The following is a 72,089-nucleotide window of genomic DNA, read 5'->3' as shown; positions in this document are numbered from 1 at the left end:
ATGGAAACTGTGCAGGCATTTTTTACAAAAATACTGGTAGGTGATCCACAAATGGATTTCTTTTTAAAATGCATATGAAAATATTGGTGAACAAATGCAGGAAAAATTCTTCTTAAACATCTAATTTTTGATTCCTTAATGAATTTGACAAAAGAAATTATGGGAGATAAATAAAATTATATTGAGACTATAAATTCTTCTAATTAAAATCTCAGATTTAGCATTTAATGAGAGTGTAAGCTTGGAAAAGTACTTATCTTTCAAAGTGAAAAAATAACTAAGATTGGCTAAAATTCTCAGTGATGTATAAGTTACATGAAGAAGATATCATTGCCAAAAGTTCTTACTCATGAAATACATTAATATTCATTTTAATATTAATATTAAAATTAATATTTTAAATATTTTTGAAGGTTGAAAACACATGACACATAACTTCCAATTTTACTATGCTACAACCTAAGTAAATAAGAGTGTGTAATATCAACTTTTCATTTTACCTTCAACAATTAATACTCCACAAAAAGCTAAGCATTCATTTTTTAAGCTACAAATATAGTTTTATATGACAGTTAATAATACAGTGAAATTTAATGTGGTTATACTTATTGAAGCCTGCTATTCTCTAGTGTATTTGACCTTAAAAATGCACCCATGTCACTGCAATCTGTCCAATTGAAAACCAGTCAAATATTTACCATTCATAATTACCAACCCCCATTACCTTTTTGTGGATAAAAATGTTTCTTATATTTTGATTTCTCTAATTTGACTTTAAAGGAATAAAGTGGTTTATGAATTGAACTTTATTTTGTTCTCAATCAAGTCACATTAGAACAATTATATAACTTACCATAAGGAACAGGAGGCATTATGGGCAAAAAGTGTGAAGTTTAGATTCTTTATCCAAAGTGCCAAGAACACAGACCTCTCTGTGAGTTAATATTTTAAGAAATTAGAACTGATTGTAATCACATCTATCTGATTTCATTTTGAGAGAAGTTAGAAAAAATAAACTACAGAAATATTAGCAAAACCTGATCAATCTGGAAGACCAAAGTAAAATTAGGTCCTCAATTCTCAGTCATGAAACAAAAATCACCAGGCATCCAAGGAAACAGTATTGCTAATTCTGAGCTCAAGAGGAAGGACAGGTACAACAGCATCTGTCACATTTTTAACAATACTGCTTTGTGTACATTTCTTTGGAGTATACTGAACTCAGGGCCTTGAGTGCTAAGAAAGAGCTCTTACCACATGAACCACATCTTCAGCCTGTGTAGATATTCTTGTATAATCTTCATAGCAAGCTGTAAAATTACTGCTTCAGAATTCTTTTATTGAAGAGAAAACTGAAGGTCCAGCTAAAAAATAACCAAGTCACACAAGCAATACCCATTTAGTAGTAGAGGTTTCTCTCTTTCCATATTTATGCTTTTCCACTGAACCACATTGTGGACATTATGATATGCAACCATTCAGGAATTATTACCTGGTACAAATAATGCAAAATCACATGCTTATATATTTTAACTTTCATACTGCAATCAAGGGTAAATAGACCATGAAATAAGAAAAATAAAGCTAGTTTATTTGTAGATTAATTGCTTAACAAGAAAATTAAGTTAAACTTCATTTAATTCCCTTGATAAGAAAAAAAATCCCAAAATGTAGTGTAACCAAGCATAAATATTTTAGTTCACTTAATAATTTTCTGAATTATGAATGCAATTCCTTAGTTCAATGGGTCCTATTCTCTTATCTTATCTCTAGAAAACTAATATAATCACAAATGATCAAAATACTTAAGGAATCTTCACCGGTTGCTCTGCATAGCATAGAAGGGTTGATTCCTTTTGTAGGATAATTTTCAGTTAGGTTGAATTCCCTGTGTTAGATTAAATATTAAGTCATGCATTTCCATTTATAATGCAAAAAAAACTAATAACCATTTTGTAAGTGATAGAAAGTCTTTCTTCTTACATTCAGAAATGAACTGCTGGGCCAATTAAGGCACACCATGAATATTATACATTTTAATGCCTGTATCAGATCCTTGAGCTCTTCTAGAATTCCTCAGAGATATGCCAGGGAGAAAACACACATATTCTCTTCTGGGACATAAAATTTTCAGGGAAATTTTGCTCATAGTAAACAAGTGAAGAATTTAAAGCAATGAATTACTTAATAAATGACAAAAATGATGATAGGCATGTCATTTATTCCTGAGTATCAAGTTATTACTCAAGGCAAAAAGCATATATGCTAAGGACTGGAAAATAAACCTAAGAAGTTTAAACATAGTTCCTGCTGTTCTACTAATTCTGTGCTATTAACTTCATAAATTCTCTGAAATCCAATTTCCTCCTCTTGAAGAAATCATTCTTTCAGTATGGATTCTGCATGTATATATGTATCCACAAGCACACATACACACACACATATATACACACACAAATCTATACTTACACATGTATAAAGAAATAATACAAAACAAAATTTATAATCTCAAGTAAGCTGAAAAATTGAGATGAAATGGATAAATTCCTAGATGTACATAACCAACCAAAATTGAATCAAGAAGATATTAAACACCTAAATAGTCCTATTACTTAAAATGAAATTGAAGAAGTAATAAAGCATCTCCCTACAAAGAAAAGCCCAGGACCTGCCAAATTCATGGCCAAATTTTACCAAACCTTTAAAGAAAAACTAATAACAGTACTTCTCAAACTTTTCTAGGAAGTAGCACTACAAAACTCATTCTATGAAGCCATTACATTCATTCCAAAACCCAACAAATACACAAGCAGGAAAGAGAATTATAGATAAATACCTTTGATGAATACACATGCAAAGATTCTCAACAAAATATTGGCAAACAGAATTCAACAATTTGTCAAAAAGGTCATACCCCATTATCAAGTTGGTTTCATTCCAGGGATGCAAGGATGGATCAACATATGTAAATCCATAAACATAATACAATATATACAAAAACCGTATGATCCTCATAATTGACCCCAGAAAAGCCTTTGATAAAGTCAAACACCCTTTTATGATAAAAGTTCTGAAGAAACTAGGTATAGAAGGAGTGCTCATCAACATAATAAAGGTTATATATGACAAACTTAGAGCCAACACCATGGAGAAACTATGTGATCTCCATTATTTTCCAGTCCAGGCTTCATGCCTGGTCTTCAACATACAAACACTATGGAAAGCAATATGGAGATTCCTCAAAAACTGGAGCTATAACTGCCATATGATGCAGTAATACCACTCCTGGGCATCTACCCCAAAGAATATAAGACAGAATAGAGTAGAGACACTTGTATAGCGATGTTCATTATGGTTCTATTCATGATAACCAAGCTCTGGAAACAATACAATGCCCTACAACTGATGAATGGATCATGAAATTGTGGTACATACACACAACAGGGTATTACTCTGCCACAAGGAATAACGACATGGGTTTGACAGTAAACGGATGCAATTGGAAGAAATCATGTTAAGTGATGTTAGCCAAGATCAGAAACACAAAAGACACATGCTTTCCCTCATATGGGGAAGATAAATCCAAAGATAAACATATATACAAAAACAGGCATGATCATATACACACTCAAATGTAGAACATGCCTGCAACAGTGGAACCACTGCATGGAAGTCAGGGAAAGAGGGAGAGGAAAAGAGAATGATAGAGCATCAGTAATATCTCACACCATAAGATGTGAAGGTAAGGATATACAGATGCATATTGAAAACTGTTGAAAAATGGAGGAAGGGAAGTAAATGGGTAAGGGAGAGTATTTGAAGGTATTGAACAGATCAAAGTAAAGCACACCCATAGAAGGCATATATTGAAACACCCCTTTGAAAGTCTACTTAAATATTAATGAAAATCAGGACTGAAAAATAGTGTGTGAGGAGGGTGGTGGTACTAGTAGGAAGAGGGAGGGTGAAGGAAGGAGATTAAGGTGATAGTATATGGTTGATGGATTTCATAAACCTATACAAAACAGAACTAAGAAACCAGTTGCTGTTACTTTAAGTGGGGTAGGGAGGGGAGTTGAGGGGGAGAGATGATGGGGCAATGTAAATAATGTGCAATATAAGTTTAATCAGAATTGTCACTATGAATCCCCCCATAAAATGAATATATGTTAATAAAAATTTCTTTACAAAAAAGATGAATAGAAGATGTTAACCACCATCTCAATAGATGTGCAAAGGATAAAACAGCACATGAACTTGTATTTGTGGTACATTTATTAGTCTACTTATGCTAAACATATCTTATTGTGATCCAGTGAGCACATGTATGTGGTTTTATGTGTTGTGAGTGTGAACATATTTATTTCATATTTTTGCTTCTCAATGTGCTTATACAAATATATAGATCTGTATGTGTGTGTCAAATGAATAATCAATAGATAAGTACTTACATTCATAAAATTACATGCTTCATAAAATCTTAGAAAGTTTTACATTTTCTCCTCCATATATGTGGTATTTTTGTATTTGTCTTATTATTTTGTAGTAAGCTTATGTCTCATATTGTAAAATTTCTCATTTCATATTAAAATACTTTAAGTTTTTTGTAAGTCATCATTTATACCAGAGAACATGACTCATTCTATTCATGTCTTTCTGTAATGTGTTTCACCAGAGCCACATATATTTCCTTCATTTAGTAAATCATCATATTGCTTTCTGAGCAAGGTAATAGGAGTGCAGTCCCCTGGGACAGATCCTGAAGGCTTCATAAATGGGGAACAAGTGAATATAAACAATCTCAGTGAACAATGTTCATAATTGAACTAAAATTGCATGTGCTGTTCCATGTATATGAGAAATTTCACACTTTTGCAGAATATTTCAGGAGACCTAAAATTTTATTTTAAATGTTATTTTATATTAAAGTTTTCAACCATTAAATACATGTGATAAAAGATTTTAATTTCTGCTATTGGATGGATGACATAGAATGTATTTACCAAACTCTAATTTATACAAAGTTCTTTCTAAAAAATCAAAATTAGCACATGTTGGACAGCAACAGTGAAAATAGAAAATATTGAATTTATGTTTGTAGAGATAAATAAGAATATTGTTAATAAAGTGTATGCTTTTATATTCTCAGTGAAGGATGATAGACCACTTTGAAGTATGAACAATCCATAATCTACAGACAGAGGGACAAACTACATCTGCCCCACTTCACTTTCACAGTGCTTCCATTTTGATAAAATAAGAAAACCAATTAATAGTTCAGGTTAACTTGTTCTACTAGATATATATTTTAAAGCAACTCTACAGTTATATTGACTTCTAATGTTTCCCTCATCAGACTTTTTTAAAATCATGTTTTGTTCTATTTCACTCCAGTTGGAGGATGCTAAGGATGTCACATTTAGACAGTAGCTATGTTGTAAGAGGAGAAAATGCAAAACACTGAAATGTACAGGCAATTTTTGGGAGAAGTGGGATTGGATTTTGCAGTTTACCCTTAGCTTTGAGAGTAGCTACAAAAGTGAAACAAAATATTACAAAAGCCCTTGTCTGTCAGGAAAGCTCAAACATGGCTATGTTTCTCTCCTCTTTGCAAACTTAGTACACCAACATCAACCCAAGATATTTGTTTTTTTCTGCCTTCTACTCAAATTATATCTATGCATATATGGAGGAGGGGACAGGAGTATGAGTTGTTTGCTTGTAAAACTTCTTTGTTCTTTAAAGAACAATCCGTAGAAACAAAGAGTAGGCAGAGGAAATAGCCATAATCAAAATATTAAATCCAGAATTAATTGAATTAGATTCTGATACAATAATGTTTTCATGTGTGTTCCAAATCAAATGTATTTCTTGTAGCTAAAGAATAAAATAGCTGGTATAATTGTGCATACAAGGGTAGGGATTGGATTCCTAAACACAGCAAAAATACATTAAATTAGATAAAAATAAAAAATGAAATATATGCTCAGGATTCTTGTCACATACAGTTTGCAGGATTTGGTTATAATATATATTTTGTAACCAAATGAGTACTAATTAAATAAAAGTTTGATGAAACACATTAAACTATGTTCCACCCTAAATTTATAACCCAAATGAACATATTAAATTCTCTTGTATATATATATATATTTTTTTTTGGTGGTACTGGGACTTAAACTCAGGAACTTGAGTTTGCTAGGCAGGTGCTCTACCACATGAACAACTTCCCTAGGCTGTGTATTTCTTTCTTTATTTCAATTCATTTATTCACATGTGCATACATTGTTTGGGTATTTCTTTAAACATAATTTGCAGAGAATGAGAAATAAGACATAATTGAAATATATCTACTATTTAATGTGCTTAGCTTTCAGAAGAAAAAGGTCAAGTTCAATATAATTCTTGCCATTAGTTCAATGATATTTCTGAGTCAAGGCAAGAAACAAATGACTTGGAATGTGAAAGTACATGAAACATCATGCAGTTTCATGATTAAAAACCATCTGTGATATTAGGCTTGCTCTTCAAAGAGTTTTTCTCATTGAAATAACAATGTATTTGAATGAACCAGCACCCAAAGACCTATAACTGGCACTCCTGTTGAGTGTGGGTCTCACTTAACAGGAGTGCCAGCTTGTCCTGGGACAATCCTCTTCATGTATCTGAGACCAAGCACTAGCTATGCTTTGGAGCATGACATGATAGTGTCAACATTTAACACCATTGTGATTCCCATGCTGAATCCCATTGTCTACAGCTTGAGTAACAAAGATGTAAAAGGGTGAATGAGGAAACTATTTTGGAACAGTGGTATATGGATAGAGTGAAATTTTCACATTAAACATTAAGTTGAATAATTAAGAGTGATCTTTCATATTAAATTTATACTTCTGCTCTAAAAAGAAATAAATGTTGCCATGGAAAGAGCAAACTCCTTGCATATTTTAGCAGAGGAAATCAGTAACATATACAAGTTCTCTTTTCTCTGCTCTGGAACCACACCCAGCCCACTTCAGTGACACCCATCACAATCTGGTTCACAGGACTTGATTATGGCTAATTAGATTTCTGGTTAGAATTAGGACAGGTGTGGTAGCACCTAACACTTTGGTCCTTCTGAAAATGGTAACCAGGTAACATCAGTGTCTAAAGTTCACACACAGTCTTTAATTTCTGCCCTGAAGGAAGCTCAGAGTCTTTTCCCTTCTGAAGTACTTTTAACCATGTATTGCTTGGTAAGTCTCTAAAGTCAACTTTTCCTTGCGCATTTTGATTAACTCCCAGTACTACTTCACTACTTTCTGTTCAAATGAATCTTGATTCTGTGTGAGACAACAGAATACTGAAGACCATCTTACAAGAGAAACTGTTTTATTTTAAGATTTGTGAGAAATAGAAATTTATTAAGAACCATCTCCAGAAGTGTAGGAGAAAATACAGAAAAGAGCAGAGTAGTTTCCCAGGAAAAATAGTCTGTGACACTTCCCCAACAGGGGATTCAAAGGGCCTCTTGTCACCAAACAGCTGTGGATCTTTTCAGTTAAAATTCTCTCTATACAGAATTCTTTGGAAAGCCAGCCTGTTTCCATATCCCCTTACAACTAGAATACTGTGTGGAGTGGCCCAAGGGTATTCCTTCCTCCAGTGCTGGACATTCTTCCGTGTTGTGTTTGCTGGTCACACGCAGTGTGAACATCCTGCATGGCTCCCTCCTGAAGATGTTTGAGTTCATACCTGGCCTATCATGCACATCATGAAAGTCATAATAAAGTCAAGGGTTCTCTCACTGTCCACTTAAAATGCAGGGAGTCATGAAAAGGAATCATAGTGACTATGACCTATATAGAACACTAATCTTGATTATGGTTTCCCTGCTGCAAAGGGTGAATCTTGGAGAACTCTAGGTCTGAAATTTTGTTCCTTTTGACCAACCATTCCCTATAACTTCCCTCTCCATTTCTGCTACCCCTAGACTCTTGTAAACATCATTGTACTCTCTTCTTATAGTTAAATTTTTTCATAGTCTACATAAGTGGAATCCAGTGGGGTTTGTCTTTTGAGGTGATAAATATGTGAAATAAAATGACTTAATCACACTACTGTGTATAGGTACATCTAAACATCACAATAAACCGCATGAATGAATGCAATTATAATTCATCAACTGAAAATGACAACAATAAAAGTATAAAAAGGATGCAAAAGAGCACTTGGATTGCCCCACATACTTGGTTTTGTGATTATCTCTGTTGTTTTCTCCTTGCATTGGGGCATTATTTCCAAATCCTTGGTGTGTCTTTTGAGCCAGCAAGCAGCAAGTTAAGTCTGAAAATACAGGTGGCAATCCTCTTAGTCACTCTCTTCTTGCCATGGTTCTTACTAAAGGTAAATTCTATGGTTTCCCACTATGGAAGGTGTTTTCTTCTGATGATTACCCTGAGAGGATTTGCTGCTCTCTGTGTCATGTCATGCATACAGGATGTGATCTCACCAAGGTATTACCCCATGGGGACCCTTGTGGGTTGGAGCCCCTAAATGCCTTTAGGGAGATGTGGCATTGAGATTCAATCTTTAGTTACTTCCTGCTGAGAAGGGGCAAAGATTGGCCCTGGCAGGAGATAGGGATCCAAACCCAAGGGGGTATCTAAGGATCTGCAGTATTATTGGTGAGACTGCAAGACAATCTGTAGTTTGAGTGACTCCAGATAAGAGGAGGAAAAATGGTTTAGGTTGTTAAATTAGCACATCAGTAGCTTATGCTGAACAACCTGTCAGCGTACAGCTTTAGTCAAGCTATCCAAAAAATCAGCACAAGCCTCAGAATGTCCTTGAACGCATATTAGAAAAGATTTTTAGGCTCTCCAGGTTCTGGTAAAGTTTGCCATGCACACACGCACATAGGAAGATCTGCTCATAAGCCTGAGGGTTGTGTCGATTGTGCCTGTAAGGTTGAGAAAGCACAAGTCCCCATTAAAATTTCAAAGGTGATGGCCACATTGTTCTGAGCAATAAGCCTGGCAATTTCCTGCTCAAAATCTCCAAAAGGTGTTTTCCATTGCAAATAGAGACCTCCCGATAAAGCTGCTTTGGCTGTCTGACGCCAATCCGAAGGAGGTAACCACAAATTATTTAAAGCATACAAAATAGTTAATGTAAGCAGAGCCTGAACCCTGGTTCTCCCTCACAGTATCTCTGAGGGCACAAAGAGTTCTTAAATCAAATATCTGATGAATTCTTTGAATTCCTCCCTGTCTGTCAGCTTGTTCTGTAATTAGAAATAGCATTAAATCATCTGGATCTGTGAAATCAAATGTGTCATTATATTTATTTCAAGACTTTTGGACAGGAGTCAACTCTTCTGTTTTAGGTTTTTTTACTAAATATGTATCAGTACTTTTTTTTTTTAAAGGGGCTGGTGTCTTTCCATTCTTATGGAGGAGTAGGTGCTGCAGCTTTAGGCATAGGACACTCACACTGAGGCACAGTTTGCTTTTTACTTTCATTTTCCTGAAATGGCTCAAGCACTGTTTTTACCAGTGACCACATAGAATATATGTGCAGTGGAATAAGAGGGCCCTGTCTGTGCTTATTTTGTATTATTTTACTAACGTGATCTCAAACTTCAACATTCAATATTCCCTCCTTCAGAAACCAGGGACAATATTTGAGAACCCAACCAATAGCCTCTTTTACTTGATCAGAACTTACAGAGGCTCCAGATTGCTTTAAAAGACATTTTGGAAAGGAAAACATAATGATCAATACTAGACAAATTCTGCCCCATTGTTACCCAGCCTTTAATATTTACGCTACATTATCCTCACACCTATAGTCACAACTCCTATCAGGTGGAGTTTGCACACCTTATTGCTTATGATTACCACAAATCTCTTTAGGTCCATGTCTTCGTGGCCCATGCTGCTCAAGCCTCATGTTGGCAGACCTAGAGAGAAGAGGGATGGTGTGCACTGTAAAAAGAGGGACTCAAAGTCAAGGTGAAATTTGAAAGCAAGGGGGAAGCTGGGATTCTGAGATAGCACTCAGACCCAGAGTGCTCATCTCACTCAGTATTTATTGAGTTGCTGTGTATAGCTATTGATCATGAACCACATATGGTTTTATAGTTAATTTCTGGGCAAAATAAGGTATAATTTTAAATTTCTATACTCTGAAAAATAGCAGGTAACACTATTGAATGTAGGAACATAACGTGTGCAAGGAATTCATGGTTCTTGGAAGAATATTGGCAGGACACTGTCTTCAGTATCACATCCCATAACCAGAAACTCGGTCTTCCAAGTAACTGGGCCCTAAATTCATGAACTTCTGATGTTCATTACACTGCCTGGTCTCCAACAGTTTTTCTCCCCTTCAACTGCTCCTCGTGTAGGAGGAGCAGAGGCAGCCACAAGACCACATTGTGTCTGTTGGATGGTAAATTCCTCAAGGAATCAAGGTCAGCATCTATTTATACCTACTTACCCATGTTGTATCAATACTAGTCACAGTAGCTAAGTCATGGAATCAGCCTAGGTGCCCATCTAGACGAGAGTGGGTAAATGAAATATGGCATACGTACACAATGGAGAATTAAAAAGAATAGAATCATGTGGTTTACAGGAAATGGTGGTCCCTTAGATCATCAGGTTAACAAAATAGGATAGACTCAGAAAAACAAATATTGCACATTTTCTTTCATATGAAAAATCTAGAAGGACCTTGAGTTGAAAAGGATTATTTAGAAAAATGAAGACAACCAGTGAGAGATGAGTTGACTATGATCAATGTACATTATCTACTTGCTTGAAAAAGTACTAATGAAACACATTCTTAATATGATGAATACATGCTATTCAACATGAATGAAATAAATTTTCAAAAATTAAACTTTTCATTATCTAATGAGACAAAGGTAGAAGAAAATGTAAGATAATAGTAAAAATAACTCAACAAATAGGAACATAGGGAACAGCAAATGGAAGTAGACAGAAAGTGAGAAAAGAAAGATAATTATGGTTTACAATGTAGGAATTAAACTACAATATAATTTAAATTGAAGAACATTTAAAAATCCGTTATCACTCTTTGACAAAAGATACAGCACAGAATTTTTCAACTGCTTAAGTGGATTTCATATTCTATGAGGGAGAAAAATTGGGAATTGATGAATTCTTTTGGGATGTGATATGGAACAATACTTTTGTTTTCACTCTCTTTGACTCATAGTAAGTATTCTTGTTAAAATTTTAAAATGAAAAGGCTTTAGATAAGGTAAAATAAAACAGCAGTTTTATAGAATATTGCTATGAGTATCATTTGGTGCTTACCCAAAATGATTAACAATTGTGGAAACAGAAACATAGAGCTGATGAATCAGAGTCTACAAGCAATTTTCATTCTATGAATACTGTAGAAAATATTTGATTTTAACTGGTCAAGATATGAAAATATCATGCATTCCAAATTAAGACTCATGTGGTCTATATTCATAATGAACCCTATTAAAGTAAGTGAAATTTGTAATTATAATTAACTTATATTGCAAATAATAAAATAATACATGTGTACATTAAAGTTGTTTTCTACCATTGTTCTTTATGTCTCTAGCATTTTGCTCAGGTTTAAAGAACTAATCATCAGCAGGATAACATTATTGTGACCATGTTGTTCAGAATCAAAGTATAAAACCCTACAAACAACATGTATTTACACTATCCTCAAATTATAGGAAATTTCTGCATACTTTACAACATATAGAAAACATGAATAACAGTAGTAACTATGGTATTATACTTCATGTACATTAAATGTGTTAATGGAAGAATGCATTTGGAACACCATCAGGTCTATTCTAATTATGAAGCATATAACCTTTTGCTATGTCATATTTATTTATTTACTGACTGATGGATTTATTGTTGTGCTAGGTGGGGATCCACTGCACCTTTAACAAAAGTTCCTATAATGTATCAAATATGTAATAATTAAAGTCAGTTTGTGCTTACAACTTGATTTTTGAGTAAAATAAAATTATATTATCAACTTTTATAAAAATAGAATTAATTATAAAAATTGCCATAAGACCATTTATATAAACAAAAAAGCCTTTAAAATCATCAAGCTAAGTTTTGACTTTGATTCCTCGACAGTTTAGAAGAGCACACTATGAATATGTGGAACAAAACGTGTGCATGGCTTCATCCTGAAGGGACTGACAGACTCTGAAGAGATCCAGCTGGTGCTCTCTGTGCTCTTTCTCTTGATATACCTGGTCACTGTGCTGAGGAACGTAGGGATGAAACTGATCATTTGCCTGGATCTCCAGCTTCACAAACCTATGTACTTTTTTTCTCAGTCACCTGTCATTTCTTGACCTCTGTTACTCAAATGTCATCACGCCTAAACCTTAGGGAACTTAGTGACTTCCAACAAGAATATTTCTCTTATAGGATGCATCACACAGACGTAGTTTTTTGTCCTGTGTAGTGCTACTGAATGTTTTCTTCTCTCCTCAATGGCTTATGATTACTACATAGCCATCTGCAATCCTCTATAGTATACAGTCATTATGTCTGTCATTAAGACTCTGCTGTGTCTTCATCACTGGGTCCTATATGATTGGCTTAATGGATTCTTCTGTCACTGTGATTTACATGAGTAGATTGCATTTCTGCAACTCCAATATAATCCACCACTATTTCTGTGACACATCCCCAATTTTAGTCCTGTCCTGTGAGGACACATTTGATATTGAAATGATGATAATCATCTTTGCTGGCTCCACTTTAATCATATCCCTTATCATAACATGTGTATCCTATGTGTCAGTTCTCTATGCTATTCTGAAAATTATTTCTACTTCAAGAAAGCAAAAAGCCTTCTCTACCTGTTCTTCTCATTTCCTGGGAGTCACCATCTTTTATGGCACTGTGATGTTTACTTATTTAAAACCAAAGAAGTCCTACTCCTTGGGAAAGGATCAAGTGACTTCTGTTTTTTACAAAATTGTGATCCCCAGGATGAATCCTCTCATTTATGGTCTTAGGAACAAAGAAGTGAAAAATGCTTTCAATAGAGTCATACAGAAGAGAGGGGCTCCAGCCAATTAAAACAACAGTGATGTTAAATATTTAAATTCATCTTTCTTTCATACTGGTCATGTCCTTGATCTCTCTCTAAATCTAATTGAATCCTTTGGTTGTATTTGTCTGGAGCTGTCAATTCTTATGAAAACATAAGTTTAGATATATCCAGAATTATGATTTTAGAACTCCAGATAGTAAATGGAAGTTTTGAAATATCTTTTAAATGTTTGGTGAGAACATATGTGTTTTAATGTTAACTAATGTGCAACATGTGATATGGCATGCATACTGGAATTTTAGAGAAAGTTGTTATGACAAAGAGAGGAATTGTAGCACAATTTGTACAATGTTCAAATCACTCTGTGAATTGAATTCACACTTAAAAATACATAAAAAGGAAAACTATTAGCTGTTCCCCCAATTTTTTTTAGAGTAAATTATTGAAGTTATGTTAAGTTGAAGGAAAATTATGGTATTCTAAGTTTGAGGCAATTGGAAAAAAAATGACATTTATTCAAGAAGAGAAACTGTAACAATTGGAGACAATTTTGTGCATATTCTTATTCATTCTTGTACCTCTGTATCTATATATGACATATGCAAACAGTATTTCTGTCATTTCCTGTTACTGTTCTGCAACTTTCTGCATTCACATAAGAGTTTGACATTTGGCAATTTCTTTGTTAATAATGGTTGTGAAGTGTATGGTTTCTCAATATATGAGCAAAATGAAGACTCTTATCTTCTAGTTCTTTGAATGTGGAATACCGTAAATTTTCCAAATTAATAATTCATAGGCTGGGATACCTGCTATGTGTGTTCTGGTAGACACTTAAAAAATGTGTTTGTGATGTATCAAGAAATTTGGCAAAAGTTTCAACAATTTTCAACTCAATCCTTTTGGTTTGGAATAATCTTTAAAAGTGCATTTTTGCATTAACTGCTTTACTCACCTTATTTTACAATTTTAATAAATAAAAGATGTATAGAAAGAGTTGAAATGAGTTCGGTTTTGTAACTTCTCATAAACTTTTGTTATTTAGAGTATTGAAGTCTTTACTTTTAATTTTTTTCTTCACTTTTGATAATATTTAGATGGTATAATTCCATTTTCTTTTCTTTTTTTTCTTCTTTTCATGGTCGTGGGATTAGAACTCAGGGACCCTGAGTTTGTTTGAATAGAAGTGCTTACAACCTGAATCAAACCTCCAGCCCATTCTGCTTTAGGTTATTTTTTCAAATAGGGGGATCTTTTTTTTTTCTCTGATGGCCCTAGAACAGGATCCTCCTATGTATGCCTCCTGTGTGGCACACACCATCACTCCTTGCTTATTTTTGGAGGTGGGTACTCACTAGTTTTTTGCCCAGGCTGGGGAATCCTCACACTATCAGGACACCTGTGTATTGGTGATTATAGGCATGGGCTAACATGCCTATAATCCATATAGTTCCATTTCTAAGCATTTAAATTTTTGTTGTTTAAATATGTGTAACAATTACTACATAGCCAATGAATGTGATTTTATAAATTGTTTATTTTAGCTAAATCCTTATATGTAAAATTATATTTGTATAGTTTCACCAAATGCTTTCTGTACTGCTTAAAATAGAGTACAACTTCCACATTTTAGAAGTCAGAAATTTAACAATATTTCTCAAATTCAAAATTGTCAACTCATTTGTTAAAATGTTGCAAATATATATTACATTCCTCTACAGTCTTAATATATAACAAAATTTTCTTATTCACTACTAATACCATATAAATTATTAGTTGTTTTTGCCTGTGTGGTAGAGAATCTATATTTGTTGGTATTCTTATTTTGAAATTAGAAATAAGGATTTGGTAAATTCTTATTAAATCTTAGTAGACTTAATATTTAGGTAGACTACTTTCTCTTCCTGATTCTGTAAATTCCTGCTGCCATTTGAGATATTTGTGGTCTCTTTCCACTTCTAGTCATTTTGTTATATTTTCTTTTATCTTGCCTGCATTTATGTCAGTTTCTACGATACAGGAGATTTACACAATTAGTCGCACTAGCAAAAATGTTCAGGGGGATCTACAACTTTGTATTGTTTTAAGTTGGCAAAATTCTTTTTTTTTCACATTGGCATAAGGATTTTTTTTTATTCATTTATTTTTTCATTTATTCATATGTGCAAGCAATGTTTGGACCATTTCTCCCCCAACCCCTCTACTCCCACCACCTCCTCCCTCTCCTGCCCTACCTGCTCACAATTTAATTAAAATAAGACTTTTTATTTTTTTACAATGTAGACTTAAAAGCATTTATATACTATTACTAAATAATTAGATGGTCAAAATGAAAGATTAAAACTATTTACATTTGGCATATAATTTTAATATTATATCACCACATGTTATATTTCATGTAAGATGTTGCCTGAAATAATTCATACATATACAAAGAATTTTAGATATATCATTAATATATATGTTACATAATCACATACTGTGTCACACATCCAGCTTATAGAATCGAAATTGCCAGGAAATTGACCAACATTTTTGAGATGTCAAGTGTAGAATAGAAGACATCCAAGAATGGCTGGCTAAACAGTCAGAAAATGCTACATAGGGTTGTACAGTTGGGAATTCCCAAAGATCAAACAACCATTCCCAGGCTTCCAATCATTGTGAAATGATAGATTGCAAGAAGTAGTAAAAATAAGATGACTTGCAAGTAAAAATCTTCTGTGAAGCCCATCAGTATAAACATGTTGATGTCAGCCTCATTATACAAATGAATCCTGTATAGATTTATTATCTGATTATATCCCTGGCATTTCTATTATTAGAATTTTTAAAGAAAATATGCTCTCAACATAGAATCCACCAAGTTACATCCTCATGTTCACATTTTATAAGGGCAAAATGAAAACTTGGTCATAGGTGGAATCAGTAGTGATGAAGGCATTGAGTCCAAGTAGATGTATTTCTCTGCCTAAATAAATTGGAGAAATTGTTTTTCAGGTTTTTAATTAAATTTCTTATATTTAAAAATCTGTCAGTGTAATTGTTTTAATGTCCATGTTAATTTCTGTCTTATTCCTCTATCAGCTTTTATATTACAGAATCTTAAGTTTCAGAAACCTTGAAGACTCATCCAAGGATTCATACAGAACCATTTGTGTTAGAAGGTGCAGAATCTGGCAAATTGATTCCCTGTTCAGAATTTAGTTAGTTTTTTAAAGGAATACTTCCTGCAAATCAGAATTTTCAAGGTGGAGATGGGCCCATGGGATGATTTTTCTATAATATTCCCACTTTTAAAATGGCAAAATTACACTTGCAGCATAAGGATGGGCCTAATTTAAATGAGAAAAACAATATGAAAATTATTTAACAAATATTATCATTCTATTTTCCTTTCCCTCTTTCCCCAAGTTCCATACAGTATTGCCAGCATTACAAACATGTTCTACATATGAGTTTGTGCATGACCATGTTGTTTTTGTGTATATGTTTATGTTTTGTATCTATCTTCCACAAATGAGAGAAAACAGAAAACCTGCAGCATTGGAACTATTCTATGAAACTTGTGAAAATTAGAGATAAGGACAAAATAGTTTCTGCTGGGTATTGAGGGGGGGAGCGGGAGAGGGTGGAGTGGGTGGTAAGGGAGGGGGTGGGGGCAGGGGGGAGAAATAAACCAAGCCTTGTATGCACATATGAATAATAAAAGAAAAATGAAAAAAAAAAAAGAAACTTGTGAAAACAGGGACTATTAAAGACAATGATAAAGAATCATTGTCTTAATATCATGTTTTAATATCACAAAACATAACATCTGTGAAAGTAGAGGATATAAGGATATGTATTAAAAACTGTTGAAAAATGCTGGGTGGGAGACAAAGGGTTAAGGGAGAGTAATGCATGGGGTTGAATCGACCAAAGTAAAGTGCACCCACACCAGGGATACATTGGGAAACACTGTTGAACATAAATTTAAGGGCTGCAGGTGTAGCTCAAGTGGTAGAGTACCTGGTTTGCAAGCATGAAGCCCTGAGTTCAAAACCTCAGTTCTATTAAAAAAAAAAAAAAGAAAAGAAAAAGGAACATAAACTTAAATAGTTTACTTAAAAGTGTAAAATAAGTAGAGTGTGTGAGGACTCATGGAGGGGAGGGTTAAAGAAGGAGATTAAGGTGAGGGTACATGGATGATGGACTTAATGTACTTATATAAAATTGAACAAAGAAACCTCTTGCAATTACTTTAAATGGAGAAGGGAGAGGGTTTAGTGGGAGAGATGATCGGTGCAATGTAACTAATGTACAATATAAGCCTAATACAAATTGTCACTATGAACTCTCCCCCTAATTTGCTATATTGGAACACAACAAATATACCTTAAGATAAAAATTATGAAAAATAGATATTATCATGTAACTAGAACATGGGAAAAATGAGACTTACATTGAAACATTGTCATTCAGACAGCTTTTCTGACCAAAGCATTTCAAATTTTCTCTCCTAACACATTTCATTCAGTTTCTACTCAAGGGATAGTGATGAACAGAGCAGGTGTTCTTCTGGACAGAGATGTGTTTGAAAACAAAATCAATTTTGTGTTATTTAAAATTTGTTAATTTTTGTGTTAGTTTTTAGTTTTTCTCTTCCTTTTATTTCTTGAAACAAATATACCATGATCCATTTTGGGTTTCTTTGGGTTTTTAAACATTTAATACTAATTTTAACATAATACCCATATCAGATGTGTTAATCGTGTGCTTGTTATGCATACAAAACCATGGAAATATTTTTGCAGATATATTTGTGTCAGAAATAACTCAGAACCATTCCCTTAATGTGTCACAATACTTATTGGCCTGGAAAAATTGCTTCAAATTATATATCACCAAATAAAAACCAATATAATTATTTATAGAAACTATTGCTAAAATAATAAAATTATGATATATGTCACAACTGGACAAAACTGAAAAGATGCAAAGGCAACAGAATCTGGAAAGAATACCTTTGTTATTACATACAAATATTAGATCCACTGCTTTTCACAGAAATATTTCATCATAAGAGCTCAGGGTATAAAATGCTTGCTTAAAATTTAAGTGCTAAATTCAATTTACAGTGTCAGCAGGAAAAAAGTAATTATGTCATATGTCTAATTGTAAGAGTGAAATACTTGCAATGAGTAGGGATGACTTGAATATGCCATAGCAACACACTGTGTGTGTGTGTGTGTGTGTGTGTGTGTGTGTGTGTGTGGATGTATCCTAAGAAATCATGGTCAAGCATATAATATTCGTACCTGAATACCTATATTTCTGACCATGATTCACAGTAGCTAAGTCATGGAATCAGCCTAGGTGCCCATCAAAAAGCAAGTGGATAAATAAAATATAATATATGTCCATAATGAAGAATTATGAAGAATAAAATTATATTGTTTGCAGGAAATGGGTGTTCCTTGAGATCATAATGTGAATAAAACAGGATAGACATAGAAAGACAAATATTGCATGTTTTCTTTCATATGTAGAATCTAGAAAGAAATTGAATTATAATGGTGGGTCATTTTGGAAAAAGAAGACAACCAGTAGGAGACAAATTGAATATGATCAATGAATAATATGTACATTTAAGAAAATATTATAATGAAACCCATTTTTACAATTAGTGAATACTGTAAAAAATAACTAAAATAAATTAAAAGAAAAAAAGAAATAGTTTTAATTCTCTAGTGAGCCAATGGTCAAAGAAAATATGAGATGATAGTAAAACAGATTCATCAAAAGGAAAAATTGAATGGAACAAATAGAGAGAGAGATGGGGATGAGAGAGCAAGTGAGAGAGAGAGCAAAGAAAGATGTAAACAGTATAGTTTAAAATGTGAACTAGGAGCTAAACTACATTATTGTTTAAATTGAAGGACATTTAAAATCTCTTATCACATTTTAACTTCTGTTGTGACAAAATGCTGGAGTAAGAATTGCCTTGATTCCATAAACTGGTCTACACTTGTGCAATATTGATGTGAAGAAAACTGGTTTAGTAAACCTTGTCCAAGGTGCATTGCCACACCTTGCCTCATGACCAGAAAAAGCACATCTGGCTGCTCATTTGTCTTAATCCTCCAGATTACTTTTTGCCTCACAGTTTGATGATCCTTTTCTAAGCTACAGACTACTCTGTGTCTTTCCAAAAGTTCCTCAATGAAATAATACATAAAAAGTAGCTTCTTTGTCCACTGGAACAAATTTTCTATTGTAATCCTGAAGGATGAGCACACATATCTACAGAAAAATCTGTATTATAGTCACTTAATCCAAAACTCAAAAGGACCTTTTCCTGATTTTCAGAGCATGCCTGTTCAGATTTTTGTTTTACTTTCTCCTCCAGGGTAAATAAAAACAAAATATTTCATTTTATTATCATATATCACACCCTTTAGTTTTTTTAAAGATAATTTTGACCTTTTTCATATACACAGTAAATGAGGTTTTAGCCACTAATTTAATTACAAAATGCTAGATTCAGAGTTGTTTTTGTCATTTTGCTGATGTTTTTAATTAAAAAAATCAAGTATAATAAGATAGCAAATGATGCATCACAAATATTGCATGCAATGAAATATATGACGCTACCAAACCAGAAAGAAGAATCTGTCATTTCCTGTGATCCCTCAAAATGTGTATCACCTAGTGAACTCTAGTTTCACTGATTGAGTATTGAGACACCAACTAATACCAAACACATGTTTATAAAAAGTTAACATGGGACATGGCATATTATAAAATTTTAACTATAATGTGAGCATGATATACTGAATATACAGCATAATTATAATTGTGCAAGTCTTCATGTGTATGTCCAAATAAGTGTTATGTGCACAAAGTGAAATGATTGAGAGAAACTTCTATTGTGTTAATGGTTTAATGTTGTTTCACTGACTTTTTTGAAGTCTATCAAAAGAAGATTAGTGTAATGAACCCATTTTACTTGTGATGACATCACATTTTGAATAGGAAAATATTCATGTGAGAAATTTTCACTTCCATTCTTTATAAGTTAAGTCATAAATCAATTATTTCCCTGAAAACCTCTTCTCCAAACTAGTTTAAAATTTTTTGATTTGCTAAATAAACTGTGTCAATATTATGCTTCTTAAATTTATACAACTATTAAGTGTGAGTATAAATAATAGTCTTAAAAAGTTCGGTCACCAAAAACAGCTTATGAAGTGATCATATGACTCAATATGGAGATTTTGTGTGAAAAGGAAAATTCTTCGCTCATTTAGCTCTTGAACTCTGTCCTTGAAAATATGCCAAGTAACTTTCCTTGGAAAATGATCCCTGAGAATGACAAACTGTTGCGTGATCCTCATCTTTATTAAATGAGATGCCCTGGACATTTCTAGCTAAGAGACAAGGCACACACTGGCCTGAATATTACCAAAGTATCCTCCTGGAATTATTTTGAGATATAACTTCCTGCTAAACTTTACCTTTTAGAGATCTGAAAAAATTTATGTGTAATGTAATTTATCACAGAATGAAAAAAATGAATGTGCAATAATATAACATAAACTATTTAAAGGGAACATGCTACAATACAATAAAGAATTTTTAACTCCTTAGATGGATTTCATATTGTTTATAAGAAAAATTTGATTTGATGAATTTTTAGGCATATGATATTAGAAGAATTCTTTTATTTTTCCCCTTCATTGGCTCACAATAAGTATTTTTGTTAAAATTGTAAAATTGGAGGGTTTTAGATAATGTAAAATAAAGAGAAGCTTTATAGATTAATATCAGTAAATGTATCATTTTTTTCTATATTCTGAATGATGTCAGCATCAGTGGGAAAATGGCAGAACCAGAGTCTACAAGCAATATTCATTTCTTGAAAACAGCATGGGAGACATTTTTTTTTAATGTTCAATTTAGGAAAATATCATGCATTCTGAAATTCAGACTTATATGTGATGTGTACTCTGAATGCACCCTAGTAAAATACCCTGTAAGTTAAATTTACTTGTACTTAGAGTTAACATATATTGCAAACAAAAGAACAGTCCATGGTAAATTGAAGTTGTTTTCTATCATTGTTGATTATGTCTTCGGCATTTTGCTCAGGTTTGCAGCACTAATCATCAACTGCCATACAGTACTATGATAAAATTGTTCAGGATCAAAGCATAAAACCCTAAAGTCAACGTGGATTTACAGTGAGCTCAGATAAGTAATTTCAAATTTCTGTATCCTGTTCCACATCTAAAATTCATGAATAATAGTAAAATTTGTATGTAATAGTAGTAATTATGATATAATGTTTCATGGACATTAAATGTGTAAATGAAGGACACATATGGAACACTACCAGGTCTCTTCTAATTATGAAGAAGGTAACATTTTGTTATGCAATATTTAAATGTCAATTTGTGCCCACATCAATATTTGGCAAATGATTTTTTGAGTCAGAGAGTATGAATTTACTGTCAATTTTTATAAAAACTAATTGTAAAAATTAGTACTATGACATTTATATAAAACTTAAGTCATTTGAACTAAGCTTTGACTTTGACTTCTGAACAATTAAGAGCAGCACATTATAAATATGTGAAATAAACTAAAAGAAAAGTGCCTGACTTCATCCTGTTGGGACTGGCAGACTCTGTAGAGATCCAGCTGGTGCTCTCTGTGCTCTTTCTCCTGATATACCTGGTCACTGTGCTGGGGAACGTAGGGAAGATAGTGATCCTTCACCTGGATCACCAGCTTCCACTCCTATGTATTTTTTTCTTAGTCACCTGCCATTTCTTGACCTCTGTTACTCAAATGTCATCACACCTAAAACCTTCGGGAACTTAGTGACTTCCAACAAGAATATTTCACTTGTGTGCTGCTTCACGCAGATGCATTTTTTTTGTCCTATTTAGTGGTGCAGAATTCTTTCTTCTCTTCTCAATGGCCTATGATTGCTACATAGCCATCAGCAATCCTCTACACTATCCAGTTATTATGTCCACAAGGCTGTGCCATACCATTCTCACTTGGTCCTATAGGATTGGATTTGTGGATTCTTTTGTCAATGGGACTTGAAGAGTAGATTGCATTTCTGCAACTTTCATATAATCTATCACTATTTCTGTGACACGTCCACAATTTTAGTCCTGTCCTGTAAGGATACACTTGATGTTGAAATGATGATAATTCTTCTTGCTGGTTCCACCCTAATCATGTCCCTTATAATAATATGTGCTTCCTATGTTTGGTTCTCTGTACTGTCCTGAAAATTATTTCCACCTCAGGAAAGCAAAAAAGCCTTCTCTACCTGTCCCTCCCATCTCCTGGGAGTCACCATCTTTTATGGCACTGTGATGTTCAGTCGTTTAAAATCAAAGAAGTCCTACTCTTTGGGAAAGGATTAACTGGCTTCTAATGCTTTCATTAGAGTCATGCAGAAGAGAGGGTGCTCCAGGCAAATAAAATATCAGAGATTTTAAACATTTAAACTCATCTGTCTTTCATATTGGGCATGTCCTTGATCTCTCTCTCTCAAAACAATTGAATCCTTTGCTTTTAATTGTCTGGAGATGTCAATTCTTATGCAAACATAGTCTTAGACATAACTGGGATTTTGATTTTAGAAATCCATAAGGCAATTGGAAGTCTTGACATATCTGTTAAATGGTGTCAACATATGTTATAAGGGAGACTAATATTCAAACTGTTATACCTCATGCAAACTGAAATTTTAGGATATTTAATTATGACAAAGAGAGGTACCATAGCACAATTTGTATAATTTCAAAATCACTCTTTAATTCACAAATATAAAAATAGCTAAAAAAAAAGACAATCAACAATTCCCAAAATTGATTTTAGAATAAACTATTTGACTTATTTCATTAAAAGAAAATGGTGTATTCTAAGTTTGAGGCCATTTGAACAATAATGACATTTATTAACGAATGATGTAACAATTGGAGACAGTTTTGTACATGCTCTTGTAAGTGAATAATTGTGACTCTATGTCTGTATATAACATGAGGAAACAATTTTTCTGTCATTTTCTATGTTCCTTTTTGTAACTTTCTGCATTCACTTAACAGTTGGATATTTGGCAATCTCTTTGTTAATGATGGCTGTGAAGTGAATGTTTTCTCAATATATGAACAAAATCAAGACTCTCATCTTCCAGTGCTTTGGCCCTAAATACTGTAAGTTTACCAAGTAATAATCCCCAGGCAGTGATACTCCTTATGTATGTTTTGCTAAATATTTGAAAATCATGTCTATCTGTGACCTATCAGGAATTTTGGCAAACTGCTTTCATGTCATGCCTTTATGTTTATAATGTTTTTAAAATGAATTTTTGCAATATTATTTTTATTTAAAAAATAATTGTTTGATTACTTTTTTCCCATTTTAACATTTTTAATAGACAAGAGTTGTAAAGTAAAAATTGATGTGATGATGAATTAGGTTTGTAGTGTCTCATAAATTTTGGTGAGTTAAGAATATTGAAGACTCCTTTATTTTTATTTTTTTCTGCATTTTGTAGAATTGTAGCTCTACTTTTCTTTAATATTTCAATTTTTCTAATTATTCATTTATTCACATGTGCATACATTGTTTGGGTCATTTCTCTCCCCTGCCCCCCCACCTCCCCCTTCCCCACTTGCTTCCAGGCAGAACCTGTTCTGCGCTTTTCTCTAGTTCTGTTGAAGAGTAGAAATAAGCAATAATAAGAAAGACAAAGCGTTTATGTTAGTTGAGTAAAGGACAACTATACAAAGAGATTCCTAGCATTGCTTTCATGTACAAATGGGTTACAACCCAGGGTGATTCATCTCTAACTAATCTTTACACTGGTTTCTGTTCCGCTTCTCTTGTTGACTGTAGCTTTAAGGTTTCTGTATTAATTCCCCACTCAATTTTATTTTTGAAGGCATAATTTTTTTTTCCTTTTTTTTTTCAGTCTTGGGATTAGAACTCAGGGATCCTGAGCTTGCTTGTATATAAATTTTGGTCCACTTAATTGTGACCTCCAGCCTATTTTGCTTTAGTTTATTTTCTTCAATTAGTGGGTCTTATTTTTGTCCATTGGCCTTGGGACAGGATCCTCCTATGCACCCCTGCTGTGTACCTTAGGTTACAGGCATCATCATTCCTACTTTATTTTTCTGAAGGACAGAATGCAGGAAATCCCAAAAAGTGATAATTTGCCAAGGAGACACTTCTTCCCAGGAGACCTGAGAGACATCTCTGCCCTTGGGCAATACAAAAAAGGACTATAAAAACCCAATTTCCAACCTTGACATGTGGGACCACCTGTTTCCAAGTCTCCTTACATGCCCCCATCCAACTTTTCCCTTCTCTTCTCTACAAATAAAATCTTTCCAACTTCTGCTGCTGTGCTTTCATTCTCAGAGTGAACACAAGAACCCTGAACACCTAAAATTCCTGCACATGTCATCTGTGCACCATTTTGAGGTGGGATCTCACTAACTTTTTGCCCAGGCTGTTTGATTCTCCCAATCTCAGAACTTCTGAGTAGCTGGTATTATATGCACAAGCCAATATGTTTGGCCCTACAGTTTCATTTTCTAATTATTTAAATATTTGTTTTTTAAATTTGTGTAAAAATTGAAAATATACAAACAATATGATTTTTATAAATTATTTTGATACTTTTGCTAAGCTTATAATTTAAAATTATATTATATAGGAATCGTGAGGCTCTGAGTTCAAACCCCAGTGCTGCCAAAGAATAAAACAGAAAAATTTACATTACACTTGACAGTTTTCCCCAAATGTTTTCTGCGTGCTTAAAGTGCACATTCCATATTTTAGGAGTCAGAAATTTAAATTTTTTTCTAAAATTTAAAATTGTTAACTAACTTATTCAAATCCATTAAATATATATTATAATACCTAATTTTCTTAATATATTTCAAAATTTTGCCTTATTCACTATTAATAACATATATATCATTACTTTCTTAGCATTGGTATCTGTGTGGTGTAGAATCTATATTTGTTGACATTCTAACTCTTTTGAAATTAGAAATAAGAATTTAGCAAATTCTCATTAAATCTTATCTTAGTAAATTTAATGCTTATGATAGATGATTTTGACTAATCCAGATGCTGTAAATTCCATATGTCTCTTGAAATATTTGTGGGCACTTTCTAGATTTTTAGCCATTTTATAACATTTGCTTTAATCTCACTTGCATTTATGTCTGTTTCTATGATACAGAAAATTTATATTATTGTGTTAGGAAAAATGGTCAATGACATCAATAACTGTATTCTGTTTTAAATTGAGAAAATTCTTAAATTTTAATTAAAATAAGAATTATCTTCTTCATCATATAGATTCAAAAGCATTTATATACTGTTTCTAAATAGTTATATAGGCCATATGAAAGATTAAAACTATTTATGTTTGCCATATAAATTCAATATTATATCACTACATGTTATATTTCATGTAAGATGCTATTTGAAGTGATTTAAATTTTCCTTTAGTTCATGGCACCATGTTAAAATGCAGTGAAATACAAATATGGTTGTAAAAAATGACTGCAATGCACAATGACAAAGTATGAATATTTTTACTTTGGATAATTGAAGGAAAAATAGTAATTGTATTAAAACATCTTAGCACTTACCATACTTCAGACAACATACAAAGAACTTTATATATATATATAATGTATAATATATATTTAATAACAGTTGTATTTTAGTTATTTAATTATAAATTATTATATCATTAATATAATTGCATATTATAATTATATATTAATATACATATTAATATGTATAATATATTTAATAATAATATATGTAATATATTTTAGGTTTACAAGGCTACTGGCATTTGGGCAATAGAAATAAAAGAACTTTAATCTAATATAATTAAATGCCATTCTTTTTATGCGTTCAAGGAAATGCTTACAAATTTTATTGAATTTTCTTTTTATTTAATACATCTTGAATCTTTTCAATCAATATATGTTGATTCCATGCACAGAATAAATTTTAACTGTACTTCAACATTTTATCACCATCCAAGGAACAAATAACTTTAGGTTTTTTAGTTTGTTTTTGATTTTGCACTTTTGCATGTTTATTAGCAAATATTCATTGTTAAGGGAAATTCATTGTGTCAATTCTAAATAACCTTTCATTGCACATTGTTTAGATCTCTCCCTCTATCTCCCCCACACAACTCCCTCTCCACTGCACTTAAAGCAAATATAAGAGGTTCCATTATAAGTTCTATTTCATGTATGTATATGAAGCCAATCAACCATATTCCTCATGTTCATCTCCTCTATTCACTCTCACCCCACCCACAACTACTCCCCCCGACATGTACCTATTTTACAGTCCTTAGTTTCACTTTTAATTCCAAAGTCAATGTTCTAAAGGGTTACTAAATGTTTCCCAGCTTTGGTCAGTTCAACCCCCACTGACTGAAGTACTAATTCAGCTCTCTAGTACTTATGTGTGGTTTGTCATTACTCTCCTCATGAAACAAATGAAATTAGACTGAAGTGGTGCAGGTAGAAAACATAGTATCTAACACTACAGTATAATCTGTATCATTTAACATAGTGGTAGTGTGAAGTGGTAGATTTGATCTTTTATTCAAAAAACCTGCAAGAATTTTTAATCTCAGGATGAGCAAAATGCCAAAGCTTTGTAACTGCCAACTGATAGAAGTGATATTGCTCTTCTTCCTTACCTCTACAGAATCATCCTTTACATTCATCATGCACACTTAGTTTTTAATGCATGAGTTTCTTACTATTCTCTGTAAATATTAGTCCTGATATTGTCTGGAAAGGTTCAATTTCTTTCCTTCCTGAAACTTCATGCAAATAACTGCATGTTTTTTCATACACTTTTCTTAACAACAGCATTCCTTACACTCTATTTAAAATAATATCCCTCCATCATGCTTCATTAATACGTCATAGTAGTTATAACTATTTGATGTTTTATTGCACTTGCCTTTTGCTTTTTGTGTCTTTACCGATGATTAGGGAACTATGAGCACAAGATTTTTTTCACAATCTAGAATAGCATCTGAATAAGTCTATTTGGTGGCTGTAATTTATAGATGATAAAACTGGAACACAGAGAGATTAAATAACTTATCCATGGCCACACAGCTGGTTTAGAACAGGCACACATTTGAACTCACACAGACTTGCCCTAGAGCCCTCATTACTCATGGTCATCCAATTATATGACTTTTTTGATAGTATCCTGTTATAATCAGATTGTTTTCTGTTTGCATTAAAAAAGCATAAACTAAAAATATCAGAAGTGATTGATAAATGTATGTTTCTTCAAATATTATCTAGAACTCTAGAGGTGCTGTGGGCAGCTAGTATGATTTCGGCAGCAGTAAATCTTCTCAAACACTCAGTCTCACATATAGAATAATAAACTTCGAAATGGACTGTACAACATGAATCCTGGGTGGAAAAGTGTATTAGTTAGGATACAGACTTTTGTAGTATTAAAAAGGTATTTAACAACAGATTGACTCTACAAAAAGAAAAATGTCCTTACATATAGCCTCATTCTCATTGCTCTTGCACTGAACAAAGTGTCTGGGTCACTACCATTTACATGAAAATCCAGGGACTCAGGTACTTCTATGTTATCACTACTATTTCCCAGCTTTTGCCCTCTTCTACATGCTTAAAGAGGAGTTCATTCAGTCTGAGGTAAAAGTCTGCATTCTGCTTTGAATGAAAAGTAAGATTTCTACACTTGAAAAATTCTTCCACACTGTTCACATGGATGGTCTTCATTAAATAACCAATTATAGGACTACTCTGATTACCTATTTCTTCTGATATATGCTCATTTAATAATTAAATTAGCAAACTTTGTTTATAGTGTTTCTATTTTTAATATTATGTGGGAACTGAGGCAGGTAGATCAGAGAAAAATGAGGCATGAGGAAGAGGAATTCAAAATTCAGATATAATCATTACACTGATGAATTGCTTGATAAAAAGCACACAGAGACTACTTTCTTTGCTTATTCTTCACAATCCTTTTTAAGCAGTAATATGTAGGTTTGTAATTTAAAAAAAAAATCTCTTTCTCTCTCTCACCTTGCCAACTTTTACAAATGATTACTGTGGAAACAGGCTATGAATAACATAAATAATGATCCTTATCCTGTGAAAAACTTGCAAAACGTCTCCTTGTGTCACAGAAGTGTTTGCTAATGAGGAAAAAACTTATCTTACAGAGGGACACCTGACTTACAAAAGAACACCTGATGAAACACATCCTTTGTTTACAGAGATGATAAAGGAAAACAGACATCTATATCACAGGGACTCAAATTTAGAAAACCAAACAGACTTAATATCTCTAGACCTGATTGAAAATGTCAAAACAGTGTAACAGCAAAAATGACTGAATGTGCCAGATGTCCAGAACAAAGTGGAACAGTCAACCTAGGGTACATTAAAGCCAAATCCCAACACACTTTTTCTTCATAAGCACCCCTGATGTTAGAGCACTCAGTGTATTAGATGTGCCCACACCCACATCTGGGTGTGTTTATTTTCAAGTTTACGGATCCTTCCCTAATCTTTATGAACTCTACTGATAGGCTTATTGGAGAAATTATTTGTCTCTGATTTATCATGTGCTTTTGTGTGTATAAGCTTATTTCCCATATTTCACTGGACAATTTTGTAGTTTCCAACAATCTTTTGTTGTTGTTTACCCTGTCCACTAGAAATTTATTTAAGCAATTGCAAGACCTTTAGTAAAAGATGATCAAAAATATGTGTATTTTAGCCTGTTGATTATTTTAGACATTATTTTCAGCACTCTGTATGATCTTTCAGAGAAGACATTGAGAGTAATGTAAACCTTTTGTTTCAGGACTCTGCTTTTTCCAACTGCCTATATATTGCTGAGTTAGTCATGCATGCTTGTATTGTCACCAAATCTTCCTCCTGCCATTTGCTGAAAGTAAAAAAGTTCAAGGTTCTCTGTGTGATCTTGTCATTCCGTAGATTTCAGATTGCTACTATGCATGCAAACTCAAATCTTGGGTATGTTTACAGAAAAGAAATAGCAAGATAGGTAAGTGAAGTAGATGGTATGAAGGCAAAAGAATAAGGTGAGAGAAGCCAAGCACTGTTGGCTCAACCTGTAATCCTAACTACTCAGGAGGCAGAGATCAGAAGGGTTGCATTACAAAGCCAGCCTGGGCAAATAGTTCCCCCCAGAACCTAACTCAAAAATATCTTTCACAAAAGAGGTCTGGTGGAGTGGCTCACTGTGCAGGCCATGAATTCAGCCCGAGTACCACAAATAAGGAAGGAATGATAGCAAGATAAAGCAAAATAAAATAAGTACAGAGAAAGATTAAAAAAAATCAGTAAAACAAAGCTAAAAGAAAATAGTGATAACACAAACCTACCAGTCAGTTATCATTCCTTAGGAGAAAAGCATGAATCCCTCTTCCTGTAAGGTTGTCATTTAAGGTTTACTGTGTGTGGAGGAACAATACACTAAGTCTTTGAATTTCTTGACTTTATAAGATAAACTCTTGTATACAATGATAGTCAGAGCTGTGTTTCTTAAAACCAGATTGTTTTATTTTTAGACGAACTGTGAACATAGGTTCTTCTGTCAAATACTTACTTTTTCCAATACATATTATGGCTGCTTTTAGCATAATGGATCAGAAAAAATTCAAAGACTTAATTACTAAAAGTTATTATTTTTAATCTCAACCATGCATTTATAATTTAACTCCTTGTTTTTTATTGTGGGGCTGCAAATGGAACCAAGGGTCTCACTTACACTTGGTTAGTGATATACCACTGAGATACAGCCCAACTCAAGTATTAACTCAAAGGAATGTTGTTTTGATTTCTATAATCTGATGAAATATTTCTTGTAGAGTCACAGGACAATCACCCACATGGTAAATGATGGAAAATCTTTGAAAGAAAATATTTTGTCTTAATGATTCTTCATATACATAAATCTTGGAACAATTGTAAACAGAGTATAATAAATGAAATAGGAGAATGGGTTTTAAGTAAAAACCATATTTTCCAACTTGAGCCTTGTTTAACCATGTTTAAAACTTTTCAATAACATTCACAAAGATATGACTCATAGATCTAGGACAATGGGAGAATGAGGAACTGAGTCATGAATTGCAATTCAGGAGCAAAAGTCATAGCATCAAAACAGGCTAGCTTTCAAATCTTTGTGAAGTCATGTTAGTAGCCTTTTGTAAGGTATCCTTTAAGAAATACTTTTATTTGTTTTTTTCACACTTGTGTGTACTCTCCAAAAACATTGCTGCCTGTTACCAGTGTATTTTCCAGAGTTTCACATAAATCTGATCCATTTCTGGCAAAATGTTAGATAAAGAAAATATTGGGTAATGGAAAGGAAAGACATTATTAATGAAAGAAAAATCTATACATGAGTTAGAAAGTCTATTGCAGATATTATGCCTGGTTTGATCTGAGTATATGAATAGATGAGGCAATTGCAGTAATATCTGGGAGCAGGAGGGTTGAAGATGGGAAAATTAAATTTAAAGTGAGTGCCAGAGGCTTATGACCAAAATGAGGACATTTGAATTCAGAGAATCCAGAGGAAATTATTTTCACATTGTAAATCAAGTTATAAAATACTCTAAAGACAGAAATATGGATGTATCATTGATTATTTAATACACATATGCTTGAAGATACAGATACGCTTATATATAAATGATACAATACATTGGTGTTTATGATATGCTGTATAACAGGAATGGATAATGTTTTACTTGAAATCTTTTAGGAATATAGGCACTATTAATTAAAATCAAGAACTTTTCCTATTTGTAGCCATAAAGATATAGAATTAACAACAAACATGAGTTTTTAAATCTACTCAATTTACAAAATGAACTTCATTTATAAAAGTTTCTCTCAAATAATTTTCTCATTGCCTCTTTTACATCATTGTTCCTCAAACTATAGATGATAGGATTCAACATTGGAATCACAATGGCATAAAATGTTGATACTATAATGTCATGCTCCAAGGCGTAACTGGAACTTGGTCTTACATACATGAAGAGGATTGTTACATGATATATGGACACTCCAGTTAAGTGAGACCCACATGTAGAGAAAACTTTTTGTTTCCCTTCACCAGAACGCATTCTCAGAATGGCCAACAGGATAAAGCCATAGGAGACCAAGACAATCAATATAGTGACCATTTCAATAGAACCCACAAAGTAGAAGAGGAGAAGTTGGTTCACTTGAGTATCAGAACAAGAAATAGCAAGTAGTGGAGGGATATCACAGAACACATGCCTGATTTCATTGGATCCACAGAAGGACAGGCTAAATGTGGCCACTGTGTGTAGAGTAGCATGTAAAATTTCACCAACATAGGAAGCAATGATGAGTGGTTTATAGACTCTGGGTGACATGCTCATTGAATACAGAAGAGGGTTGTAGATGGCTACATGTCAGTCATATGCCATTGCAGCCGGCAGAACGCATTCTGTGGTTCCAAAAGTAACAAGGAGAAACATCTGTGATACACAACCAGGATATGTAATGGACTTATCCATTACTAGGAAATTGACCAACATTTTTGGGGTAACAACTGTAGAATAGCAGGCATCCAAGAATGATAAAACACTCAGAAAATAGTACATTGGGTTGTGAAGCTGGGAATCCCAAATAACCAGAGCAACCAGTCCAAAGTTTCCTATCACAGTGAAAAGATAGATGGCAATAAATAGTAAAAATAAGAAGATTTGCAGGTCAAAATCATCCTGGGAAGCCCATCAGTATAAATGTGTTGAGGTCAGTCACATTGTACAACTGAATCCTGTATAATGCCACGTCTGATTAAATACCTGACAATTCCATTATTAGAGATTTTAAAAGAAATATTCTGTGAATGTAGAACCCACCAAGTTAAGTTGTTGCATCTGTTAGGAAAAATGCCACACAAAGAAAACTCACGAGAAAACTCACGTCCAAGGGCAGGGTTTAATGGCAGGTACGAGGTAGTGCAGGAAGAAGAAAGGACAAAAGGGAAGGGGTTCAGGCCAGGCATGGCCTTTTACAGGAGAGGGAGGGTAAGGGGTTAGCACATACACTGGGGGTCCCTGATGGAGGTGGAGCTTGAGTGGAGCTTGTTTTGGAAGCACGGGAAACCTTGTTAAGGGGGAGGGAATGGCTCCATTTTCCATGAGGTGCCACTGATTTATAAAATGGCAGCATTATTGTTCTATCATTCCCCCATTTTTCTCTTTAACTGCTTCCTGTTGGCAGGGGGCGTTGTGTGGGTCAGGATCCTCAGGCTCCTGTGGCGTCTTGGATGGGGCCTTCACAGTAGTTTTCTGGGCGGTTTTGGAGAGGTTGGTATCTCTGGAGGTACAACTGCTTAAATTTTGGTTAGCAATAGCAGACATACGGTCTAAAAGAAATCCTGTATTGTTCTTATGATACAAGTGAGGAAACTTAAGAATAGGAGAGCAAGAAATACAGGCATTAGGATGGGCATTAACCAGGAGAACCACTGTGAAATGTTGTTCCCTAGAGGATCCCAAGAGTCCTCCAAATCCCTTCTCCGTTTTTCTAATTGTTCTTGGAGTTGCCTAATTTTATTTTTTACTACTCCTGACTGGTTAACATAGAAGCAGCACTCCTGTTGTAAAAATAAGCAGAGACCACCCTTTTCTGCAGTGAGCATGTAATGGCCTCGTCAGTTTTGGAGTACAACTGAGGCTAGGGAGTCAAGTTGTTTTTGTAGGGTTAGGATAGATTCAGCCACCGTTTGAAGATCACTTATCAATTGATTAGAGTTTTGTGTAGTAGTGGATAGAAGTCCCTATTGCTGCAGCCCCCTTTCCCATAGCAGCCATTATTCCCAGAGTGGCTAACAAGGGAATAGCCTGGATTGCCAGTTTTGATCAAAGATGTGCGGTGAGGGGGATAGGTAGGTCCTGATCTTCTGTAATAATGTCCATGTCAGGGACCAAAAATACCAGAGTGCAGATGCCCTTCCAGGCTTGGGGTAAACAGGGATATACACTCTGACCACATAAAAAGAAAGTCCCGGGAATGGGGGGGGGGGGGCAACAGATATTGTTCCCAGTTTTGTTGGCTGCCCTAGTAGTGTGACATTTTTTTGTCACCAGGGAATCTACCTTGACTATCACTGAGGAACTCTGTAGGCAGAGAGGGGCTGGCTGGAAGAGGGGAACTGGGGAAAGGGTGGAGGCAGTGGGACTTTTGGTGAAGGAACAGTTTAAGGTAAGAGGTGTGGAAATATTTATGGGGCTGGCGATGATCTGAGAAGGGCCAGTTCACTGACACATCCAACAACCACGGGCTAGAGTAGGATTAGTGTGGTTGAGTAGTTTATGAGTGGTATTTATGACCTGGAGGAGAAGGGTTTCAGAAAGGAACAGTGTTTGTAAAGGAATTTTGGAGGCTTTCTGGTGGGAAAGAATAGGTTGTCAAGAACCTGATGTACCTGGGTGTGGAGGACCTTCTTGTGTGCCTGATCCTGGACTCCTCCTCCATCAGACATACCATAATGTGTGAGCTCAGTACAGCACACTTTTTGCCCACAATTTCCAAAGCAAGTATAGCCCACGTTGCTGCCTTTACTCCTTGCAGTCCAGTGCAGTTTGCCCCACATTGTATATGGAGTAGCTGTATCGTAGCAAGCCCTGTGCTGGTATGAATAAGATGAGGTGCACGAGCAGGGGGGAAGTTTGGGGCTCACAAGGGTACAGGTCATAAGAAAGAAGAGAGCACAAAGTGTAAGACGCACAGGGCAAGGTATCCAAAACAGAGAGCTGCGTGATGGGGCCATCTCCACTCAGGGGGAGAAGTTACCCACAGTCCAATACTCTGGAGGGAAGGGACAAGGACAAGAATTACCCACAGGAAGGAATGGAGTGGAAGCATAGGTGGAGTGGTTTACAGTAGAGCTTAGAGTATGTTGGAAAATGGGTAGATTTCTTCAAGAGTAAAGTCTGAGAGAGTATCTTGGAGAGGTAAGTAGGCTATCCAATCTATGAAGTAAGGGAGAGAAAGGTATGAAAAAGGAGGGAGGCTGATTATACTGGGGGGTGGGAAATCTAAAACCTCAGAGTAGAGTGTATACAGGAAAGAGTAAAAGCACGGGCAGGCACTGACAAGAAAGAATGGAAGGGGGAAGTATAAAGAGTGAGTAGGTGAGATGCCAGGTCCCCAGGCATAGGGCTCCTGCCTATGCCCTGGGAGTCTCCTTGAGTGTGTCTCTGTCTTCTGAGATCTTGGGAAGGCAGGAGATCTTTATTTTTGTTGGTCCTGTAAGAAGAGATTGGTAGGTCTTTTGTGGGGCTGCCAATTTTAGATTTTGAACATGTACCCAGGAGGGAAATCCTGGTAGCTTAGCAGCCATGGGTGTAGTGAGGATGACCTTAAATGGGCCTCTCCACTTTTCCTGCAGGTGGCCAGGTTTGGCTGTACATTTCAGATAAACTAGATCTCCCATTTGGAGGGTGGGAGTTATTTTGGTGGTGTCAGAGGGCTGTGGTAACTGATCATGAGTATGCGACCAAAGGAGAGAGCGGAGAAAAGTGAGGAGAGGATTGAGGAGAGTGGGGGGAATGTTAGGGGGTTCTACCTGAACTGTGATAGGGAGGAGTGGATGGCCATAGAGGAGATCAAAGGGACTGAGCATGAGTGGTCTTTTAGGGAGGGCCCGAGGTGAAGAAGGACTAGGGGTAGGAGCTTTGTCCAGTCTAGGTGGAGCTCGAGGGAGAGTTTGGTGAGAGTATTTTTAGTGTGCGATTGTCACGTTTGACTTTACCTGAAGATTGGGGGTGATAGGGAAGGTGAAACCACCAGTGAATATTTAAGGATTGTGCCAATTTTTGAGAAATAGAGGAAACAAACTCAGGCCTGTTGTCTGACAGGATAGAGGCTGGGAGACCAAACTGTGGGATGATGTCTGTGACTAAAATCGTTGTTACTGTGGAGGCCTTCTTATTGGATGTAGTGAAGGCATCCGCCCATCCCGTGATACCGGGAGGTACTTAATCCTCTTTATTGGAGGCATATGTGTGAAGTCCACCTGCCAATCCACAGCAGGGAGACATCACCTGGCTGGTGGGTAGGAAAGGGAGGGGGCCTAATATTGGAGTTGGGGTTTGTGTGCTGGCAAATTGAGCAGGATTGGGTAATCTGTTTAAGGTATTGTATGTCTCCTGGAGATAGGGAAAGGGATTGGCAGAGAAAGGTGTAAAGAGCATGAATGTTAGGATGAAAATGCTTATGTAAATAGGAGATAGGGGTTTTAACCTCAGTAAAGTGTGAAATGCATACTTAAAGTCAGTATAAATGTTGACAGTTTTGTCTTTTGCCAGAGTTGGAGCTCTGGCCATGGCAGTCAGTTCTGTCTTCTGGGAAGTAGTGCCCAAAGGGAGAGGCATGCCTCAATGATGGCAGACTCAGACACGATGGCATATCCAGCTCTTCGCTGTCCATTGTGAATGAAGGAGCTGCCATCAATGAACCAAGTGTAGTCAGCCTGAGAAAGGGTGCCCTCCTGAATGTGGTCTGTGCAGGGAAGGAGCTCTTCAAGGATCTCAGGGCAGGAGTGAACTAGGGGTGTTGAAGAGAGAGGAAGAAGAGTAGCTGGGTTAAGTGGGGGACATGAAATGAAAGTTAGAGTGGGATCCTCGACCAAAACCACCTGGAGGGATAGGATACGAGAGGGGTCATGGTGTAAAGTCCCTTGTATGTGAGGAGTTCCAAGAGGCTATGGGGGGAGTAAACAGTAAGGGGAGACCCAAAGGTAAGTTTTTTGCTTTCCTGGATTAAGAGAGAGGCAGCAGCCAGGGCCCTGATGCATGGGGCCCATCCCCTGGTTGTGGGATCTAACTGTTTGGAGAGGTATGCTAATGGAGCAAAGGAGAGCCCTATGTTGTGTTCCAGAACTCCTAAGGCAAACCCTTTCCTCTCAGAAACATAAAGGACGAAGGGATGAGTGAGGTCTGCCAAGCGAAGTGCCAAGGCTTGTAATAGGTCTTGTAAGAGGGTTTTAAAATGACCTGACACAGGCTGAGAGGGGTCCAGGGGCTCTTGAATGGAACCCTTGGATGACTCATATAGAGGTTTGGCCATTAGACTGAAGTTGAGTACCCAGGCTCTGAAATAGCCAGCCAGGCCAAGAAAGATGAGAACTTCAGCCTTAGTGGTGGGGGCAGGGAGAGAGGTGAGCAAGGTCTTATGATCTGTGGTGATAACTTATGAGTAGGGGAGATAGATAGGTCCAGGTAAGTTACCTGGGTGAGAGACAGTTGAGTCTTGTTAGGGGACACCCGATATCCCTTTTTCCCAGAAAACTAAGCAGGAAGGCAGTGTGTTGTTGGCTATCCTTGAGCGAGGGGCTGCAGAGCAGGAGATCATCTACATACTGGAGGAGTTTACTTGGGGAGAGATGGAGGGTAAGGAGATCCCTAGCCAGAGCTTGGCCAAAGAGGTGGGGACTGTCCTGGAACCCCTGAGGCAGAACAGTCCAGGTCAGTTGTTGGGAAGTATAAGAATTTGGATCAGTCCAGGTGAAGGCAAAGAGGTTTTGGGGCTGTGGGTGGACAGGGATAGTGAAGAAAGCATCTTTTAGGTCCAGGACTGTGAAATGGGTGGTGGTACCAGGGATGTGAGACAGGAGAGTATAGGGGTTGGGTACCACCGGGTGTATTGGAGTCACTGCCGCATTGATTAAGCAGAGGTCCTGTACCAGCCAATAAGACCCATTGGGCTTTTTTACAGGCAGAATAGGAGTGTTATAGTAGGGGGAGTGGGTTGGGCGAATAAGGCCCTTAGAAAGAAGCTCTGAGATGATAGGCTTTAATCCCTGTAAGTGGATTAGAGAGATGTGATATTGAGGTTGGTTTGGGAAAACAGAGGGGTCCTTGAGAGTAATAAAGATTGCCTCGTGATGGGTAGCAACTGCAGGGTTCTGGAGGTCCCACACAATGGGATCTACCAGTGTAGCAGGTAAGGGCAAGGGGTCAGGAGGGGCTTGTGGAAGCAGAGCGCCCATGATGGCAAGGAGGGGCTGAGAGGATGGAGACAAGGGGTTAATGGGTCATGGCTTAAGAGGGGGTGGGTTTAAGGTGAGAGTGACCTGGAATTTTGACAAAATATCCCTTCCCAAGAGTGGGGTGGGGCAATTAGGTAGGACTAGGAAGGAGTGAGTAAAAAGCATATCTCCCAGTATGCAGGTTAGAGGAAAAGTCATTAAGGGATGGGTAGGAGTTCCCTCCACCCTGACTATGGAGGTTAAGGAAGGCTTGGTAGGTCCCCAGAACTCTGTCAAGGCAGAAAAAGTGGCGCCAGTGTCTAGGAGGAGAGAGATAGGCCTACCATCAATAATGGCCATTACCTTGGGCTCCCGTAAGTTATGGTCATCGGGCCTAGGAGTCCTGGGCTCCATCAGTCCTCAGCCACAGTCGCCAGTCTTAAAAGATCAGTTAGGGAGGAGGGACAGTGAGGGGGCTTAGACCCTCCACCTTGAGGGGTGGAGGGGCAGTCCATCATCCAGTGGCCTTCCTGTTTGCACTTAGGACATGGCCCCGGTGAGCGGTGTGGTTTAGGACAAGCACGGGCCCAGTGTCCCTCAAGACCACACTGAAAACATGGGCCAGGAGGTGTTCAGGATTTTTCCTGGCCTCAGGAGTTAGAGGTCAGAGGCTTTTGCTGGAGGGCTTGTGCCAACATCTGGAATTTAGCCTTATGTCTCCTCTCCTTATCAGCCCTTTGTTGTTCTCGGTAATTATAGACTTTGAAGGCCACGTTTAAAATTTCAGCCTGTGGAGTCTGAGGGCCATTTTCTAGCCTTTTCAGCTTTTTTCTGATATCTGGAGCTGACTGGGAGATAAAATGGGTCATAAGGATAATTGTCCCATTCTTAGTTTCAGGGTCACCTTTTGTATGGCATTGTAGCGCCTCTGTGAGCCAGGACAAGAAACTAGCTGGATTTTCCTCTTTTTCTTGTTGGATTTCTCTAAGCTTATCAAAATTAACAACCTTTTGGGACTACTTCTTTAATCCCACCACTAAACAGGTAACCATCTGATCCCTAAGTGTTCTGTCACTGGTTTGGTAATTCCAATGAGGCTCCTCAGTAGGGACCGCTGTAGCTCCTACAGGATGGGTGGGGGTGGTGCAATGGACCTCATCTGCATGTGCCCTAGCCATGTCCCAGACACGTTGTTTCTCCTCTGGAAGGAGGGTGGAGGAAAGAATGAGATAGATGTCATGCCAAGTAAGGTCATAGGATTGAGCCAAGTATTGAAATTCCTTAACATAAGAATCAGGGTTAGTGGTGAAGGAGCCAAGGTGCTTTTCTATCTGAGAGAGGTCAGCAAGAGAAAAGGGGACATGGACCCTCACAATGCCTTCCTCTCCAGCCACTTCCTGGAGAGGGTAGATGGAAACCGGCTGACTGGGGGGTCCATGAGAGTGAGTATGGGGGGGCTCATGGGATCCTGTGGTCCCGGGTGGGTGGAAGGGTGGGCAGAAGGAGGGATGGGAGGAGGAGCAGGAAGAGGAGTGGAAGGAGGAGCATAAGGAGGGGTAATAGGAGAAGAGGGAGGAGGGGCAGGAGGAGAAGCAGGAGGAGAGGCGGGAGCCAACAGCTGAACAATGGAAGCCCATCTTTGATAAGGTGGAGGCTCGTTAGCAGGGTCAAAAAAAGGGAAAGCTTCAGAGTCAGTAGGGGATTCAGAGAAGGATTTGGCTGGTTTTGAGACTGGTTTAGAAGCTAGTAGGACCTGTGCAGGGGAACAGGAGGTACAGAGGGAAGGTTTGGTGCAGAGATAAGAAAAGGATTGGACGTAGAGAAGTTCCTTCCATTTGCCAGTGCGCTCACAGAAATTGTATAGATCCCTTAAAATATTGGGATCAAAAGTGCCATTAAGTGGCCATTTGGAGGCATTGTCCAGTGGATATTGGGTCCAGGCCTGATTACAGAGAAAAATGAGTTTTCATGGCTTAAGATCAGGCGTGAGGCGTAGAGGCCTAAGGTTGGCCAGGAGACATCCCAATGGGGTGTCTGAGGGAATTTTGAAGTTCCAACTCCCATGGTGAGGCCTGACCAGAGGAGAGATATGGTGGGCCTCCCCAAAATATCAGGTCCTCAGGAGAGAGAGAGAGATGTGGAACACACCACCCAGAGGGAATGTCTTCACCACAGGGTGGGCCACAGTCCCTAGTGGGGAACCTGGTTCCTGGGACAAAAGCGAGCTGAGAGAGAGAGAGAGAGAGAGAGAGAGATCACAGCTCTGCATGTGAGGAGGACTTACCAAGGGAGAGAGGATCTTGAGGGAAGATTCGCTGGTGGTGGATGGCGCTTGGAGGTGCTCTGGGGCGCAGGAACTTCCCTGTGAGCTAGTGGGAAAGTGGCACTTTCTAGGATCAGGGGTCCCAGTAAAGCAGCTCAGATCCAGGAGGAAAGCCGGGAGAGCAAGTTCAGTGCCTGGAACTCAACCCAATCCCGGGTTTCGGCACCAAATGTTAGGAAAAATGCCACACAAAGAAAACTCACGAGAAAACTCATGTCCAAGGTCAGGGTTTAATGGGAGGTACAAGGTAGTGCAGGAAGAAGAAAGGACAAAAGGGAAGGGGTTCAGGCCAGGCATGGCCTTTTATAGGAGAGGGAAGGTAAGGGGTTAGCGCATACACTGGGGGTCCCTGATGGAGGTGGAGCTTGAGTGGAGCTTCTTTTTGGGAGCACGGGAAATCTCGTTCAGGGGGAGGGAATGACTCCATTTTCCATGAGGTGCCACTAATTTATAAAATGGCAGCATTATTGTTCTATCAGCATCCACATTTTATGAAGGCAAAAGGAAAACATGGCCATTGGTGGAATCAGAAGCAATGAAGGCATTAAGTCCTTGTAGATGCATTTCTCTGTTTAAATAAATGGAAGAAATATTTTTTTCAATTTTTGGCTAAATCTATGGTTCTTTTCAGAGTCCATGGAATGATTTTTCGGTAGTATTCTCATTCCTAAAAGTGAAGCAGTCACACTTATACCATGAGAATGGGCCAAATTTAAATGAAAAATAAATGTAAAATTATTTAATAAATATTATCAGATAACTAGAACATGGGGAAAATGAGACTTACATTTAAAATTGTTGTTCAGGCCAGCTTATCTCACCAAAGCATTTCATGTCCTAAATTCTGACAAATGTCCCATTCGGTTGTTACTCAAAGGACCGTGATGAACAGAACAAATGTTCTTCTAGATAAATGTACTCCATGTTTCAAAACAAAAACCAATGTGTGTTGTTTAAATTTTTTTCTGCTCTTTTATTTCTTGAAACAAATATTATCTCATGACCCATTTTTGCACTTTTTGGATTTTTGTAATATTTATTTCTAATTTTAATATAAAACCCATATAAAATGCCTCAGTCAGGTTCTCATTATTCAAGAAAAACCTTAGGAATATTTTTGAGATATATTTGTGTCAGAAATAATTCATCACCATTCTATTCATGTGCTTCAATTTTTGTGGGTTTGCTGAAATTTTTACAAATTCCTAAAATAATAGTAATAGTGCTAAAACACTAAAGCCACTGAATAATAACCAATATAATTATTTACAAAAGCTATTGTAACACAGCAAAATTACAATACATGTCACAATGTGCAAAAATGACAAAAAGGCTCAAAGTCAACTGATTCTGTAAAGAATGCCTCTGTTGTTGAAATACAAATATTAGATCCACCACAACTTACAATATTTCATTTTTATTCTATATAGTAGAAATATCTTTCATAAAGATCTAAGATCTTTCATGGAAAACAAAGACATATGACATGTGACTCTTAAGGACAGAGGATATAAAATATTTGTCTAAAATGTGCAAATCTGAGTTCAATTCACAGTCACAGAAGGAAAATAAAAGCATGTTGTATATCAAATTGTATCTTAAATAGTGAAATATCTACAGTGTTTAATACTGAGCTGAAAGCAGGGATCAGCATATGATTTATACTCATCATGTAACACTACATCTTTCACATTGAAACCTGTGTCAAAAAAAGAGGAAGGCAATTGAAAACCGTTTAGGGCTGGCATGGTGGCACATTAATCACAGTAATCAGGAGGCCAAGGCAGGAGGTTCTCAAGGCCAACCTGGGCTACATACTGAGACCCTGACTCAAAAATAAATAATTTAATTAAAGAACAGGAAAAACACACTGTTGAAAAAACAGATAACAAATCTTAGGAGACAGTCACATGTCATATGTCTTTGTATTCCAAGAAAGATGTTGGATCCATTTGAAAGGTATTTCTAATATATAGAGTAAAACCTTCTTAAGTGTTGTATTAAATACAAATGAACAAAGATGTTCATCGAATTCTTAGAGAATTCCAGAGTTCTAACATAAACTAAATAACACTCAAGAGAAATTTCTGTATAAATTATGACAACTCACACATTATTTATAAACACACAAACGTAACTTTTATTTTAGTTTGAGTGATTATATTAATAAAATAACTTACAAACCATCGATTAATAGTATCTATGTAAAATGTTTAATGTATTGTGATGCATCAAAAATATACATCTTCTTAAAACGTTTCTTCTTTTTATTTTTTTGGTCCTTCACCCTTTTTTTGAAGTCATCATAAAGCGCGTATGCAAATATTTATTGAAAAGTATCAGGACCACAGCAGGAATTAGGCATGCAGTATTAAGCACAGTGAAAATAAAACTATGCAAACATTTTTTAAAAGAATAGGTAAAATTCAGATACATTACAAATCTTCCTCTATTTCCCAGAATTATCAGATAGAACAAAGTTGTGAAAGATAAATACATCTATGTTTAAACTCAACACTCTGTACTGTATTTAGCATTTAATGACAATGTAAGCTTGGAAAATGTTACTTCTGAACCGAAGAATAAGCAAGATTGATTAAAACTTTCAATGATTTCTTGTTCAACAGTATGAATGAGCTAGAAAGACAAATTATAGATTTTAAATTTTTAACAAATCATGATCAATCCATAAGACCAAACTAAAATCAGTTCATTAATTCTCACAGTCAGAAAACATAAATTGCTATTACTGTATTAAAAACACAACTCAAGAAAGGATAGCTGTTATAGCACTTTGTAATAAACTTTGACTTGAATAGAATCCCCTTTTTTAGATTTAAACATTAAGGCATATGTTTTAGTTCTAAATTCATGCTTATAGATTCTAAATATTTCATGTGACAGAATGCTTTTCTCTTACTTTTAGAAATGAAGTGCCTAGTCAGTTAAGGAAAACTATAAATGTGGTGTGTGTTAATACATACACGAGGTCCTGAACCTATCTTCAAGTCCACAGGGATGATCCAAGAACAACACACTAGGTTTCTCCTGGGGCAGAAAAATACAAATGTACTTTCATTTCTCCCACAGTAAACAAGTTAATGATTCAGCACAATGAATCATATGATAAAATTGATTACAGGAATGTGCACTGGTGCTTGGTATAGAATGATGCCTTATGGCAAAGAGCATACTCACAGGATAAGAGAATAAATCTGATGAATCAGAACATAGTTCAAGCTCGATATTAATATGTGCCATTGGTTTGATAAATTCTCTGAAATCTGTTTTTTTTTCTGTTAGAAACATAACCCTTTTTATTCTCCCAATATCCTGTAAACATATGCATATTGAGATAATATAAAACTCATAACTCATGACAGAAGATTGCAATAAAGATTACTAGTTAAATTTATTTTAAATTTTAGGTGCTATAACTGTAAATTGTGTGAGAGTTTTAAACTTATTGAAAGTTTAAAGGAAAATGTAGCATATAGATGCACATAATTAGGCTTCATACCCATGAACTGGACATTTTCACAGGAAATTGCAGTGGACATTAATAAATACCAAATGATTAGCAAAGGACTACCATGTTGCCACATGACTTGAGCTTCCCATGGGAGATGGGTATTTTCTAATGTCAAATTTCAGTATGTCCAGAAGTACTCTCTCACTGAGTCAAAGTTTTAAGAAGAAGACAGGGTCTTAACATGTTCCAATGTCCCAGAAAATTTACATGAACTGTCCTAAAACACCATGGTTCACAGTCCTTTCAGATTGCATTCTCTTTCTCAGAACAAAATGATACCCTAATAGGGAATTCCTTACCAAGTATTAACAGGCTAAAAAACCCCCACTTCCATTCTGATTTACAGATGTTTTTGCATGACATGCAGTCATTACCCAAAAGTAAACAGCTGTAGCACTGAAGCTCCTTATCAGAGTGCACAAGCTGTGGAGATACGGTTTCCTCCATCTTGACAGCCCATTGGTCCATGAAGAGACATGACACAAGGCTTGAAGTAATGAGGAGACCTTCCACTATGGCAGTACTTAGTGTAGCCATGGATGCATTGCCACACCTAAGACCTGTGGTCTCTAGAGCTATCAGTGTGCTGCATCATCCTGGGAAATGCACAGCCAAAGGCACGAAACTTCAATGCATGAGAGCTGACATAGGTATTTTGGCCAACAACACCATGCATGCAGGCAGGCATATGGCTGTTGAGTCCCAATACCTTGCCCCAATAGTTCCAGTAGGACAGATGTAAAGTCAAGAAAGATCATTCTTCAGAGCAAGATCTAATCCCCCAGCAGGCTGTGTTTGGATTTCATTTGTATTAGCAATGCTTCCTCTTCTCTAGCACAGTCTATGAGCTACAACTAACTTATCAGTTGTGCTACTTTAATTAGCAACTATATTCACATCACTCTATTTCTTATGATAAATATTTTTTCCTCTGTGTATAATAAAACCTCTTTCTGTTTCTCTTTAGAATCTGGTCTAATATATTTTTCATGCTTTCTTGGGGCTTATGATTTTTTGGTTCCTGCAGTTTTGTTAGAAATGAATTCTGAATATTGGGGTGTCAAGAGATGACACAACTCAGAAGTCACTGTACAAAGCAAAATTTTCTTCTGCAAAACAGTGTGCAATCCACAAAAAGTTGGGTAAGCAAGCACACTGGGCAGGAAGTTCTCTTCGATTTTATCTCTAATGTAATACTGCCCTTCTACCTGGATTGGAGAGCTTTTAGGTTTACAGTCTTCCTAGTTGGGCAATTTGAATGTAACAGATTAGGTAAAGAACCTTGGAGGTATGACGTTTAAAGGTTCAGTGAAACAATAGCTGTCTTAGGTCATCAAATTGAGAACTAGGACATCTGTGAAGACAGGAACTTACCCAGCTAAGAAAAACAAACCTTTAAAGGACTTCCTTTCAGGTCAAGTAGAGCTCATGAATCATGTTGAAAACAAGTTTGTAACAGTGTTGGTTATTGATTAAAACTCTTTGACAGAAAAGACCCAACCTAAGTTGATTCTTGCAGTTTGGTGTTTATTTTTAGAAAAGTTTTGGCCATGATATCTTCAAATATTTTGACCGGAATCTCTCTTTACTCATCTTACAAAAAATCAAATTATATGTTCATTAGACTGATTTTTGTACAACTATTGACACATATATTTCTACTTTATTATCATTAAAGTAATTTCTCTGGATAATTTATATTGTTTTATCTTCAAGTTCATTGATTCTTTTATCATCATATAATTACTGATGATCCCATGGAAGGAAAATTTTTTCCTTACATATTGTAAGCATGAAAATGTGTTTTTATTTCCAGAGTTTCACAGCATAATTCCTCATAGTTTCCATTTTATAATGGAAAAAATTTGTAATTTATGCATGTTGTTTACCCTGTACAATTGAACTTTCATGTAGTAGTTTTCAAGGTTCTATAGTAAACAGATTACCACAAATATCTGAATTTATAAAAGCAGATTTTGCCATTTTTATAAGGATTCAGCAAAGGCCTGCAGAAAAGACTTTGACAAAGAATGCACATCCTTTCATTGTAGGGCTCTCAGGTTTTTCCAATAGTCAGTTTATTTATTTAATTTATTTATTTTTATTTCACTTTTTATTTATTTTTTTTTTCACCAATTCATAATGCAAACCAGGCACAACCTTGGTTGAGGTGTACATAGCATATGTTTACTTTGCCTCCTTTTTTTAAGCAATCAATATAAGTACAGAACTTGAATAAAAAAATTGTTATAATGGAAAATATACATGGATAATGGCTTTGCTTTGTCACAAAGTACAAGAAATACTTTTCACTAACAGTTTACAATTTCCAAAGCAGAGAAACCACATTTACCTCACAAGTAAATTGAAATGTGAAAAATCATATCAAAATTGCTGAAAACTGTTTTTGTGTAACAACAATAGGATAAGTTCCAAGTTGCGTGGAGTGGCCATTTCAAGCAAAACCATTTTATGTCTTCTCTTTTTGGCAACTGGCTTGTTCTACTAATGATAACCAGAGGTTTCATTGTGGAGATAGATGTGCCTTATTTACAAACAAAGCCAGTAAAATATTTTGTTTACAATTTTATTTCTACCTTGGTATATGTAATCTACTTAACAATTTTTAGGCTAGGTAATATAAGTAAGATTTTGCCTATCAAATTTTAACTTAAAAATCACAAAAGACATTTCTCATTTATGCTTACCTGCAAAGTCATTAAAGACACATTTGTGTTGAAAATAAGTCATGCCATTTCTTTTAATAGCTATACGCTTCTTATAGAGTTTCTGAAAATACTATGAAATAAAAGTCATTGATAGTAGTTGATTAAAGTATTAAAACTATTGCTAAAAGAATAAAGTTACTAACTGGGCACTGGTGTCCCATCCCTGTAATCCTAGCTATTTGGGAGGCTGAGACCAGGAGGATTGCAATTCAAGGCCAGACTGAGTAAATGTTAGAAAGAACACATCTCAGACAATAGCTGGTTGTGGTGATGCATGCCTGTCATTCTAACCTGTGTGGGAGACAGAAATCTGGAGTATCACAGTTCCAGACTGGCCTGTGCAAAAAGCAAGACTCTTATGCAAAAAATAACCAGAGCAGAAAGGGCTGGATGTGTGGCTCAGGCACTGGAATGCTTGTCTTGCAATTGTGAAGCCCTGAGTTCAAACCCAAGTACCTGCACAAAAAGAAAAAAGAAAAAAAAAGAATAAGGTCACAATATTTTACAAAATCAGTGTTTCATTTCTGGACATACTTCCTGATATATCACTCTTTTCTCATTCAGTCAGTGTGAAGAAAAGACAGAGTATGATCAAAATAAAAAAGTAAAGAAAGAATGAAAATAATGTTAGAGCTGCATGTGTCTGGCCTAAAAGCCCCTGTTATTAAAAAACAATTTATTGGATCTACTGAACTATAGGGGGTGAATTCTATATAGTGACTTTTTTCTTCTATATGTCATAGACTAAAAATAATTTTAATGGATTGAAAACTCTGTCACACATTTGTACAAACTAAATTCAGTGATTACAAATAATTTGTACTAATAATGCAAAACATTTTAAGATTTACCATGTTAAGATGAACACACACCAAGAAGATGAAACTGATAAGATTTAGCTACTTTTGGAAAAAGAAGGAAGCCATGTGGTTATACGACCCCACAAGTGTCTTCAAAACTGCATGTGAAACATTTTTTTCTAATACATAGAATAGGTTCATAAATATGGAACAACAGAACCAAACAAAATACTCATTTATCTCTTAGAAAATTCTGGACCAAAATGCATAAACAAGGTAGAGTTTAATTATACTAAATACAGATAATTTACATATTAAACCTGTGTACACACAAATATATTAATGTATAATTTTGCTGGAATATTCATGTTAAGGAACTAGCTTCTAAAAACATAATTAATTTAAATATGTATTTAATGTGTTTTTCTATGTTCAGAAAAATACTCCTTTGTTTGAATTTTTGCTATTCTCTGTTCTCTCCTACTTTCTATCTTGTCTCTCATCGTTTTGCTTTCCCAGTCTCCCCCCCAAAAAAAGGAATTATAAAATATATGCAAGAATGTTTACTAGAGATCATCAGAGGCAAATATTTAAATATGTATGTATATTTGAATGTTTTCTCCAACTAAACTGTTTACCCAGTCTTATTTTTATATCTAACTAGAAACCCTAGGCACAATGCGATAACTTACCTACCTTACAAGGAAATTCTGGTAGTTGTGTTCTTATCCACTTTTGGTATCAGGGTAATAGTGTCTTCAATTTATGCTGACAGAATGGTAGACAGCAGCAGTAAACTATTTTGCACTTTACCACCATGTTTATTATGCAAGGATTTTAGATATAAGTAATATATTTTATGTTTAACAACTTTGCTGACGGTTGGACATTATAGGTACAAAATGATTTTTTTCAGCAAAGGCTTAAGAATTTTCTTTATATCTTCCAGATTTTATATCTATTCCATAAGCATAAGCTAGTTCTCTTCATAGAATAGATTTGGAGTTGGCTTCATACCTTTATCTGTTACCATCCTAGACCAAGACACAATTACTTTTGTGTTTAAACTTCCTGCTACAATCATCTAGCTCTTGTGTGGTTTATCTGTATTCTTTTCATGAAACACATTGAAATTGATTCAAAAGGAATAAGTTTAAAGCATAGAGCCTAACAATAAAGTCTTATCTTTACTATTTTGTAGAGTGATATGGTTAAATACTAGATTGAACCTTTTAATCACAAAATCTGCAAGACATTTTATAACAAGAAGGAAGAGGAAAAGCCGAAAGCTTTGTAATTGCCAACTAGTAGGAAACATTTTTCTCAGTCCTTGCATCTATGTATTAACTTAAAAAAACTACCATACATTAATAGTAAAAGGGTTTCATTTTGATTATTCCATAGATGCATGCAGTGTACCTTAAACAAATTAACAACTCTATTATATTCCCTTAACTGCCTCTCTCCTCCAGTCCCCTTGAAAAACTGTTTGATGTGTTTATGAACTTATCTCTTCTCATCTGTCATGCTCACTTAGTTGTTACTGCATGATCTTCTAGCTCCTCCAGTCCCCTTGAAAAACTGTTTGATGTGTTTATGAACTTATCTCTTCTCATCTGTCATGCTCACTTAGTTGTTACTGCATGACCTTCTAGCTCCTCCCAGCAAATGCTAGTCCTCTAACTGCCTAGAATTTTTCCATATTCCTCCTTCCTGAAACTCCATACAAATACATTCATATTGACTTTATTCTTTTCTTAATGAGACCATTACTCACCACTCCACATCTTTCTCTCATAGTTCATCTCTATTTCAAAGTGGTTCTTACCATCTTAAATTTTACATATTTTGCATGTGCCTTTTGTTTTGTGTGGTTTTGCTCATGATTAGATAACTCTATGAACAACAAATATTTCCCAAAAGTTGAATCAAGGCTTCAATAAAAATACTTAGTAGCTGTATTTTACACATGAGTAAGCTGGAGCACAAACAAATTACATAACTTGTTCATGATCACTCCACTAGCTAGAATAATCTCACATTTGAACACAAATTATCCTTTGAGCCTCTACTACTCATCACAATTCTCTTATGTCATTTTCCATAATATTATCTGCCATGAAGAAACTGGTTTGTTTTTGTACTAAAGAAAGCATAAACCAATCAAAAGTAATCATTATTGACAATGTATGTTGTTTTCAAATATTATCTACAGCTGCTGTATAAGATAGTGTGATTTAGGCTAAATCATCTGAAATATATAGAAACAGTATTACATACACATGGTAAAAGAATAATAATTTGTGGTATGATGGGGTTGAGGGAAATTTTATTTTTGGAAAGAAAACTGAATTCATTTTTCCATGGTGCTTTGCATACTTTTCGAATCTTATACAGCACATTGACATGATTTTAACTTCTGTTCTAGAATATGTAGATTAAATTTCAAAACAAAGAAAATTTCATGACTTGCCTTGCTAAAGGTTTTAGAATGTCATTATAGCTTCATTGTCATTTATTGTCACAAATTTTTCACCATCAAGAATATATAAATGCAAAGCAAATATTTAATTCAAGACTTCATTATTCAAGAATATTAGAATGCTGAAGGAATCATATTTAATTCATGAATTCTCTTTTAAGAAAATTAGAAATCAAAATAAATCATTTGAAAAGCAATACACCAGTTTACCAAGTCATGGTATGCCACCAGTTTTCTCATTTGAGCCTGAAGTTTATGATATTGATGGAATTAATGCGCTTTCATGCTTCCACAGAACACACATAAGTGGTCTCACTGCATGAAGATATTTAAGTTGTTAAATTTAGTGTGTTTTAGGTTCAAAGCAAAGCAAAATGAAACTCATAAATTTAGCTACATACAGAGAGAACATTCATTTTACAGCTTTCACTAACAAATAAATGACCAAATGTTACAGTTTTAACTAAATGCAGAAATGTCTGCACAGGAAACTACAGAAATTCCATTTGTATAAGTATGTTTACTTATACACTCACAATTATTTACAAAGAACATGCACAAAAGTCTGAATAATTGACACAGTGTTTCTTCTCATAACTTTTTGTATTTTTTATTTGTCTCTAATACTAGAATACACCATTTTCTTAGAATTATCAGCTGAATTCTACCAAGCTTACAAAGATAAACTAATACCATCACTCTCTGAACTTTTCCATGAAATAGAAAGGGAAGGTACACTGCCTAACTCACTCTATGAAGTCAGTATTACACTGACCCCCAAACCAGATAAGAACACATCCAAAAAGGAAAACTACATGTCAATATCCTTAATGAACATTGATGTAAAAAGCCTCAAATAATGTAAAACTGAATCCAACAACACATTGGAAAAATCATTTATAATGACCAAGTTGGCTTAATCCCAGGGATGCAAGTATGGTCTAAAACGTGCAAATCAATAATTATAATACAGGACTTTAATGGAATCAAAGAGAAAAACCACTAGATCATCTCAATATATTCAGAAAAAGTCTTTGATAAGATTCAACACCACTTCTTTATAAAAGCTCTAAGAAAATTAGGAATGTACCTCAATATTGTAAAGGTTATATAGCCAACATCATACTTAATGGGGAAAAGCTGAAACCATTTCCACTAAAGCCAGCAACAAGACAAAAATGCCTACTCTCCCCACTCTTATTCAGCATTGTCCTGGAATTCCTAGCCAGAGCAATAAGGAAAGGAGAAGGAATACAAATAGGTAAAGAAATAGTCAAATTGTCTCTGTTTGTAGACAACATGATCTATACTTCAAAGACTGAAAAAACTCTGCCCAAAAACTCCTAGACACTATAAACAGCTTTAGCAATGTAGGAGGATACAAAATCAACTTACAAAATCAGTAGCCTTTCTAAACACCAACAATGAACAACTTGAGAAATAATGTAGGAAAATAATTCCATTTACAATAGCCTCAAAAAGGAATCAAATACCTAGGAATAAACTTAACAAAGAATATAAATGACCTCTACAAGGAAAACTACAAATCACTGAAGGAAGGAATCAGCGAAAAGACAACAGAAAGTGGAAAGATCTCCCATGCTCATGAATTGGCAGAATCAACGTACTGAAAATGGCTATACTACCAAAAAGCAATCCATATGTTCAATGCAATTCACATCAAAATCCCAATGACATTCATCACAGAGATTGAAAAATCTACCATACAGTTCATTTGTGCACATAAAAGCATATAAATAACCGAGGGAATACTGAGCAAAAAGAGCAATGCTGGAGATATTACAATAACTGATTTCAAACCATACTACAGAGCTATAGCAATAAATAGTATTGGCACAAAAACAGATATGAAGACCAGTGGAACAGAACAGAGGACTGGACATGAATAGGACTAGGGAAAGGAAAAGAAAAATAAACCTTGAATGTGTTTGATGTGGTCACTGTAGAGGAGCAAGGTACTAACCTTGTTGTGGCCTGAGCCACTATAGGAAGGGGACCAGGAAAAAGTGACAAAGTCTGGTAGAGATGAACTAATGTGGGTTGCCATACACATGTGTATGGAAGCACATGTAGGTTTCCGTTGTAGTAATAATAATTGCAGCAGTGTGTCCTTATCCACTTTTGGTATCAGGATAATATTGAATACATAGAAAGAGTTTGGAAATGCCCTTCCCTTTCTATATTATGCAATAGTTTGAGGTGCATTGTTTTTAGATCTTAATTAAAAGTCTTTTAGAATTTGGCTCTGAATCAGTCTGTGTGGTCCTGAGCTGTTTATAATGGGGAGATTATTACTTCTATAAGCTAACTGCTTATTATGGATATAGGTAAGGTTGATATCATCTTTGTTAATTTTAGTAGGTCATATGTGCCTGAAATAATCAATTTCTTCTAACTTTTCTAAGATTTTGGAATGCAAGTTTTCAAAATATTCCCAACTAATTATGTGGATTTCAGTGATATAAGAAGAAATAACCCTTTTCAAGTCTCATATTATACATACTTTAAGATGATATGACCCTATACTTAAAGAACACAAAAGGCTCCAACAGAAACTGATACATTGGATCAAAATTTCCAGCAAGGTATAGGATGCAAAATTTAAAAAAACAGGGATGAATAGTTTTTCTACATATCAATAATGAACATGTTACAAAGCAAATCAGGACAGCCATCCCACTCACAATAGTCTCAAAATGTATTGTGGAATAAAACTACCTTTACAGTGAAAATCATAAAACACTAATAAAAGAATCTGAATAAGACACTAGTAAATGCGAAAACCTCCTATATTCATGGACCATCAATGTTCATATTTTGAAAATGACTGTAGCATTGAAAGTAATCTACAGAATCAGTAGACTATTCATCACAGTTTCCATAACATTATTCACAGTTAAAATAAATTCAAAACACATATGGAAGCACAAAATCTCAACATGATTTAACATGAAATATTAATTTAATGCAAAACACTTGAAAACTGTCTGAACATCATAATATTACTGTTATCTACTAATTGATATTTTTAGAAGCAAAAGACAATGCATATTTTGCCATTGTGAATTGCACTCTTTTTAAATACTATGTTGCATTCATCCTATATAGTTTTTTAACATGGCAACCTGAACCACAGTATTACAATATAAATTATTTCAGACAGCATCTTATACAAAATAGAGCAAGCAATGATGTAATATTAAAATTATGGGGCAAAATCAAAGAGCTCTAATTTCTCATACTGCTTTTAGAAGATACCCATTTAAAATACCACAAAGATACTTATTGGCCTATAAGTAAAAGAAGATAAAATAATCTTAATTTAATGAATTTAAGAATTTTTTTCTACTTAAATGCTGTCTACAACATTTCATATTCTAATGTGCATTTTTGCAACACAAACTGACACAATAAAATTTTTAAATCACAGGAATAAGTGAATGGAAGATAAAGGTAATTGTTATAAAAATCACTAGAAATGTGGAAAGAGGTTATGAATCTATGAAATGACACAGGCATTTACAATGTCAGAGGTGAATCCAAAAGGTCAAATATAAAACTTTGTTAAATTCTTATTTCTAATTACAATTAAGAGCAAATAGTGATATAAACAAATATACATTGCAGACAACAAAAATATAAAAGCCAATAAAATCACAATACTTTCATATGTCATAAATAATGAAAAAGGCAAAATCTTGAAATAAGAAAGTGAAGAAATATAACACAATTTAAATATTTAATATATTAGTTGACAGTTAATTTTTGCATAACTTCATTTAGCTGTTGAAATAGAGAAGTGTGCTTTCAACATTAAGAAAGCATTTAGAAAAAGATCAAGCATTTTATGCAAACAACCCTAATATAAATTTCAAAAATAATTGACTCATGAAACCATATCGGTTTAATATTGGTATTCAATATTATAAAAGTTTAAACAACAAAATATTACTTAGAAAATAAATATTTCTAATATATCCTTTATATTACAGACAAAATTAAAAATTCAATTCCAGATCATGTAGATAAAATTTAAAAATAAAGGTATGTTAGAAAGTGATTTGGCCAGAAAATATAGGATGCCAATATATCTTAATTCATTGATAATTATTTATAAATAAATATTCATCAATACGAATGAAAATAGATGAGGAAAATATTTAATTCAAGAATTCATTTTTCAAAAATATTAGAAAGCCAAAAGATGAAAGGCAATGCAGCAGTTAACTAGTGTTCTTTTTTTTTTGTATTGCTGGGATTTGAACTCAGGGCCTTGGACTTCCTAGACAGCCGCTATACCAATTGAGTCACTCCAAGAGCTTATAGTGCTTGATATTCATGGAAATGTGTGGATTTCAAGTTTCCCAGGAAAACACATAAGAATTCTCACTGCTCAAAGATTTTTTAGTTGGTAAATTCAGTGTGTTTAAGGTCCAAAACATTGCAAAGATAGGCTTGTAATTTAGTCTAAACACTGAGAGCAAATTCATTTCATAACACTCATGGATAAATAGATGACTAAAATCACAGTTTTAACAGAATGACAAAGGTCCACATAGGAAATGACAGAAATTCCATTTACAAAGATCATGGACAGACATACACTCATGATTATTCACAGAGAATATGCACTAATTTCACATGGGTGTGGAATTAGTACTTATCTAATGTTGTAGAGAAAACTAAGTTTTAAACCTTGAGTGACTAATAAATGCTTGTATATCTAAGAATGTATTTCTTACTTTAAAGAGAATGACTTCTGAAATGCATCATTGTCTAAAATGGATATGATTTTTAATTTAAAAAGTATTAAATTGGAATATATTAGGAATTTTATAGGTTATACTGCTAGGAATTAGGTCATATTTTCTTATTGTGAATGTGATTTTCCATTAAAAATCTCATACAATTAGCCAATAGATTTACACATACCTTATGACTGGCAATCACAGCATGAAAACTTCAATGCATCCTCCTGCATATAAGTCCAAAACCATGTTTGAATAAGTATATGTCAGCTCCACAGAAATATAAACATGAAGCAAATCAATTGTTTTTATACACCATGTCCAACAGAAAACAAAGAAAAAATGAGTTGAAATGCTTAATATCACTGTTTTTTTAATACCTTGGAGCTACCTCTCTTCTGCATGACTCTATTGAAAGCATTTTTCACTTCTGTGTTTCTAAGACTATAAATGAGGGGATTCAGCATGGGGATCACAATGGTGTAAAAAACAGAAGCCACTTGATCCTTTCCCAAAGAGTAGGACTTAGTTGGTTTTAAGTATGTAAAGATCATGGTGCTATAAAAGATAATGACTCCCAGGAGATGGGATCCACACGTAGAGAAGGCTTTCTGCTTTCCTAATGTGGAATCAATTTTCAGAATAGTACAGAGAATGGACACATAAGACAAAGATATTGTGATAAGCGACACCATTAAGGTAGAACCCGCAAAAATGAATGCCATAATTTCAGTGTAAAATGTATCCTCACAGGACAGGGCTAAAATTGGGGATGTATCACAGAAAAAGTGATCAACATCAATGGACTTGCAGAAATGTAATCTACTCATGCAAATCATGCTGACAGAGGAATCCATAAAACCAATCATATAGGTTGCAGTGAGGAGGGCAGAGCACAGCCTTGAGGACATAATAACAGGATACTGTAGCGGATTACAGATGGCTACATAGCGATCATAGGCCATGGATGAAAGAAGAAAACACTCAGCACCACCAAACAGGATAAAAAAGTGCATCTGTGTGAAGCAACCCCTGAATGAAATGCTCTTGTTGGAAGTCACTAAGTTACCTAAGGTTTTAGGTATGATGACATTTGAGTAACAGAGGTCAAGAAATGACAGGTGACTGAGAAAAAAATACATAGGAGTGTGAAGCTGTACATCCAGGTGAATGATCATTATCATCCCTACGTTCCCCAGCACAGTGACCAGGTATATCAGGAGAAAGAGCACAGAGAGCACCAGCTGGATCTCTTCAGAGTCTGTCAGTCCCATCAGGATGAAGTCAGGTACATGTGTGTCATTCCACATTGCTCAGTGTTTTGTTCTATACAAGTTAGAAATCAAAGTTTATGCTTAGCTGAAAGGATTATAAAATGGATTTTGTTTTAATTAGCTTTCCTGTATTTTTAGAAGTCTCTTAAGTAGTCTCTTAATTAATACTGAACTTATGAACTATCACTGAAATAATTGATTTTCTTCATTAGAATGTACTTGAAGGGCAGAATGAAGAAGATCCATGCATTCCCCAAAGGTGAAAATTAGCCAGGGAGACACTTCTCCTTCCCAGGAAATATCTGTTTGTATCAGAGAGACACCTTCATCCTCGGGCAGTAAAAAAAAAGTTATGAAATCCAATTGCCAACCTGACCCACAGGACCATGGCTTTCCGGGTTCCAGGGCATGCCCCCATGCAGCCTTTCCTTTCTCTTTTCTCCAAATAAACTTCTTTGACCTTGATGCTCCAATCTGCCCTTGATTTCTATCTCAGAGAGGACCAAGAACGCTCACTACTTGGAAATTCCTGCATATCTTCTGTGTATCATACCTGAAACTATCCTAATTTCTTTCCATTAACATATTTAATATACATTCAATATTATACCATTGATTCTATGTCATCCAGATATTTTAAGGTAAGTGCAAAATAACATGCCTAAAGTCAGTGCCAATGAATGCTGACCCTATGATTTTATTTTATAATATTGATTTCATAGAGCATAATAGTGTAACCCTTTTCATAATGAGTTCAGGAAACTGAGCAAAATGCCAGATATATAATGGACAATGATAGAAAACATCTTTAATGTATCATTTATTGTTTTGCTCTTAATATTCACAAACTCTAAGAAAATTTAATTGTTGTGTTTTCTTAGTGAATATTATGAATATAGATCACATAATAAGCATTTGCATCTAGGAGATGAAATGTCTTCCTAACTTGATAATCTGGAAACAACTTTCTTCCAGAATTATGTTTTCAAAATATTCACATTTATTTTAGAACCTTAGTTTGCTTTTTCCAAAATGATGCCAATACTCAAGGTAAAGCCCAAATAATACATGCATAAATTTTCTTCTAATAAAGATCCTCCATCATTTCATCTGATATAAAACATTTCAGTTTTAAGAATACTTACTGTGAGACAAACTAGGTGGAAAAATCCTTCTTGCAATATCATAGGCCCCAAAATTTATCAACCCAACTTTTCTTCTCACATATAGAATGTGAAATCGACTTAAGGAGGTGAAAAAATCTGTAATGTAGCACTGGTGGTCCTTGACATAGTTATCTTTAAATTTTTGTGCAGTCATATCAGCCTTGATGACTTCTTTAGTTTTCTTAAAGAAATGTTTACCAGGAATGTATTTTTCAGGAGAATTCCAAGATTCTAGAGCTACTATGAATATATGCAGAACAATGTGTTCTGTGCTTCTTAGTCTGATAAGTCCAGAGTGCCTCGATCAATGGACATGGGGATGATGCAACAGTTTGCCACCTCAGGGACCAATTTCCAATGAAAATTACTTGGCATGTTTTCAAAATTTTAATGACTAAGTGAACAAAATTTTTGCGTTTTCACATAGAAGCTTCACAATGAAGAAAATGGTGAACAGATCTCTGCTTGGTGTACTAATTTATTAAGATATTTTAAAATTTACTCATAATATTTACATAAATGTTTGAAGTATAAAATTTACATAGCATGGTTAATAAATCAGGAAAAATTTTACTGGTGTGCAAGAGAGGAATTTTTCAGAAAATGCTTGAAGTTGTATGACTAACACTATCAAGGATGAAATATTTTATATTTAATATTGAAATGTGTGTTTCTATCATTAGAAAAACATGTTGTTTAGAAACAATAAAAGAACCAAAATTCAAAGAACTGAACAAAAGCAATTTGAAACTGTTAATATATTAACATGATTTCCCTTTTCACTTAATACTTATTTGAACACATACATATAAATTTGGATAATTATTACTAAATTATTCAGTTTCATGCCCATTTTCCAGCTAAAATTCATATAATAAACCATCATTTGTGCTATGTTGACCTTTCATAAACCCCAGTATTTTATCTGCTTTGCATTTGCTGATGTCCCATCATTCAGTAAGTGAACTGAGTGTTCAGCAGTGATAAGTACCCTTTTTGAGGCATCATAGAAATGTGCAGATTCTCTGTACTGGTTTTATATTGTCACGTATTTTCTTCATGCCAAAAATAAACAGTGGGCTTTCATATCTTATTGCCCTTTTTTAAGTTTAAAAAAAGATAGTCAACTACTCAGGATGTAGAGATCATGAGGATCTTGGTTCCAGCCCAGGCCAGGCAAAAGTTTGTGCGCCCCCCATGTCAACCTAAAGCTGTGAGTGGTGGCACACTCCTGCTATTCCAGATGCTGCAAAAAGTGTAAATGGAAGGAAGGCAGTCCAGGCCAACCCTGGAAAAGTTCAGCCTTTTTGATGTATTGAAAGAACCTTTATAAATGCTACAATGTACCCCTACCCAGGAGAAAATAAAATACCAAAAAGTGAGACACTGCCTCAAATATCACCAGAGCAAAAGGCTTAATGGAGTGGCTGAAGAGGTAGAGCACCTACCTAGCAAGTGTCAAGTCCTATGTCAAATCTCTGTGTAGCCAAAAAGAAAAAAATTATGAACAGCAAAAGAAAAATCAGCCCTACCACTCGGGAATATTTTCATTTAATTCAGGGGTCAGCAGTCATCTTCCCATGTGTGTAATTAAGTTGTTTTTTGTTCAAATAACAGTTCACAGTATCTGTGACTGGTGTATAACTCAGTCATAGAAAACTTGCCTGGCATATGCAAAGCCCTGGGTTTGTTCCTCCACATTAAGAAAGGAAGGAAGGGAGGAAGGAGGAAAGAAGTGAGGAAGGGAGGAAGGGAAGAAGCGAGGAAGGGAGGAAGGGAGAAACCCCTTTTTCTTAGCACTTATGACTTTACAGTTTTTATTAGTTTTTGAATTCTTTTTAGACATTCCACTTAACTGAAACTACAATTTATTTGCCTCCCCTTATAATTTTATAAGCAAGGACATAAAATTTACCTAGAAAATATAATTTACTAAAGAAAATATTTACAAAATACAGGATGAGTCAATGAATTCGTTACATTTCTTACATGCTTAGATTACTCAATGTGCTTAAAATTTTTAATGAGGTTAGATGGTTCTTTTCTGTTCATTCAGTATACTTTTTGTTTTCTGTTTTTATCTAATAAATATGCTAATTAATTAATAATTTATTTTGGTGGGACTTTGGTTTGAACTCTGGGTTTTACAGTTGCAAACAGCTGCTCTACTGCATAAGTCATAGATGCAGTCCTCAACATATTTTACCTAAAGTTCTCAGTTTTTGAAGCTCATTAGTCACTCACTTAACAATTCAACTCTTTTTCCCACAGCTACCAGTTCTGCTTATAATCATTTTGGAATCTTCGCTGAAGTTTCAGATAGGTAATGTTGGGAGTTAGGAATACAATGCATCATAGTCTGTAACCTCGGTATGCTGATTATGTTGAAATTAAAGGCCTCAGAGAAAAGTCTCTTTGATCATTTCCAACCCTCAATTCTTCCATTCTTGTCCCCCCATGTCAGGAAAGAGATTGAAATTTCTCTTCCCCAAATGGGGACATCAAAATGAGGGGATTTTGCTCCCAAACTAAGTCATAAAACAAAGAGCCATCTCTCTGAACATCTACATTTTCTGTGTTACAAGCTGACCATTAATGAATTCTCTGGCACAACTTATCTGAAAGTATATAATTTGACACTCATGTCAGGTAAGTCCAGACTTACACAAAAAGAGAGAGTGAATAAAAAGAAGGAGGAGTAGGAAGAGGAATGGAAGGAGAGAAAAGAAGGCTGAAAGAAAGAACATAAGAACAACTATGCAAGTCAAGAAGAACCTGACAGACAAGCCTTGTGAAATCCTTCTCCTTCAATCTGTTATCCTTAGATCATAACCTTTTGTGAAATCACATATTTACAGAATTGGCCTTTCTTCATGAAACATAAAAATAAAAAATAGGCAACATTCCCTGGGTCATTTGGTTTTCATGCTTGCAGGAACTTGTGTAAAATAAAACAGGTAAACTGATTTTATAAGTTGTACTTGTATTCCTATCTTTAAACCTTAGGCACATGGAGGAAAAGTAACTACCTTATGGTAATTATAATTTACACATGCACAAAACTTTTTAGACACAGAACAATTATATAAATTCTTTACATGGATTATTTCATGTGATCTTTATAACAACCCCAAGAAAGGTTTTTGTATTCTCTTTTTATCACAGATGAGGTAAACATGTATAAAAATTTAACTAATTTACTCAATTGTCCACAGTGTTAAGAATGTCATCAACCCTCAAATGTAAGCAGTTTGGGTACACAGTTTCCCCCTCTGAGTTTGTTGCACATGGGATACGATGAGTCACTGACCTCACTTAACAGGTTTTTTTCTCATTTTCTAGACAAAAAGTTATGAAATACTGAAAGTCTTCATTTAGTCAGTGGCAGAAATAAAAGACAAGAATGCATTAAAATCTTTTGGAGCAGTGCCTTCATTGGATATTATAATTCATAACATTCATTATGAATGATGCATAGTTTGTACTTTCTGAGCTTGTGTGATCAACACTAAAAAAGGAAAGAAAAAATGATACAAGGCAGGAAGCATGGATAAAGTAGATGAAGTAGGATGAATATGATCAAAGTACATTAAATGTACACATGAAAATAGCGTAAAGAAATGCATTAAAAACTGTGAAATGAAGGAATAAGGATGAGTGAAAATAAAGTATAAGAGAGTAATTTGATCAAACACAGTATATCCACCTATGTACATATGACAATGAAATACTTTATGCAATAATTTTTAAATGAAGCAGAAAAATCATTTAGTGGAAAAATAGCAGAGAGGATGAGATTAGTTAGCTCTGTACTTATTTTCAGGTTCCATTACATTTCAATGTGCAGAAAAGAGATATTTCACTGTTAGCAAATGGAATTCTCCATGCAGGAGATTTTAATGAAAACATAGCAATGGATAAGACCTAAAAATTTTAGAACATGCATTTCCACACAGGATATAAAAACTGCAAACACTCTTAACCTCATATTATATTTTTAAGAAACCCATAAAATCTAAAGCCAAATCCAGTGCTGAACTTGCATACATCCAAATGATCTGGAATTCAAGGAAAGAGAAGAGTCATCAAAAAGGAAACAGAGCATATGAAATCATTCAGTTTAGAAAATAGACAAATGATGTGAGAATGTGTGGCTGTCATGAATGCATGTAGGAAAACTCAGCTACATTTTAGGTAATCATGAGAATCAACAAGGAATATTTGAAAAAAGCAGACTCCTGAAATGAAAGAGTGAACATTTTTTTTCTCAAAGTTTTTTCTGCCAGGTCAAAAAATGTTTATGAGAATGAATAATAAAAAACTTGTGCAAATACACAAGTTCTTGATAGTTTTTAAATAAAGCCATTGATAAATCCTTGAAAATATTCTAGTGCAGATGGTAAACAACATGCATGAATATGCCAAAAACATCATGAAGTCTACAAAAATGTGCATTCCAATACTGGAAATAAATAGGAATACACATAAACACATTCACAAACCAGAGACAAAGAAAACTTCCAGTAGATTCATCAGTAGAAAAAATGCACATTAGGAAAGAATAAGTGAACTTGAAAGTAAACTGATAGGTATTAATCAAACCTAATGATAGAGAGACAGTGCTAATAAAAAAGTGAAAGGGCATTGCAACCATATCCAACCATGTAATACACAAAGCAGGAATAATGAAAGATAAATATTTGAAGATATATTGGTCACTCTTTGTCTAAAAATAAGAAATCCATCAAAACATTAGTCTGAAAATATGAGAGGGCATCAGCAAGGACAAATATGAAATGTAAACAGTAACTTCAGATCATGTTGTCAGGTGAAATAAGGCAGATTTTGGCAAGTCATATGTATTTCTCTATGAGTGGAATCTTGAAAAATAAGATGGTCTGAAAGTAGGAGGAAAATTATTGGAGAATAGTATGTGTATGAAGGTGAGGGTAACAAAAGATAATGGCTGGCGGATATGAACAAAACATATGCATGCAGTAAAATATCACAATTAAATTGATTCTTCTGTAGAATTAATATATTTATAAAAATTTGCATGTGTAAATTGTTTCTCTCTGTAATATATCAAGTTCACATGTAATAAAATCACTTGCACGATTTATAATAAAAGAGCATGACAGGGCAGCATGTAACTGTATTTCCAGCCACTCAGGAGGTGGTGATGGGGTTAATTCCTTGATCCCAAGAATTTAATACAGACCTGGGTAACATAGCAGCACCCCATCTCAGAAATAAAAAGTTAAGATATAATAAAAGTTTATCATGAGACTGGAAAAAATTCACCTCAACTCAGAAATCTCAATACTGATAAACAAAATAAGGGGAAAAATGTAAAGGCATTCATAAGAAAATACATATCACATACAAAAGAAATTGGTATAAGGATTATAGCAGATGCAGTGAAAAAATACACATACATTTAATTATTGGTGGTTAATATTTACAGTTGTGAAAGATAATTATTAACACAGATTAATACTCATTTATATATCTAAAAAATCTTTGAGAATCACCAAGACAGGATAAAGGCTTTGTCAGGAAAATTAACTAAACAAACAAAAAAAAAACACACAATCATGCACACACAAATTTATACTAAGGCAACTTATAAAAATCATGTCTGTGCCTCAATTACTTTCCAATCAAAGGGACTTTGATAGCAGATGGAAACATAGGTCTATGCAAAGAAAGAAGGAACAGCAAAAATTTGAAAAAGAAGATGAATATAACAAATTTAAAAATTTTTAATTAACATTATTTGTATTATAAATTACTAAAGAATAATGAATAAATAATGAATGCATAATAAATAGTAAATGATTGACATATTTGGGGGTCAATGTATAATAAAAATTAAAATTTATAACAAGTATAGCACATATATTTGAAGAGTGGAATTGAGTCTACACCACCTTAAGTGTCTTATATTACAAGTTATATTCTTTAGGTGCACTATAATATATTAAACTTACATTTTATAAAGCAAGAACACAAAAGAGAAGCATATGCAAAAGTTATCAATACCAATAATGAAACAAGGGATGCAACTATGGTCCTCACAAATATTATATTAATGTATATTATAATAATCTTTTGCAAATAAATTTGTAATTGTCATCTAAGCAGGGGTAACCTGAATTCTTTCTTTTCCTATTTATGTCACTAAATTTCTCTTTCTTCCCTTATTGCTCTAGGTAAGTACTCAAGCACTATATTGAAAGTATCTGGAAATTTATTAACACCTTTTTCATATTCCTTATTCATAGGAAATGATTTTCATGTTTTCTTTATGTTGTACAAATTGGCTATAATTGTGTCATAGAGAACCTATATTTGGTTTAGGTGTGTTCCTTCTAATACTGATTTTCTCAGGGTTTAATCTTGTATGCTGCTGATTTTGTCAAAAGCTTTTCCCACATCTATTGAGATAATCATGTGGTCTATATCCTTTGTCCCATTTATGTACAGTAATACCATTGTTGATTTTATATACTAAAACATCCTGGAAATCCAAGAATGCAGCAAATTAAATCATGGTTTAAGATCACTCTAATGGTTTGTTGAATTCTTTTTGCAAAACAGTTTTTGAGTATTTTTGCATCTAGACTCAATAGGGAAATTGGTCGGTTTTTGTTGCAGTCATGATAATTGTGGTAGCTGTGTTCTTCTTCACTTTTGGTATTAGGGTAATATTGGCTTCATAGAAAGCGTTAGGAAGTTCAGTTTCAGGTCTGATATTTAGGTCCTTGGTCCACTTTGAGTTGATACTGGTATAGGGTGATAGACATGCATCTAGTTTCAGTTTTTTGTAGACTGCTACCCACTTTTCCCAGCAACATTTGTTGAAGAGGCTGTCTTTTCTCCATTGTATGTTTTTGGCACCTTTGTCAAAAATGAGGTGGGTATAGTTTTGTGGATTCATATCTGGATCTTGTATTCTGTTCCACTGGTCTTCATGCCTGTTTTTATGCCAGTACCATGCTGTTTTTATTGCTATTGCTTTGTACTATAGTTTGAAATCGGGTATGGTGATACTTCCAGCATTGCTTTTTTTGCTGAGCATTTCCTTGGGTATTCACAGTCTCTTGTATTTCCAAGTGAACTTTAGAGTAGATTTTTCAATCTCTGTGATGAAAGTCTTGGGATTTTTATGAGAATTGAATTAAACATGTAGATTGCTTTTGGTAGTATAGCCATTTTTACTATGTTGAATCCACCGATCCATGACCAAAAATTGTTTGTTCTCCCTCACATGAGGACTTTAGATCTAGGGCAAATGCAGCAATGTAGTTGGACTGGTATCACCTAACAAGGGGAGAGCACATATGGGTGGTATAGAAATAGGAAAAAAACCCAAATCATGAAAACGTTTGATGTGCCCACTCCAGAGGAGGTAATACAGAAATCTTAAAGCTACAAAGGTTATCACGAGGAGGAGATCAGCAACCAGGGTAAAGATCAGTTACAGATGAATCAACATGGGCCATAACACATGTACACAAAAGCAATGCTAGGAATATTTCTGGATAGCTATCCTTAACTCAACTAGCAAAAACACTTTGTCTTCCTTTTTATGCTTGTCTCTTTTCTTTAGCAAAACTAGTAATAAAGGCAGAACAAGATCTGCCTGGAACTGAGGGAGGAAGGGGGAGAGGGTTAGGGAGGGGGGCAGCGGGGAGAAATGACCCAAACAATGTATGCACATGTGAATAATTGAATAAAAAAAAAAAGAAAGAGTTAAGAAGTACATTTCCTTTTCTATATTATGCAATAATTTGAGAGGTAATTTTCTTCAATCTTATTTAAATATCCTGAAGAATTTAGATCTAAATCTGTGTGGTCCCTTTTCATTGTGTTTTTCTTTAATTTTTCATTTATTCATATGTGCATACTTTGGCCCTTTTCTCCCCCATGCCCCCCGCCCCCTCCCTCTCTCCCCTATCCCCCTCACTTCCAGGAAGAACCTGTTCTGCCCTTATCTCTAATTTTATTGATGAGAAGGCATAAGTAATAATAAGAAAGACAACGCATTTTTGCTAGTTGAGATAAGGGTAGCTATACAGAGAGATTCCTAGCATTGCTTCCATGTACAATTGTGTTACCATTCAAGTTGATTCATCTCTACCTGAACTTTTCACTAGTTCCTGATCCCCTGCCCATATTGACTTCTGTTGCTTTAAGGTTTCTGTGTTAGTTCCTCTGCAGTGGGGACATCAAACACTTTCATGTTTTGGGTTTCCTACCTATCCCTATACCTCCCATATGTGCTCTCCCCTTAACATGTGAATGAGAACCAAGCTGCATTGATTTTCTATCACACCCAAATCAGAACATCTATCATCAAGAAAACAAAGAATAAAAATTCTGAGGATAATACAGGGATAAAGAAACACTTCCTTATTTTATTATTTATTGGCATATCCTGGCTGTAAAAGAAGATACATTGGGATATTTACATATGTACTTACAAAAAAATCTAAGTAAGTCCTACACCCTCAATTGTCCTCCCTCTTACCCCCTTTCTCCTTTTAGAACAATTTCAACAGATTTTATTATTCTAGTTTCATATATGAATACACAACACTTATTCAGCCTTTCCTTATGCCCACCCCTCCCATTGATACCCACTCCTGAAAAAGACAGGTTTTACCCTCCTGTTCTTCAATTTTTTGTAAAGCGCATATTGGTAGACCAAGGGGATTTCACCTTGGTATGTCAGGCCTATTATTTATCTTGCTTTAATCATATAACCCCCCCCCCATTACTTACTCTTTCTCTATTACCATGCTCTCCTAATATTCAACAGCTTATGGAACATTAGGTTATAGTATACGTATATATAGATGAGATGTTTCAATAGTTTTCATTCTCTGAAAAATATTTCAGTCGACCTCCTCACTCCTGTTGTCCCCTCAGACAAATACACTAAAACAGCCTTGTACTCTCTCTCAATATAAATGTATGTATGTATATTATCATATATGTATTTGTAAGTTAAATAACTTATAGGTCTAGCTTTCTCATATGAGGGAAAACCTATGATCTTTCACTTTTTTTGTTGTTATTGTGCTGGGTTGGGGTACATCATAACATTTACAAAGAATCTTACAATATTTCAAATATGTCTTCTTTGAAATCACCCCTCCACTGCTCTCCTTCATTCCCCATCCCCCATTATTGAGCCTTGTTTACTTACTTAACATGATGTTCTCCAGTTTCACTGATTTACCTGCAAATAACAAAATTTCATTCTTTTTATAGCTGAATAAACTCCTTTGGGTATATATACCACATTTTCTTAATCCATTCATCAGTCATGGGGCTCCTGTCTTGTTTCTAAAGCTTAGCTTTTGTGAGTACTGCTGCAAAAAACACAGACATGCAAGTGGTTCTACTATATTCTGATCACATGCCTTCAGATAAATGCCCATGCAGGGTACTTCTGGATTAAATGATAGTTCTGTTTTTAGTAGTTTGAGGGACATCCATATTGTTTTCCTTAGCATTTGTGCTAATTTCCATTCCCATTAGCAGTGTAAAGGTATATTTGTTCTTCACATCACCACGAGCATTTGCTGTTGTTCTTGTTATTGATGGTAGTGATTTTGACTGGGGTGTGGTGAAATCTCAATATTGTTTTGATTTGTATTTCCTTTATAGCTAAGAATGTTGAACATACATCTCACAAACTGTTATTTTTTACCACGTTGTTCTTTATTCTGTGTATAATATTTTTTCTATATATTTGAGAAAATCTAACCAAAATCACAATCTTATATCAGCAGCTCTAGATAACATTTGCAACATACACTTATGGTTAAGAGTTAAATTTCCTTTTTTATGCTTGCATTAGTACAAAAGAAAGCAAATTTGATTATAGGAAAACAATATTATGCAAAATGAAATATAAGGGTATGGAAATGAGTAGTGGGCTCTACAGTCAATCCTCTGTTTTCAAATATGTCTGTTCTAACACTAGTGGAGTGATCATGAGAAAGTTATATAATTTCTGTGCACTCCAGTTTAGTCATATATAAAACACAGTTACCAAATACACTTATAGAGAAAGGGCTGAAGAAGACTCCAACCTCATTCTTTTAATAGAGTAACTTATGCTGATGGGAAGGATATAAAATCTGTAAGACATAAATCAAATTCCAAGAAAATTTGTATGCCTTTGCTGAAAGAAAATTTGTATGCCTTTGCTGAAAGAAAATAAGGATAGCTTTCCATTGCATGAGATTAAAATTCAAGAGAAAGTCAACCGGGATTATAATACTTATAATAGAAGGAAATATCACAAGAAACTCCCTGTGCAACTACCTTTATCTCAAACAAGCTAAAATGTCATGTTTTTCATTTTATCATTTCTCTTTTTTATTCTACAAAATTGGAGAAGTGGAGGGCAGAATAAATCCACTGAGGGGGTGAGCCAGCACCAGTGGGAGAGGGGAGGTTTTGGGGAAAAGTGGCAGGACAGTGAATGTGGTGCAAAAAATGTGCACACATATAAGTAAATGCAGGAATGATACTGTTGAAACTATTCCAGGAATCCAGGGAGGATAGGATGAAGGGGAATGGTTCAGGATATTAATTCATGAATGATATATTTGATACATTGTAATAATCTGTGTAAATGCCACAATGTACCCTCACTCAGCAGAACCGTAAAGGAAAAAAAAAATAAAATTTTGTACCTATAATTCCCACTTGCCAGCAAACTTGTTAAACATAAAATATGAAACCTTAAAGTGACAGAGGTTCACATGAGAAGGGGATCAGGAACCAGTGTAAAAATCAATTACAGATGAATCAACATGGGTTGGAACACATTTGTATACGAAAGCAATGCTAGGAATCTTTCTGTATCCAAAAGAGAAAAGCAGGTTATAACTGGGGGCTGGGAGGTGCTGGACCAAATAGTGTATGCACATGTAAGTACATGTAAAAATAATAAAATTAAATTAAAAAACCTTAATATGAATTTCAGAAATAAATGATTTATAAAATCATATTGTATCAATAAAATGACCTATTATTAAATTTTACAAAAGTTTTAATGAAAAATAACTTAGAAAGCAAATACTTCTAAAATACTATTTAAATAGAAGAGAAAATGAAAACTTCATATTTAAAATATGTAGGTAAAATTTTTTTAAAAAGGCATTTTAGAAGTTGATTTGGCCAAAGATAAAATGATGCCACTAAGTCATAATTCATTGTCAATTCTTCATTTTGCACATTTTCAACATTAAAAATATGAAAAAGATGAGTCAAAATTTAATTCAAGATTTCATTTTTCAAGAATATTAGAAAGATAAATGAATCAGAAGAAAAATAATACAGAAGTTTACTAAAATTCCTTTTTTTTTTTGTAGTGCTGGGGTTTGAACTCAGAGGCTTAGACAAGCAGGCGTTCTGCACTTGAATCACTCACCAGCCTGAATTTCTAAATGTTCATGGAAATTTTTGTTTTTCACACACTTTATGGTTAAACATATCAGAGGTCTGACTCATGAAGACTTTAAAGTTGGTAAATTTACTGTATTTCAGGTCCAGGCATTGTATGGTTTTTGGTGACGTTGTCAAAAATAAGGTTGGTGTAGCTGTGTGGATTCATATACTGGTTCTCTATTCTGATCCACTGGTCTTCACATCTGTTTTTGTGCAAAAACCATGCATTTTTTTATGGCTGTGTATTATAGTTTGAAATCAGGTATTGTGATACCTCCAGCACTGCTGTTTGCTCAGAATTGCCTTGACTATTCATGGTCTTCTTTGTTTCCAAATGAATTTTTGGGTACATTTTCAGTCTCTGTGGTGAATGCCATTGGGATTTTGACAGGAATTGTGTTGAACATGTAGATTGCTTTTGGTAGTGTAGCCATTTTTACTATGTTGATTCAGTCAATCCATGATCATGGGAGATCTTTCCACCTTCTGTGGTCTTCTTTGATCTCTTTCTTCCGTGGTTTATAGCTCTCCTTGTACAGGTCATTTACATGAGTTGTTAAGTTTGTTCTTAACAGAGTTTCTATTTATGTCTTTAATCCAGTTTGAGTTGGTTTTTTTTAACTGAGAGCGAGAGATATAATCTCATTCTTCTTCATATGGCTTTACAGTTTGGTGAGTACCACTTACTGAAAAGATTGTCCTTTCACCAATGCACACTTTCACAGCTTTTAAAAAAAATAACCAACTGTAGATGCTTGGGTTGACCTCTAGGCTCTCTGTTCTGTCCCAATGGCGTATGTCACTATTTTTATGCCAATACCATAAGTACGCTAATTTTTACCATCTTTGAAATAGAATAATGGAATACTTCCTTTTTTTTTTGTTTTGCACAATATGTACTTTGGTTATTTGCTTTTAGTTTTGCTCTTTTGTGTGTGCATATAAATTTTACACATTTTTTCCATATAAACTTTACAAATGTATTTTCTAGATCTGTGGAATGGATTATTGATATTGTCACAGGGATTGCATTGAATCTATATATTGCATGAGATAATGTGAACATTTTAACAATAATATTTCTCCAATACTTGAACATGAAATATATTTCCATTTTTTAAAAACCTTAGTTGATTTCATAATGTTTTACCTCCACTTTTTTATTGGAGAGTATTAAATTATTTATAGTAAGGAGTCTCATCGTATTTCCATACATAAATAACATTCTTAAAGTACTCTGATCATATTCACCGCTTCTATTACTTCTTCTGATCATCTCCTTCCACTTCTCCAGTAGCACCCTTTTACTTTCATGACCTTTCTTTTTATTATTGCTGGTGTATTGTGTTTTTTCCTCTTAGCTTTGACAATTGAAAAAACTATGGAATACATATCTGTGTGTACATGGATTACTGCACCTAACATAATGACATTCAGTTCCCTTGATTTTGCTGCAAACGACATATACTCTTTTTAATGACTGAGTAAAACTCCATTGCACAGATACTCCACATATTCTGTATCCATTCATTCATTGATTGGCATTTTGGCTGATTTCATAATCTGGTTGTTGCAAATAGTGCCACAATACACATTAGTGTAAGTTATCTCTAATGTAAGCCGACATATTCTTTCATAACCAGAAATGGTATGGCTGAATCATGAGTTTTATTTTTAATTTTTTAAGGCATCTTCATGCTGATTTTCATAGTATATGCATGTCTTTACTCTGCCACAAGGAAGAAATAAGAGTTTCTTTTCCCTCACATATTCACCAGCATTTGTTACTTGTTTACTTGATCATGGCCATTTTGACTGGGTTGAGATGGAATCACAGTGCAGCTTTTGAATAGCATTTCCATGATAGCTGAGGATGTTGAATTCTTTTCAAACATTTATTGGCCATTTTTCTTCTTCATTTGAGAAGTATCTGTTCAATTCATTTACTCATTCATTATTTATTAGATTATTTGTTTTATTTTGGTGTCATTTTCAATTAGTATCTTAAGATATTACAAGCAAAATAATTTCATCAAAATATCTGCATATTATTTATTTTGCTAAGCAGTGTATTGAAACAAAAAAATTAGAAGTGTTTTTAGTTGGCAAAAAATTGAAGTTTGGTCAAATAAATTTAAGGATATTAACGCTGAAATGATTTATTGAAACTCTATCTTCCAGTAGCTGTGATCGCTGACAAAGAATAAAGGGCACTTCATTCTAAAAAAAAAGTTTAAATACATTCTTTATTTATTCTAGATATTAGTCCTTTGTTGGATGAATATCTGGCAAACACTTTCTACCATTAGTAAGCTGTCTCTTCATTCTGTTCATTCTTTCTTTTGCTATGCAGAGTCTTTTTAATGTAATACAATCCCATTGGTCAAAATTCTTGCTGCTAGGTACTTAGCTGTTGGAATCAGAAATTGCTTTTCTGTTCCTGTATCTTGAAATGTTTCCCCCTTTCTGTATTAGTTTCAAAGTTTTAAGTCTTTTATTAAGGACTTGGATCCTTTTAAAGATAATTTTTCTGCAGGTTGAGAGATAGGGGTCCAGTTTCAGTCTTCTAAATGAGGATATTCAGTTTTTCCATTGTGATGTGTTAAAAAAGCTGTCTCCATTAATGATTTTAGAATTTTCATTTTAGAGAATTTTCATCCATATTGTTAAAGTTATTCTTAGGCATTTATTTTAGTTTTGGAAATAAGTTTATTCCTAGAAGTTTTTGTAGTTATTTTAAATGTGGCTGATCTTTTGATTTCCATTTGAGATAATTTGCTATTTGAATTGGTATATAGAAAAGCTAGTAAATCTTATATTTTTATTTTGTATCTCCCAAATTGACTAAAAATGTTTATTAATTCAAGTAGCATTTTCTGGAATATTTGGGGGTTTTCTATATATATAAGATTATGCCTTATTAAAATAGTGACAATGTGAATTCCTCTTTTCTAACATGCATTCCTTTTATTTCTTTGTCTTCCATGGTTACTCTACTCTTCAATTCAAGTACTATGCTGAATAAATATGATGTTGAGCACTTTTTTAGATCTCAGGGAGGAATATTTTGGCATTCCCCCTTTCACCACAATATTTGCTATTGTCTTATAAATTGAAGTTACTGTGTTGAGGTATTTCAAACCAAATATATGGTTTTTACATGAAAAGACATTGAAATTTATGAAATGCATTTTATACACCTATCAAGAATGGATTTTGTTCCACATTCCATTGAAAAATTATGTCATATCTATCAAGTTGCATATATTGAAACAACTTGGCATGGCTAGAATAAATCACATTTTAAATATGATGTTTTAAATATGCTGTTGAATTTGGTTTGCTAGAATATTGTGTTTTTCATGTGGCCAAAAAACACATGAAAAAATGCTCACCATCTCTAGCAATAAAGGAAATGCAAATTAAAACCACGCTAAGATATCACTTCACCGCTGTTAGAATAGCCATCATCAGCAACACCACCAACAACATGTGTTGGCGAGGATGCTGGGAAAAAGGAACCCTCTTACATTTTTGGTGGGAATGTAGACTAGTACAACCAGTGTGGAAAAAAATTTGGAGGCTACTTAAAAAAGCTAGGCATCGATCTACCATTTGATCCAGCAATACCACTCTTGGGGATATACCCAAAAGACTGTGACACAGGTTACTCCAGAGGCACCTGCACACCCATGTTTACTGCGGCACTATTCACAATAGCCAAGTTATGGAAACAGCCAAGATGCCCCACCACTGACGAATGGATTAAGAAAATGTGGTATCTATACACAATGGAATTCTATGCAGCCATGAAGAAGAACGAAATGTTATCATTCACTGGTAAATGGATGGAATTGGAGAATATCATTCTGAGTGAGGTTAACCTGGCCCAAAAGACCAAAAATCATATGTTCTCCCTCATATGTGGACATTAGATCAAGGGCAAGCACAACAAGGGGATTGGACTATGAGCACATGATAAAAGCGAGAGCACACAAGGGAGGGGTTAGGATAGGTAAGACACCTAAAAAATTAGCTAGCATTTGTTGCCCTTCATGCAGAGAAACTAAAGAAGATACCTTAAAAGCAACTGAGGCCAATAGGAAAAGGGGAACAGGAACTAGAGAAAAGGTTAGATCAACAAGAATTAACCTAGAAGGTAACACCCACACACAGGAAATCAATGTGAGTCAATGCCCTGTATAGCTATCTTTATCTCAACCAGAAAAAACCCTTGTTCCTTCCTATTATTGCTTATACTCTCTTTACAACAAAATTAGAAATAAGGGTAAAATACTTTCTGCTGGTTATTGAGGGGGTTGGGGGGAGA

The 72,089-nt window shown here is 34.8% G+C and overlaps 1 protein-coding gene and 2 pseudogenes across 1 annotated transcript; all 3 read right to left on the bottom strand.

The window, feature by feature from the left end:
- Nucleotides 1-31,069: 31,069 nt before the first annotated feature.
- On the bottom strand, nucleotides 31,070-37,598 carry LOC109680373 (olfactory receptor 5T9-like; annotated as a pseudogene).
- Nucleotides 37,599-45,186: 7,588 nt separating this feature from the next.
- Nucleotides 45,187-45,310, bottom strand: LOC141416705 (small nucleolar RNA SNORA51; annotated as a pseudogene).
- An 8,896-nt stretch (nucleotides 45,311-54,206) lies between these two features.
- Nucleotides 54,207-55,154, bottom strand: LOC109680370 (olfactory receptor 8H1-like). Its single transcript, XM_020155244.2, has one exon. It carries the CDS (start codon nucleotides 55,152-55,154, stop codon nucleotides 54,207-54,209), a length of 948 nt encoding a protein of 315 aa, XP_020010833.2.
- Between the last annotated feature and the right edge of the window lie 16,935 nt (nucleotides 55,155-72,089).

Source organism: Castor canadensis, chromosome 1 (genome assembly GCF_047511655.1).
Source record: "Castor canadensis chromosome 1, mCasCan1.hap1v2, whole genome shotgun sequence".
Taxonomy (NCBI): domain Eukaryota; kingdom Metazoa; phylum Chordata; class Mammalia; order Rodentia; family Castoridae; genus Castor; species Castor canadensis.
This window is presented reverse-complemented; position numbering and strand designations above follow the sequence as displayed.

Excerpts from the sequence above, each read along its gene's own strand:
- LOC109680370 (XM_020155244.2), bottom strand. The coding sequence starts at position 55,154 with ATGTGGAATGACACACATGTACCTGACTTCATCCTGATGGGACTGACA.